The sequence below is a fragment of the Cryptomeria japonica genome, chromosome 7, assembly GCF_030272615.1.
Source record: "Cryptomeria japonica chromosome 7, Sugi_1.0, whole genome shotgun sequence".
Lineage (NCBI taxonomy): Eukaryota > Viridiplantae > Streptophyta > Pinopsida > Cupressales > Cupressaceae > Cryptomeria > Cryptomeria japonica.
In genome coordinates, this window is record NC_081411.1 from 285,436,736 (window position 1) to 285,508,824 (window position 72,089).

Below are 72,089 nucleotides of genomic sequence, written 5' to 3' on the forward strand. Positions count from 1 at the left end.
GAAAGCTAGTTTTGGGGATCAATGCTAGTCATATTTGCCTTGAATGTGTTGTTATCATTGTATTTCTAAGGCCCCTTTGTGCTAGTCTTCTAGTTCTTAGTAGTTTTTCTACTAGACTTAAGTGGAGCTGCAATTTTAGTAGTGCTTTTGCCTTGTTTGGGTAGGTCCTGTTAATCTCTGATACCGATTGTAAATAAGATGAGAGGGGGGGGGGGGGGTGAATCATACAAACTTAATCCTGTATAAAATCAATAGATTCAACCTCGGTAGCCTTATCAGAAATATGTAACCAAAAACTGTAAAACATGCAAACTCATAAACACATAATCATCATAACATATAACACCAGATTTAACGTGGAAACCCAAATAGGGAAAAACTACTATGAGATTTCGGACCCACTAAGAAATATACTCTTCTAAAGTATGCTCGGTTAAAAGCAAATCCTGTTAAAGATTACAATCACATTGCTAGATGTGACCTGGTTAAGGGATTTCCCTCAGATCTGTTAGGATATTCACTTTGTTAGAAGTGACCTTGTCAAAGGATTTCAAACACTCAATCAGAATGTCACCTTGCTAGAGGATTTACAAATAAGGCTGTTAAGTCCACTCGGTTAAGAGATTTTCTGTCACTTTACAAAATAACAGTAATAAAAATATATCTGCAACTTCACATCTAAAATGTTAAAGCAGATTCTTTTTTGCTCAATACAATCAAGTCATAGGACTTATCTTGTCCCTTTGCTGGGCTCCCTACTCTGTTATTCAAACAGATCTTCAAGCTTCTGTGCTCGGTAATCACTATGTAGCATCCCTGTGCATACATTTGCCCGCATACATTGTTTATCAACAGTTCCTTATTTATAAACAATTTTCCAACCGCTTAATCTCCTTGATCACATTTCCCATGATCAATCATAGCCATAAGATCTTCAAACTTGACTAGGTTCAATGTATCTTTCGATCTGAAAAATGTTTTACCTCACCTTGGAACTTGCATTCCTTCCTTGGAACTTGTGCTAGGTTATTGTGGTTCAATCTGAGCTGTAGATCTTCCTGCCGATCTTCCATTGCCGTAGATCCTTAACAAACTTCATGCATGACATACCAATCATTTAATCAACTCCAGCTCATCAGCATCCTTCATTAAATATTGCTTGTATTCATCCAATGCATTCTATTATAGCTCAGTTGCAACTCGGTAAATACTAAACTTCACTCGGTAGACATTCCGCCTTCATTAACCGATAGCGATAACCTTAGGGTTTACCGACTAGGTTCTTTGCTCGATAACATAGTATAGTATAAACCTTACAATCAACAACATATGTAGGATATCAAAACAATCTAAACAACATGATCTCATCATTGTCTAACTCGGTAATAGTTGCCCATTGAATAACTTTATTTCTCCCCTTATTCTTCACATTCTTTCTGTGTCACTTACCGACATCTTTATATTCATCAAATCATACTTCTTAAGATATGACAACATCATACTGAGTCAGAAAATCAATTTCTTGACATCAATGACAAAATAATATTATTAAGATAGTAAACATCCTTAATCAGTTATATCCATAATCATCAACAACCTTCTCAATATCCTTATTGAAATGCTAACAATCTCTCATTGTAATTGGAATACCAACAATCTCTCCCTTTCTGTTGTAATGCCAACAGGTCCAAACATTTCTTATGTATTAAGTTCTTCCTTTTGCAGTTCATTTTTTGGACTGCTATTCTTTCTTGTATTAATTTTAGCTTATTTCAGTACATATAAAGAAAAACAACATATGTTTGAAGACATCAAGTTAAAAAACAACATATATACTAAAAGTAAGAAAATAGATGATTAACTATTATATTGGTATAAATAAAATTAAAAAATATATATAAAAAAAATATAAAGCATTTAAACTAATTATCTTCAAATATTTGTCCCTTATAAAACATAAAGGCTACTCCAACTAACACTTGTTATCTTTAAATTATATATATATATATATATATCTTAAAAACCTTAAGAATTTCTTTGTAAACACGTATTATTCATTTCAAAACAGTAAATTCCTATTTAATTTATAAGCTTTCATTTCATGCAAATACATAGGTGATCACAAAAATACATTCTAATTCGTAAGTGAGCAAGTCATAATGTAAATTCATGTAAAAGGGAAAGAGTAATAGGTGTAACAAACTTGTGGCAAAGGCCACACAACAAAAACATGGGAATATAACACACCCATAGATAAGTCTAATATGGAACTTTACCTTCTCACCGAAGGTTTGAAAGCGTTTAAATGAAATTAGGTCAAAGGACGAGTATCCTAATTTAAGTGACCGTCCAACTGTATTATTAAAAAACACATCAATGTCCTGCTGCGGAGTCAATTTATTGAATTAATGGAAAGACAAATGTACGCATTCACATGTTTATTATTATTATTAATCATAAAATACCAACTAGTCTTGCCTCGTACATTTATATTGAAACTCTGTAACTCTGAGAGAAGTGATGTATTTATTAAATTGTGAAAAGATAGGTACTAACGTGGACTTACTGTTCGATGTTCATTACTATTAATCATAAAAGAGAAGTGATGTATTTATGAAATTGTTGAGACTTAAATTATTTGCACGATTAAGTGAGGCCACGTATGTCATCACGGACATTGTCTTTATTATATAAATGTACAACTCACCAAATCAACAGCTGGAACGAAAGAGAGAGATAATGTACAACTTACCAAACAATGTTGATTAGGTATTATTATTAAGTTAGTGACTTATGCATTCTCGTGCACTGGCTACGCAGGGGACAAAACCGTCCATGCCCCCATGCCATGCTTTCCCTTCTCCATGCCCCCATGCCATGACGCCATCGTCCAATCAAACTGTCCCGCCGGAAGCTCCGCCGCCAAAATTCGTACTGTCCTACCGCCTCCACTTATTTTAATATCTTTTTAATTTATTATATATATATAAAAGTTACAATTAGTAATATCCCGTGAATCGCGGCAAGCTACCTTGGAAAGCGTTCCGGGTAGGGTGTACGTCCGCGCAGCAGGACGGATGTGGGATGGGCAATGTGCGATGGCAACACTTAATACTAATATTAACCACTCTAATTTAAACTCCTGTACCAATATGAACACTTGCTAGAAACGCTGTACCGTTTGTTCACTGACTATGCCGGGGATTATTTGCACCGGCCCGTGCCCCCATGCCCTCTGCCATCACATGCTCCGTTCTGAGCGTAAGTACCCTCCCTGCAGGTCGATGTCTGACATAAAATAAATGTATTTCATAAACATGCCTCCGCCTTAAAAAATAATAATTAGTACCTAGTATATTTCTGTTTTTTTGTTCACAAAAAAGGCACTGCCTAAAACATAAAAAAAAGTTAGTAAGTATAAAAGTAAGTTGTTAATATAAAAGTTAAAAAATAATAAAATTATTACTTAAAAATATGTTATTAATAAAAAAGTAACAAATGTTTATAATTTATAATATTTATAAAATAAATTATTAAATTTATTATGTATTTAATTTTATTATTTTTTTAAGAGATAATATTAAATTAATAATTAAAAAATATAAAATAACATAATTCATATGTGCTTTTTTAAAAATTATATATATAATTTTGTATAAAATTATAAAATAAATATTTAATTTAATTATATAATTTGAGATTTATCTAGATTATATATTATAAATTTATGTAACTTATATTCATTATATAACTTATCTAACTTATAATATTATTTATTAATATTATTTAATTTAAAAGTATATTTACAAATCAATATAAATATTAAGAATAATCATCATTTCAAATAATGTAAAACATATACTTTAAATAAAATAAAGTTATCCAATAATAAATTTAAACTTTTCAAAGATATTATTATTAATGTATATTATTAAATTATTTAAGTACATTATTAAAGTGTATTATTAAAGTACACAATTAAAGTATATTATTAAAATACATTATTTGGTTTAGATTAGAAATAGGATTTAGTTTGGGTTATTGTTTAATCAAGTTTGGTTGAGAGTCAAAGCTCCATATGGTTTAGGGTTATTGCACCTTTTTCTACTCTTAGGATTAGGGTTTAATTTCTATTGAGTTTATAATTGAAAATAGTAAATGTAATTTAGTAATGGTTATTTTTCAATAGTTAAGATGCATGATTTTTAAGTTTTCAAATTATAAAAATTGTTTTTCTTCAATGTAATTGACTCAAATAATTTGATCTTAGGGATAGAGTTTAATTGAGTGTTTAATTATAGATTATGGATAGGGTTTAATATGATTTAGGTTTAATTTTTGCTTACAATTTAGTAGTGTCTTAAGGTTTGATATTTGTTTTAGTGATAGGATTAGTGTTTAATTTTTCTAAAGTTAAATTAGATTAAAGGGTAACTTTCAATTTGGGTTTGTTTTTTAAAAATAAAACTTGTTATGGTTTACACTTAGATTTCAATTTGGTTTAGATTTAGTTTTAATATAAGAAGTTAAATTTATTATTTTAAGTTATTTTCAATTAATTAAATTTTTAGAACCTTGTGATTTTTTAATAATAATTATATTATTATTAAATTAATATTTTTTAATACAAATAGGACAAACAAGCATTTGTAGAATATAAAGATAAAATTTAGAGATAACACTAAATTAATAATTAAAGAAATAAAAATATTATAATTTGAAATAAAATCTTAGTGATTATAAAATACTATCAAAATATAATTTTTTTTTACCATAGATTAGTATTAACAAGATAATATGATGTGTAACAAATAGAAATGTAAAGACAAATAAATAAAAACAGTGAATAATATGAAAAAGGATATATATATACTATCAAAGCTATCGAAATAATTTTTTTTAAACCGTAGATTAGTATTAACAAGATAATATGATGTGTAACAAATAGAAATGTAAAGACAAATAACAGTGAATATATATATATATATATATATATATATAAACATTTTAAACTAATATTATGTTTATTTTTATAATTATAAATTTTATCTTTATATTAATAAAATTAAGTGTTTTATAAATTTTATGATTTATTATATTGATATTATAAATTATAAACATATTATAATTATTTTACCTTCTTTTATTTTACTAATAACATATTTTTATGTAATAATTTTATTACTTTTTAACTTTGTATTTATTAAATAGTTTTATACTGGATATTTTTTATCTTTAAACAAAAAAAACAAAAACATGCCAAGTAATTTGTAGTGTTTGTGGGATACATTTATTTTATTTTTTTATTGGCTCTGACAAAGGTTTTGATGCCTGCTGCACGGACGGCACTTACGCCCAGAACGGATGGCATGTGATGGCAAAGGGCATGGGGGCACGGGCCGGTGCAAATAATCCCCGGCATAGCCAGTGCCTGCAGTTTGTGCCAAGCAAACCACCAAAGGGCAAAAACAAGAAACGGAAAACCACAAGGAGAAATTTCACGACGTGAGGGGAGGAAAATCAGGTGGGATTTATAAATCAAAATACATATCAACTTGACGTTGGGGTAGGTAGACGTTGCCCCAATAAGGATCGGCGACACTACTGGAATTTAGTTTCGGAGCTAAGAGCTGGTTTGTTTCTACAGATCTTGCCTCACAGGTTATATCTCGGGCGGTAAGAGCTGGTTTGTTTCTACAGATCTTGCCTCACAGGTTATCTCTCGGGCGGAATGGACCTTATCACAGGAATAGATACTGTTAATCAGCCCAGAGGAATGGAAGAGGGCCAAACGGACCCTGCTAATCCTATCAGAGGAATGGATGCTGCTAATCATCCTAGAGGAATGAAAGAAGGCCAAATGGACCCTAATATTCCTCCTAGAGAATCGAACACTGGTAATAATCCCCGAGGAATGGAATCGGGGAGCGGAATGGAACCTGCAATTCCTCCCAGAGCAATGCCCACTGCTGGTCATCCTGAAGGAATGGAGTCGGGACAGGCAGCTGCTAACTGGATGCCCCACCAGTCTGGAACAGGGCGGTGTCCTGCTTATCGGGTAACCCCTCAGTCTGGAACTGTTTATAATCCTTCAAGAAAGGAATCTATAATGCCCCCTCAATCTGGAACTGTTGATAACCCGTCAGGAATGGAGTCAGGACAGTTTCCTACTGATAGGATACCCCAGCAGTTTCGTACAGGTAACCCACTGGGAATGGAGTCTGCGCAGTCTCCTGTTGAGAGAATCCCAGTCGCTGATCCACTTCAACCTGCTCATCCTCCTATGCCTTCTTATAATAATATTTATGATCAGTTTTCAGCTACAGATACGAACGCATTTAGGTTTCTATCTGACACGAATCGTCAGTATCCTAGAAATTATAATCTTCCTGGAAGAATGGCCACAGATCTGTTGAGTGCTGCGATATCCGGGAATGTAAATGAACTTCAGAGGTGTAGGGAACGCAGGCTTAACATTCTTTCTCAGAAGACACCGGCAGGAGAGACAGCTCTTCACATGGCTGCTCGTAATGGGCATCAGAAATTCGTTGAAAAGCTGCTCGAATTGCCGGGAGAAGATGCAGAGGCTATGACCCAACTCGAATTCGTGAAAGCGAAAAATAGAGAAGGTAATACAGCTTTGCACGTAGCGGCCGGTAAAGGATTTACTAAGATAGTGCAAAAATTATTGGCTAAGTATAAGGGTCTGGCTCATGAGACCAATTACTTGGGTGAAACGGCCCTATTTAATGCTGTTGGGGGCGGCCATGCCGACATTGTCAAAGAACTGCCGACTGTTATGAAGGGGCGCGGTGGCGAGACCCCGCTGCATCTGGCATTCGCAAAACCAAATAAAGGTGTGTTATCAATACTGCCTTTAAATAGTTGTAACTTGCTCATTCATGCTTTATTTTCTTAATTTTTTCTAGATTCGGTTGTGCTTGAAATTTTTATCATATTCACATTTCGATTCACATTTCGAAATCATCATGATGTTGTGAAAAGGAATTTCAAGGAGATGAATTTTTTTTATCCTTGGAATTCCTTTTCACATTCTGATGATGAATCATGGAGTGTGATTTGAAATGTTGATATTTTCATCTCTTTGGAATTCCTTTTTACATTGTGATGATGAATCAGGAAGTGTGATTCGAAACATTGATTTTTTCATCTCCTTATAATTCCTTTTTACATCGTGATGATGAATAATGGAATGTGATTCCAAACAATTTTTTCATCCGAAAAAAGTAAGAGAATGCATTTAAATATCTTTTATCTTCATATTGTTAGTAATAAAATATTTTTTAATAATATATGTTGATTAGAATTTGTCATATTTATTGTATTTGATATATATTTTTTTCAAATTAAACAAATATCACATCTTAAGTTTTTAATTATTAATTAATTAGTTTATAAAAAATAAATTATTTAAAAACTCTTTAATTCATATATATAATAAATTTATATTAAATTTAGTTAATATTAAAATGAACGAGACTAAATAAGAAGACCTTTTAAGTCTAAAGCATCTCTTATATGAAATGGACAAACTAACTTTTAAAATTAATGAATGAAAGTTCACCAAAACTTATGCAAGACGATTGAAATTGTCTTGCCCGTTGATTTTCGCCTAATTGTTTTGCCTGTTGATTTTCGCCTTCTTTATTATCACAGCTCGACACTATTTTTGCCGTTCCTTTTCTTCCTGTGAACAACACGACACATTCTCTATTCGTCCACAGTCCAGCAAAAAAATTATATGCCCTTACTTGTAAACACAAGGGAGCGAATTTGTCTGACAACATTGCAACCGATTCGATGCCCATGCCCTTCACATCAGTTTCGTACCTTCTCTGTCTCTGTCAATACATTGCAGGCAATGAATTAAACCACAAAATCTGTAAATATGCTAGCAGTGCAGATGCGTGAATCCGTTTGACCGAATGACAGATGTATTCCTATTTTTAAGAAACAAGAAATATAGGTATTTGTAGCAGATAGGTGGGCTTTAAAGCCCGAAAAGTCTGTTTTTTGCCAAGAAACTGTCAGCCTCCCTGCTGCTTTCTTTTCCCAGGCGGTTTACGTGACTGCACCACACCTCGTCCTACCGAAGTTCAAAAGGTTTGGATATTTTACACGTGGATATTCGAACTCCGTTGCCTGCGGTTGGAAGACGGACAAATCAAAATGAATAGATAAAAAATAAATAAATGAGAGAAGATATGTATGCAGTCGAAAAATGTTGAAGAAAAAAATATCAAAAAAAGTAGTTGTTAATTTCAATTTTTTTTGTGGTTTCTATGTTTTTGTTCAAATTAGATGCATGTTTTTTTTGGAATTAAATTAGTGTAGTAAATCAGATTTTTCTTTACAAATATTTAGGTGGTTGATAAATAGCAAAGTAGAAGTCATAACATTACTTTTAGGTTAGGTCAACAAACTTAGACGATGCAAATAGAAGGGCAATTTCATATTATTATAAATGCAATAAAAAAAATGGATTGAGAATAAGAAAATCAACAAAATTGAGAAACACTTTTTGCCCTGACCCAACAAACTAAAGGCTTTTACAATCCAATAGGTTTATACAGAAGGGAATTACCATGCACATATTGACAACTTTAGTATTGATCATGGTATAGGGCTTTTATCCAGAGATAACTTAAGACTTTAGATGTGACAATCTCCCTCTTTATTTCATGACAATTCATAACCACTACGAAAGCTAGCAAATCTCTACCATGGCACAAAATGATTATATTGGAAGTGAATTTATTATCTCAATCTTTATGGTTGGTTTTCATGAGCGAATTTCATTGTGATATGACTGAGTTGATTTTGTTTTGTGGTTTGTATGAATTGTGAATAGCAATGCATATTACCTATATTCTGACTACAATTATATGTGTGTTCATTATATTGGACTTGTATTGCCATCTTGAATATTCTCTCAAAAAAATGCACAACATTTACCATGAATAAAAGGCTGAATCTTTTGTATATGAATGTTAGTTTATTAGAGTTTAACTAATGCCATACATATGGATACCACTAGTAACAAAAAAAAGTATGTATACAACAAAAAATAATGTTATAAACTTGTTCTTGATTTTCATTATAAGCTTTAGGATATTAGTATCTATAAGTATGACTAAAGTTTTCAAACATGAAAACATCTACCCATCATTCCACTATTTCTCAATTTGGTCCACTAAAAAAAAAAAATCCTATCATCTCTCTCCCATTGTCTACATATATATCTCTCTTTCTCACTCTCTCTGTATATCACTTCTTATATTCATCTCTCCCACTATCTCTAGCCATGCTCCTCTCTCTCTCTCTATCCATACATCTCTATCCATGCATCTCTCCCTCTGTCTACGTATATATCTCTCTCCCTCGCTCTCTCTGTATATCACTTCTTATCTTTATCTTAATCTTCTATCTCTCCCTCTCTCATTCTCTCCTCTCTCTCTCTATATATATTTCTCTTCTATCTCTATATATCCCTCTCTCCTCTCTCTTTATGTCTACCCCTCCTCTTTGTATCCCTTTCCCTTTCCATCTCCATATCAATTACCATCTCTCTCTCTCTCTCTCTCTCTAGATTGTAAACATAACATGAGCTTGTGGGTAGTGGAAGTTGATTATCTTCTTGATTTAGAGGTTTTGTTTCATTCATGTTTCAATCCTTTTAAGTTAATACATAGTTGATTTTAAGCTATCACTTCTCCACAAATGCTTTCTCATAGACAGTTTAGTTGTTAAGTGGAAAATTTTATTAAAAAAAGTAAAACTCTAATAGACTTATGAACTTCATTCACTCAAGTCAAAAGATCATGACAGTAATGGATGAAGTGAAAACTTAATATACTTCAACAACTCTATCCATCACTATTTTTTTTATAAACACTTCAAATTGGTTTCAAACATTTTCATAATGTAATGCCCTAAGCTTTCACACAAGACATTAATTGAACCAAAATTGAATGAACAATATTATTGCATTGTAAGTGACATTCAAATGTTGTATTACATAATAATGTGCACATAAGGTATCATGATAAGCACAATGACACACAAAATCACATCACCAATGCATCAAGCATGGGGGCACAAAGTGAAAGACTCCACTAATCATGTGAAAGGCAATTGTTATATATTTTTTTAGAAACATCATTTTCTAAATGGCATACCAATTGACCACATGTATTGCACAAATGTATGCAACTAATAGACCAATATATTTCATAGTTGACCTTCCACACTTTTTTGGCGTACCCATTGCACAATAAGGTGCAATTGCTAGTTTTAAGCATATAGAGGGGAAAGTGAATGCAGTAGCTAATTGGATAGCTAATCAAGGGGTGAATTTAGTCAATAACAAGGGAAAGGAGGAGACATTATGACAAGATGAGTCGTGTAGATTTTTGAGCAATAATGATCCAAGATATCAAAGGATATAATGGCATAGTAAGCTTTGGGGATATATCATAATGAGGAGTTGCGATTTCAAAGATGGCAATGTTAGTAAGTGTGAGACAAAACACAACTAGTCTCAAAGAAATGAATTGCTTAGTTATAGGATAATGAGTATACTTTGTGGAGGTGGCTAATGCTATGCATCCTTATGTATTGAAGATTTCTTTTTTTTGGAGCCTTTCCCCAACATGGTGTCTGGTGTTGACTTTTGATCTCTATGCTTTGCCTTTGATGCAATTTTTATTGATATCACTACTTCCATGAAGCTTGCGAAGGGGAAAGGGAAGGTGATGAGGGATTTTGTTAGCTCTAGAAAGGAGAGTCATAATTTTTTTCGAGGGAATATATAGATGACATGCTAGATTATCCCTTCCCATTCACATAGGAAAAAATAAGCAACTCAAATTTTAGATCTTAGAATTGGCCAAGGAGGTGGATGTCTTTGTTGGTGTTTGGATTTACAATACAATGGTGAGGCTTCTAGACCCTAAGTAATCAACAGGTAGGCATGACGTGTTTGGTGCAACACTAGCATTAATTTGTGTAATGTTGTTGTTAGAATTTATCTTCTTTATAATGGCCTTAGTGGAGCTAAGAATTAGAATTAAGCATTTTTAAATTATCATCTTAGATAATTTCACAAGTGAGAATGTGCGTTATCTTGATCATACTATGAAAAACTTGGTAACTTGAAGCTAAATGTGAACATATTTGTTGAGGTTATATTTATTGTACCTATTTTTTCCTGTGATGTAATTTTCATCTTATACATTTTCACAAATTAAGTGAGAATGTGTGTTATCTTGATCGCACTATGACAAAATTGGTGTAAGAGCTAAGATTGGCATATTTGTTGAGGTCATTTTTATTGTACCTAATTTTTACTATGATGTAATTGTCATCTTGGACATTGTCATAAGTTAACTGAGAATTTTTTATTTATTTTTGATAAAAGTGGATTTACCACTAAGTTGTATTAAGATTTTAATTTTTACATGGTGACTGGTTCAATGAGCATTGGAAGGAAAGAGCCACTAAGAAAACCTTCCAGTATTGCTCCAAAAAACTTAAGGCCTACCTACCCATTACAAGAAGCGTCCTGGGCATAATAATAATAATAATAAAAAAGCCCTTCATATTACATAGCAATCCCATTAGGTACAAAAGAGGTTGCCACACATGGCATACAAAAAGATATTAGATGCATAATCATCCCTTTAGCAAATTGTGAGGAACACCGTTGTGATACAATAAAAGAACATCTACCAGTGACAACTTTTAAATTGCAAAAAATTGAACATCCTCACACCACCCCTGGCCACACAAAACAATTCTCCAACCCATTTATTAGCATAAAACTCAAGAAAAGAAATGAAATCACTGTAAGTGAGCATTCCATAATCAAAACCATGATCAGATAGAGTATAACCCATATGAGGAGGAGAGTAGGGTGTTGAAACCACGATGGAATCAACAAGAGGTTGTGCCAAATGAGTAACCATAAGAAGAGCCATGCAAACAAAAGAAAAACAAGAAACCACTGTAGATATTGTAACACATGCACTTTCCACCAATCAAAATTCAACCACCACCTTCCAAGCCTCATGAAAACCATCCAAATGAAGCAGATTACAAACCCACCCAAGTTCCTCATATTCGAATGTGTAGGATTTTGCCAAGATCAAGGGCACAATGAAAAGCATAAAAGAGACAATAGAATGACAAGAACAAACTGTATTCTCATCAATATGCAAAATGATCAACTGGATTAACCAATACAATGAATATAGGCCTGCTTACATAGGCAAGGCCATATGGATGTATGAGCACACAAATATGACATGTGGCTCAATGAGAAACAAGGGTAGGTAAGAAATACTAGGGGTAGGTAGGAGAAATAATATAATATTCCACAAGAGGTGGATGACCCACCGAATGTGGAGTGTAACAGCAAAATAAGACCACAAAAGGTGGAATTTCTCCTACAAGCTCTATCCCTATATGCACACTTCCCTAAGTGTCTCAAATCTAAACTACGAAGAGATGCATTATCCTAAGTTAACTTAAGTAAGTGTAATAATATCCAAAATGAATATTTATTTACACCAACACCCCCCCTTAAGTGCAACTTAGGGGAATGAAGACTCAAGTCAACAATGCAAGATGGGTCCCGGCTACTAGGCCATGATAGGTACCCATGTACAATATGCAAGCAAAACTATGTAATGCAATCTCTCACAAACAGAGAAAGGGAGAAAACCCAGTGGGAAAAAACTCCCCCCCAAAAGAGAGATGAATGTACAAAAGACTCTCAAAGAAGAAGGACAGAAACTCAAAGAGGAAAAAGTCCCCCCATAAGAGAGGTAGGAGAAGTCAGCTGACCCCCCCTAATGACACATCCCGCACCCCCAAGAGAGCTCGCAACTGCTGGAACTTACTCTCGGTGAAAGGTTTGGTGAATATGTCAGCAAGTTGCTCTGTTGTAGGACAATACTACAAATCAATGACCTGCTCCTGGATGAGCTCTCGGATATAGTGCATATGAATCTCGATGTGCTTGGTTCGCTGGTGCTGGATCGGGTTCTTCGAGATTGCAATAGCACTCTGATTGTCACAATGTAGAACTGTCGGCCGTGGAATGGTGAATCCAAACTCTATGAGAATCTGCTGGAGATTTCCTTAGTCTGCAAACCAAGGAAGTATCCTGGATGAAACCCTGTGGTTGCTCCATATAAATCTCCTCATCAAGATCACCATGAAGAAAAACACTCTTCACATCCATCTGATGTACAACCCAACCATGAGCTGCAGCAATAGCAAGTGTCAAATGAATGGAGTTCATCTTGGCTACGGGTGCAAAGGTCTCACTATAGTCAACACCTGCAACCTGCGAGAAACCTTTCGCAACAAGCCGAGCCTTATACTTATCCACACTACCATCCGCTGCAAACTTGGTCCAATAGATCCACTTACATTGAACCATCTTTCTCCCCTTAGGGAGATGGACTAGATCCCATGTGTTGTTCCTCATCAAGGAACTATACTCTTCCTCCATAGCTTGGTCCCACTTAGGAACCCTTGCTGCTTCCCTAAATGTCTGTGGATCAGAAGTGGTAGCAATGAATGCATGTGGAAGATCCTGATGTTGTGATCGAGTTCTCCGTGTATCTAAAGGATCCCCAACAAGAGAACCCGCGGACTCAAGTGTCTGTCGAGCCCAACAAGGTCTAGGTGGAGGTGGAGAACGAGGCTCCTCAACTGCAAGTGGACCCTGCAGAGGTGTAACCCTGCGAGTCGGAGTTGAAGGAGTCTCATCATTTGAATCACTAACATCACTATCCACAATGGAGGAAGGTGGAGGAGGTAAAGAGGCTAAGATAGGAGAGCTTTCCTCAAAGTGAACACTCCTCTCAATGAACACCTCATGTGTCTCTGGATCCATCAATCTGTATGCCTTAACACCCTCAGGATATCCAACAAATATGCAAGGCCGACTCTGAGGTTCCAATGCCTTGCGTTTTTGCGGAGGTATGCGAGCCCATGCTGGACACCCAAAGACTCTGAAATGTCTCACAATCGGTGTCCTACCAGCCCAAGCCTCAAAAGGAGTAATACCTTGCAAAGCTTTGTGAGGAACCCGATTCTGGATGTGTGTGGCACAACTGATAGCCTTTGCCCAAAAGGTGGGATCAAGAGAACGTGCATGTATCATACAGCTAGCCATTTCTTTGAGAGTTCTATTCTTGCGTTCTGCAACCCCGTTCTGCTGTGGAGTGTATGCTACAGAATGCTGAAGATCAATCCCTTCAAATGTACAAAAATCCTCAAGTCTTTTGTTCACATATTCCCTTCCATTATCTGTGCAAAGAATCTTGACCACTTTCCCTGATTGCTTCTCCACATGAGTCTTGAAGTCCTGAAATCTGTCAAATACTTCACTCTTATGAATAAGAAAGTAGACCCAAGTGAAGCGGGAGTAGTCATCAAGGAAGGTGAGAACATAGCGGGCCTTACTAAATGAAGGTGTTGGAAATGGACCTGCTACATCGCTGTGAACAAGTTGAAGAACTTACAAAGCTCTCCAAGCTTTCCCCTTATCAAACTTCTCTTCGGGATGCTTGCCCATGGAACAACCTGAACATACACCCTCTGAAAAACTGATTCGAGGTAGACCTGTGACCATGTCTTTAGTGCTTAGCTACTGAAGATAGCAGTAGTTGAGGTGACCAAACCACTCATGCCATAGCTTACTTTCTGAATTTGAATGAGTAAGCAAGGCCCTAGAAGGTGAACTTGGCACAAAGTGGGAGAATGAATAAAGCCTTGAGTTGTCATTGACTTGTCCCACTGCTACCAAGGCATCATCATCAAGTTCCTTTACCACAACTGAATCTGGTGTAAACTCAACCTTTTTCCCATTCCCATAGTGAGTGATTTGGTAGATGGAGAGGAGGTTGGTAGACAAGTTAGGAACATAGAGAACATTCTCAAATGTTCCATCATCCATGTCAACTGAACCTTTCCCTTCAACCTCTACTTGTGTGTCATCACCTATGTAAATGTGAGGTACCTTAGATGGCTCCAATGAAGAAAACTGCTCCTTTGTAGAACCCATGTGATATGAGGCACCTGAGTCAAGTATCCACTACTGTGAAGAACCTGTTGTAGCCACAAATGCTTGCCCTTTTCCCTTAGACTGTGAGGAAGAGGAAGGAGATGAATCCTTCTTTGTGTAGGCGGATGGCAAGTTGATGTTGTTTTTCTTAAGAAGATTGGTTAACTCATCAACTTGCTTTGCGTGGCATCGATACTCATCATGACCATACTTCTTGCAATATGCACAAGTTGGTTTATCCTTCTTAGGTGGTGTCCCCTTCTTGGAAGAGGATGAAAAATCGCCTTGTGATGGAGAGGATGATTGTCCTTTTTCCTGGTGTGGCTTAGACTTAGAGTGCTTCTTCTTCTTGTTCGAATCTTTGCCTTGACTTCCTTGATTCCCTTGATTAGCCACCAAAGCTTTGGACTTTGAAGACTTGAGAAATCCCATGTTCAACAACTTAGATTGTTCCAATATCAACATTTCTTTGAAAGCATCAAATGAAGGCATAACATAGGAACTCCCCACTGTTAAACGATGAGTTTGGAAGCTAGACACAAATGTTGCATATTTTGGTGCAAGCTTGTCCAACAAGTTGAAGATCAACTGAGCATCCTTTTTGTCAATTCCACAATCTTTAAGCTTTGCTCTTAGCTCATTTGCTTTGGTGACATAATCTTGGATTGTATCAAAACTCTTGGGATCCAAGTTGGTGAGCTCATTGTCAATCTGATAGCTTCTGATTTCATCAACTTGTTCATACAATTTCTGAAACATATCCCAAGCCTCTTTGATTGTTTTACACTTCTCAATGTGAAAAATGAGATCATCTGATACATACTTGCGTAAGGTTCTAAGAGCCATGCAATTCTTTGTGAGCCATTCTAATTGAGCAATTGGATCAGCCTTAGGATCAGGTGGTGCTGTTATTGTTCCATCTATGTAGTGTGTGAGACCCTTTTCCATTAATTTACTCCATACTTTAATTTTCCATGATGCATAATTATGTGGAGTTAAAGGTGGAAATTTATTAGGACCCATTGCAACAAAAATGGAAAGAGCACAAAGAGAGGCACAATCATACAAGACACCCCCCCAAATTCACTCAATCAAAGAACCCCCCCCAAATGTGATGAATTGACACTTTATAAGTAGTGCGTATACAATGGGCCACTTGCAAAAAATGGCAAAGTGGACTTCTGATTACAATTTTACAACTGCCTCAATAAGGCCAAAAGAGTCTCAAACTGATAATGCAAGAGATCTAACTAAGATCCAAACAATTTACAAGTACCTAATAAGCCAAATAAGACCAATATCTGAAAGTACAATTTCCACTCAAAATCTCTGAAATCTGATCATAGATTATGAAAGTAGACGAAAAAATAAGCACTTTCAAAAAAAACAACACCTGAAAAGGAGGTCGTATGAGCTCAAACGAGGCCTTTGAAGTTGCAGAATTGAGGATTGGACAGGTATAGTTGAGAGAATCCGAAAATTCCGAAAAAATTGTGCACCAAAATCAGAAAATAACCACACCACTGCGAAGATCATGAAATTTTAGCCCATTTCAAAAAAACTTGCACCCAAAAAGGAGCAAAAATGAGCAAGATATGGTCTTTCAAAGTTGGACTGCAAAACTGAAAAGTTCAATGGAGGGGTCAAAAAAATTTCAAAAAATGCTGATGTGGCGCTGACGTTAGCAATTCACTATGTTAAATTTGACGGTCGTCGCGAAAACTTCGCCGTCCTGCTGACTGGTCGTCCGTACTGTACGGACTGCTGACTGTGTAGGTGACTGTGCAGTATGGCTGACAGGGCGTACGGATCTGACGTGGCACTGCGTGGCGGATGATGTGGCGTACGTATCTGACGTGGCACTACGTGGCAGGTGGCGTGGCATACAGACCTGACGTGGCACTGTGTGGTGGGGTCTTGGTAGCTGACTGGGCTCCATGTGGCGGGGTTGGAGGTTGGGTGGTCGCTAAAAAACTTTGGCCGGCGGCGTGCAGGTAAAGCGGTCGGCAGGAGCTCTTCGGCGGCATGGGTCTCGGTGGTATGCGGTGGTGGCGAGTACCTGTACGTGGCGGCGTCAGTGGCAGGTCTGGACTTGCAACACTTGCGACACGCAGGTACGGACTGCACGGGGGGGTCTGCGGACCCCCCAAAAACAGCACAAAAAACCTTCTTTTTTTAAATTTTTTTTTGATTTTTTTTGATTTTTCAAATTTTTTTTTTTTTTTTTTCCAAAAAATAAATAAATTTTTTTTGAAATCTGTACGATAATAGCCAAAATGGGGAAAAAAAATTTTCTCGCCAAAATAGGTCGACTTTATAGTTGAAATTTATGGAAACGGCCTCCCGGATTCAACGGTGATGTCCAAATCGCTGTATGATGCCCCCAAAAAATGAAGATCCCCAAATCCGAAATAGAAGCCTTCCACGATATCTTCAAAAACCAATCAATGAAGCCCCAATAGCTTTGATACCATGTAGGATTTTGCCAAGATCAAGGGTACAATGAAAAGCATAAAAGAGACAATAGAATGACAAGAACAAATTGTATTCTCATCAATATGCAAAATGATCAATTGGATTAACCAATACAATGAATATAGGTCTGCTTATATAGGCAAGGCCATATGGATGTATGAGCACACAAATATGACATGTGGCTCAATGAGAAACAAGGGTAGGTAAGAAATACTAGGGGTAGGTAGAAGAAATAATATAATATTCCACAAGAGGTGGATGACCCACCGAATGTGGAGTGTAACAACAAAATAAGACCACAAAAGGTGGAATTTCTCTTACAAGCTCTATCCCTATGTGCACACTTCCCTAAGTGTCTCAAATCCAAACTACGAAGAGATGCATTATCCTAAGTTAACTTAAGTAAGTGTAATAATATCCAAAATGAATATTTATTTACACCAACAATGCATGAAAATGACAAACCTCAGAAGGAAAGAATCAACAGAAGGATGAAATGCCAAGAACAATAATATGACCAACTCATATATATCGCAAACCAAATGGAAGATGACATCATAGAAAATATTGCTTGAAGAGATGCTCGATATCTCACACAAGCGGAGATAAACAACTCACACAATCATAATTACCAAACCAATGATCCCAAGATATGATCAACAACTGAGATGAAGAACTCACACATTCATAATTAACAAACCAAAGCTCCCAAGACAATAATGAGTTAAGCCGATTAACAATAATGAGATTTTTTTTTATTATCTTTATCACACTATAACTTAAAACTGGTGAAGAAGCTAAAGGTGAACATATTTGTTGAGTTTATTTTTATTGTACCTAATTTCTACTAAGATGTAATTGTGATCTTGGACACTTTGACTAGTTAAGTGAGAATATTTGTTATCTTGATCATACTATAAAAAGATTGGTGAAGAAGCTAAAGGTGAACATTTATGTTCAGGTCAATTTTAATCTACCTAATTTTTACTATTATGAGATATTAGAGGAGGTGCATATGGTTGATTCTCTCTTATTTCGTGATGATGGTTGGAAAAAATATAATTACACTAAGGAGTAATGGGTGAGCTATGCAATTTTCACCTCAACTTTTCCATGATACTTTTCTTATTATAAACATTAGTTTTTAAATCTAACTAGTCTTTTTTCTAATTAGTTAGTGTAAGGTGGATAAATGGGATTCACAAGTCTAATCATGTAAACTAGGAATCAAACTATTTTACCCCAGCAATACATTCAAGAATAATAAAAAAGCCCAACTTCGGACCTATTGAGTGAGAGTTGGGAACTGATGATTGATTATTCTTTCGCTTATGATTTTGATTTGGTAAAAAAATGTGAGAACTAGGGTTATTGATGTAAATTAGGAACAATTAGTATAAATCGTAAGCTATAGATCAGATATTCAAACTTTGAGTATAGATTTGGAAATAAGAAACAAAAAGAAATTTGTGCCTACAATTTGAGTCCAAACTATCAAACACTATAGCTAGGCATCATTGTCCTCAAGGAGTTTGATGTAGATATCAGAAATAGATGAAAGATCAAGATTTCGCTTTGAGTATCTCTTTGAGATTTTATCAAAAAAGTGTTGGACATTCTAGCTAAGCTATAACATCTAGGGTTTTCTGCTTCTTCAAGATCTAGTTCTCTTTATCTCAGTTTGCACTTTTTGAATCTATATTACTTCTTTGCTGAACCTAAAAACTACACACAAGAGAGGAAAAATGGTGTTGGTTTCAAAGTGGTTTGATTTAGTCAAACTAATTGTTTGGAATTAACCATATAATGGTTAATTGATATAAACGATATGAAATCTAAAGTAATATACTAAACTGAAATGATATTACCTCAAACGATGTTGTAATAATAAGACATGGCAAGACAAGATCAATCATGAAAAACCACTTTATTGAAGATTGTTGTAACTTGTTGCTCGATAATGCTCAAATTTGAAGAAAATTGCTCATAATAATTTCTTTAGGAAGTGCTTGCATGCTTGAGTGATGAGGTTTATTTAAAATAAATTAGGATTTATGTCCTTATATAGGGTTACTAAGGTGTTTCATAAATTAGGTCAACCTACAATAGCCTTATTAAAATATCAGGATTGATAATTAACTAGCAAGAACCAATACACCAACATATTCAAAATTGGGCCAAATCTGGGGGAACTATTGCACTAGGACTATGGTGTGTAGTGCCTTGGTCTACCCAAAAAGGGGTAAGATAAAGGCATATCTAGTGTACATAGGCTCAAAATAGAGAATCAATCACCATATCAACATTTGACACTAGTTTTGGGATACAAGTATTAGAAATATTCTTGGAAAAGAGCTAAGAGGAGATACACTAAGTCAAGGGCCCAAAAATGAGTGTAAAATTGGGAGAGGTTACAATTTATGACATTACGTTTAACCCCTACTTTAGCAAGAGTATGAACTTATGCTCATACTTATGATAAAGCAGAAGAAAGAGAGTTGAGAAACTAGTATCAAGATTAACAAGAGGTAAGATTTCACTAAGTTTGATAGAGAAGGCCTCGAAGATTAGAAACTTAACTCACATAATCACATACAAGGAAGGACACAAAACAAAGAATGACAAAGTAGAACCAAGAAATGAGTAAAAAGGAAAACAAGGGCAAACAAAAAGACACACAAAAGGGGTTAGTACTAAAAACAAAGACTTCAAGTCAACTAGTTTAAGAGACCTCAATAATCAAAATGTCTCAACCACTAATATAATTCTCTAAATATTATTGCAATAGAACAAGTGTCCTATAAAAAGAATAATAGCACACACCAATTAATGAGATGAAAAACAATGATCTAACAACTAGAAATGCATGTTATGCTATGACACAAATTTTGTATTAGCTAAGTTATTCCATTAAAAACAACTTTCTTGAATAAAGTTATGATGATACAAGCTCCCGTGTTGAGAAAGACTGGGCCACTCGTAATACCAAACTAGCTACCCCCAATTAAAATCGTTTTGTGGTGGGCAGCCCTACCATTGCCCAGCCCAACGGGGTTAGTAAGGTTGCTCGAGTTGGGAGTTGTTTCCCTATTTAGTGGTGGACCTATCTCACCATCGACACCTCACCACTAAGCTATGGGCTATCCCAAGGAAGCCGTGGGTATATTTGATCCCCATGGGCGATAGCCGTACCATTCAGGCGGACTTGGTTCTTAGTGACTTTAATAAAATAGATGTAGATGGTGAGCTTAGTTGCTTGAGCATCGTTGCTCTATCTACGTAACATCTTCCTGATGAAAATGCCAAGAAGTAGGGGTCGAAATGCCTAGAATTTGGCAAAAAGGCGCTTGGCAGAACGAGCCAATTGATGCGCCTCGCCACTTTTCCACCCCCCTTAATACAATGGCCCCAATTTAGGGGTATGGTGTATTAGCATACTTTTGTATGATCATAGTTCTTCACAAATCTTCCATAGTATCGAGTTAATCTTATTAAACCCTTAAACTTATTAATGGTTTTTGGAATAACTTATTCTTTGATAGCCTTAATTTTTGTTAGGATCAATATTAAATACTTCATATGGCACTTTTTTACTAAGTAATCCACATTTTTGAGACCCAAACTCCACTTATGATTCTTATAATATAGAGCTAGTGATATTTGAGAGATTGTACTTGTAAGGAAGTTTAGGAAACAAAACAACTTGCTATACTAATCTTGAGAGAAGGGTAATATAATTTAAAAAAAAATATTTACAATAGTTGCAACGAATTGAAATGATACACACACACACACACATGACACACACACACACACACATACATACATATATATATGATACATATACATACATACATATATACATATCTATATATGTGTATGTATGTATGTATATGTATGTATGTATGTGTGTGTGTGTGTGTGTGTGTCATGTGTGTGTGTATATATATATATATATATATATATATTTGTGTGTGTGTGTGTGTGTGTGTGTGTGTGTGTGTGTGTACACACACACACACATATCATGAGGGCTTCACTAAATAGGTAAGATCATATCGCGTGCATTCATATTGGGGGGTTTAATATCCAAAAAATGAGGGTTAAATATATTGCCCATCGATGAAAATAGGGGGGTTTTCAATTTGTGTTATGAAAAAATGCAATATTTTGTGCAAATAGGAGGGCGTTTAATTCAGACTGTGTATTGATAGAGGGTGGAAAAAAAGGAGTTTAGGGCCTTATTTTTTGAAAATAAGAGGTTTATTAGTATGTCATGAACACAGGTGATATAACCCAGGTTCACTAAATGAAACCCTCGTGATACACACACACACACACTCACTATCATGTCCCCATTCAAGGCTAAAAGACAATAAGAGGGACGAAAGTAATCTTGGCAAGCATCAATTAAGGGAGAAGGTAGCAACTGGAATAAGGAAGAGTTATCTAATCACATGATTACTCATCATCAATAATATATATCATACACCTTAGCAAACATAGATCAGCATTGTTAAGCAATATCAAATTAAGAAGAAGATAATTAGTTATCAATGATTAAGGTGGTAGAAATCATTCAAATTGATGTTGACTATCATCTAATTGTTACCTGTTATGAAGAGACATGATAATAAAGATTAAATGTCAAACATCGATTGATATATTAAGTCGACGATCATCATTTGTCATGAGAGGATGTAATTAGCACAAAGGAAGGAAGACAATTATGAATAGGCATGAGACATGCTTTTTTGGACATAACTTATCACCCATTCGAAAGATATAAGGAGTCTCTTGATCTCACTTTGGAAGGCACCCAAAAATATCTTGTTCCTTATACTATAATTTGCAAAACTTTAGTAGTAACCCTTGGGCACTAATCGATTGCATTAGGAGCGATACTTAGAATAGTAACAACAACGTATTTGTAAATGTTTTCAATTTTCTATTCAATGAGCAAGTTATATAATGTTATTGTATCTTTTATATAATAGTCAATTCACTATATAATAAGTTTGATTATTATATGGTATGTAGCAGATGGAGAAAGAGTATTTATTAATTTTGATGTTCTTCCCATATTTTCACCAATCGATATATATATATGCCAATGAAGGAGATCAAGTAATATCTTGATCGGTCATGTCTAATAAGACATGACCGATCAAGGTATTGCTTGATCGTGCCTCTTCAACCTATAATCGCTAATCGATACCAATTGGTGTTTATGTAATTAATAAGTTAACCGACACCAATCGGTGTTTATGTAATTAACAAGTTAACTAATACCAATCGGTGTGGATGCAATTAACAATAAACCCGATACCAATCGCTGTGTATGCATTTTAACAATAAACCCGATACCAATAGGTATTCTGTGCATTACGATTTGTAACCGATGTTAATCGGTATTTAGACATTGGTTAAGAACCCGATTGTTAATTGGGATTTATATGCAAGGTTATATACAAATGAATAGAGGAATACGATCACAAGAAGATCGTATATATGTGAATATCAACATGAGTTATCATGCATGCGATTATTGGTATAAGACAACCAAAAATAACATATTGAAGAGTAATTATAATAATCATCAGACAAAGGAATGATAACTGAAGTCTTATCATAGTCTATCGATGAGATAGATGATTGAATGAGAGACTTCATTTATCTCTCATTCAATCATTTATCTTACCGAGGCTATCATGTATCAACAATATCACTGTAAGGGAATATTAATCCTTGCACCTGCATACTTCACCAGTAAATCAAACACAACAATATTCAAGGAGGAGCACTGCACATCTTTTCATCTCAGGGAGAGCAAGTATACCCGACATCTGCTAATCATACAGAGAAAGCAGACTTCCATTTGCATAAATAATCTATTCATCATACACAAACATTGAGTTTCCCTTGTTGTTCACACATATTTATCTTTGAAACAACGTGGAATCTATATATTATAGTTATTAGATACTTGTGCATATAATTATATATCAACAATTTCATTAATATCAATACATTTTGATAATTCATATTATCTACAAAGGGCATCAGAGTCTTCACAATCATATTATCATCCCTATTTCATAAATCACTAGTCTAGGACATTACAATGGTATCATAGCATAATCCTGCCAACCTATGGAAAATAGTCCATGCAAACCTTTCGACGCAAAAGAGGTACATCAACCATGGCAGAACAACTAGCAACTAAACTTAGAACATTCATTGAGCAAACTAATGATAAGTTTGAAAAGACCAATCAAGTAATCCAACAAGCTATTCAAAGTATGAACAACAATAATCATAGGAGACCTATCCCAAACTCAGGAAGAGACACTCATTCAAACCATTCAGAGAATGAACATTCAACCCAAAGCTCAAACCTTAGGCTAACCATGCCTCCATTCTTACCAAGAGAAGAACCTAGTATGGAATAAGAGGAGCCATCAACAAACAACGTAGAGGAACTTGCACTGATGTATGTTGGATTAGATCTTGAAGTACAAAGACTTATTCCCTTTAAGGAATACTATGAGGTTAAGACCCAATTTAATCCGAATAGAAGAAAAAGATGCAACGACAAAGACTTCAAGGCAAGGATAAGAAAAATATCCTTACCCTACTTTGATGGGTTGAGGAAATCTACCGCCCAATCATGGGTCTAGAAATTGGACATACATCTATCACTAAGTCCTATGATGGAGGAAAATGCCATCAAGTTTGCTACTCTTCATTTAGTCGGGACAACTCATGATTGGTGGCATCACGACCTCATCACCCAAGGGCATCAAAACATTACAACTTATGTTGAATTCACTCAAAACTCATCAAAAGGTTTAATCAAAGGCACCCAAAGTGGTACTTCAAAGAATCGACACTACTCACTCAACAAGGGTTCGTAGAGGACTATATGCCAATGAACTACAAAAATTAGCAGTCATGGTACCGGATCTCTCTCAAGAAAGGCTTACGTATCTATTTGTGGAAGGACTCAAAGAGTCAATTAAGAAGATAGTAAACCCATTGGAACCCCAAAGTTTGGGTGAAGCTATACAAAGGGCCATCAAAGTTGAACCCAACTACTCCAAAGAGAAACCAAAACATATATCCAAAGCATATCCAAAGAACCCTTGTAGAGATGGAGATTATAAGGAGGAAGGAAGCCCATGCCACTTTTGCAAGGAAATATGGAGACCTCGACATAAGTGCCAAACCAAAGATGGCCTAGAACAAAGAGAAGACCTAAGGAGGAAGAATCTATGTTTCAAATGCAAAGATACTTGGAGACATAACCATCAATGCAAAAGGGGTCAAATACATCAAATAGAAGAAAAAGAAGAAGATATTAAAACATTCAAGGAAAAACAAAATTAGCTTGAACATAAATGAATACTATTCTACACAGGTTAACATTATTGTAATTAAAGTAGCATCAATATAAGTAGGTAGATATTATAATTAATGAAATTGCCTAAAGAGATTTAATAATGCATATAGATATAGAACAATCAGGATGAATGACTTGTGAAAGGGTCCAACCTAGAACATAAAGATCCTTAAGGACATTACCTTAAGGAGATAAGCAATTTGGTTCCAATCAATTAAAAGAGGGAAGTGAGAATGGTGGTAAAGATAGTGAGGGTTGACAAGTAGATGCTTGGTGTAGGAATGACTCAATAAAGACCTCATTTCTTCCAAAGAATAAGTAGGGGAGTAAGTATGTAGAGAACAAATAAGGGCTGCCAAGTGGAGTAAGAAGGTTGTAGAGAACAACCTCTCTTAGGCTTGTAGAAACGACTCCAAGAGGTTCTCCCTCCCTCCCTCCCAAGAAGAGGATGAGAACGACACAAAGGTTAAGCTAAGCTGCTAAGCAAAGCAAGTAAGTCTCTTATGCTTGGTGTAGAAATGGCTCAAGGGAAGTCCCCATTCCTTCCAAGCGTAAAGACATGTAGAGGAATTATGACACACAGAAGGCAGTTCCTCTCAAGATTGGGTAAACTGGCTCAAGGAAGCCAGTCTCACTCAAGTGGATAGAATGGCTCAAGGATTCCAGTCCTTCTCAAGTTGGCCAATGGCTCAAAGAAGCCAATCCCTCCCAAGTTGGATAGAGATGGCTCAAGGAAGCCAATCTCTATGAATTGGACAATGGCTCAAAGAAGCCAATCCCTCCCAAGTTGGATAGAGATGGCTCAAGGAAGCCAGTCTCTATGAATTGGACAATGGCTCAAAGAAGCCAATCCCTCCCAAGTTGGATAGAGATGGCTCAAGGAAGCCAGTCTCTCTCAAGTGGGCAAAAGGGCTCAATGAAGCCAATCCCTCCATGTTGCAATAGATACAATAGAAACTAAGTACTAATTTTCTAACATTTATCATTACTTTGATTTATATGATTTGTATTGGTACTACTAATCGATGTGCAGGTTCATCCAAGAAAAGAAGACAAGGATGAATTGCTTGAGGACAAGCAAATTCAAGAGGGGGAGACTATCATGTCCCCATTCAAGACTGAAGACAATAAGAGGGACGAAAGTAATCTTGGTAATTATGAATTAAGGGAGAAGCTAGCAAATGGAATAATGAAGAGGTAGCTAATCAAAGTATTAGTCATCATCGATAATATCGATCACACACTTAGCAAATAGAGATCGACATTGTTAAGAAATATCGACATAAGAAGAAGATAATTAGTTATCAATGATTAAGCTGGCAAAAATCCTTCAAACCGATGTTGACTATCATCTAATTGTTACCTGCTATGAAGAGGCATGATAATAAAGATTAAATGTCAAACAACGATTGATATACATTAAGTCGACGATCATCATTTGTCATGAGAGGGTGTAATTAGCATAAAGGAAGGAAGACAATTATGAATAGGCATGAGACATGCCTTTTTGGATATAACTTATCATGCATAGATTAATATCTTTAGAATGCACTAATTGATTGCTTAAGCAGTGATACTTAGAATAGTAACAACAACATATCATTGTAAGGGAATATTAATCCTTACACATGTCTACTTCACTAGTAAATCAGACACAACAACATTCAAGGAGGAGCATTGCGTGTCTTTTCATCTCAACGAGAGCAATTATACTCGACATTTGGTAATCATATAGAAAAAACAGACTTCCATTTGCATAAATAATCTATTCATCATACACAAATACTGAGTTTCCCTGGGTGTTTACACATATTTATCTTTGAAACAATGTGAAATCTATATATTATAGTTATTAGATACTTGTGCATATCAATAATTATATATCAACAATTTCATTAATATCAATACATTTTGATAATTCATATTATCTACAAAGGACAATAGAGTCTTCACAATCATATTATCGTCCATATTTCATAAATCACCAATTCAAGACATTACACACAGACATAGATATATGTACATGTACACGTGTGTGTGTGCATATATATATATATATATCCCCTCTTCAAAACTTTGACTTTTCCTTAAGTCAACCTTGTCCAACATCATGATGATAATGCTTTAACCTTGCAATAATCCTTCACATCTTGAGAAACAAAAATTTGAGCGTGTTGCCCCCAAAATTTGTGAAAACTAATTAAAAAATAGATTTTTTTTTTCTTTTTTTTTTAAAAACTGTGTAGAAGGGATCATAGTTTCTAAAAATGTAATTTGTTCCAAAATTCAATTAACGAGTTAAAATCTATGCCCAAATTATTCAACATATTGGTTTTTGACAAACAACAGACACACTAACAAAAGAAATTAGAGATGAAGACCTTAACATAATCAAAATTTGAAGATAATTATATGGTTGGATAGCTAACAAAGAGCTTAATGATTTAATGGTCTTTTTTTGTGTGCATTGAAACATGTGCAAACATGATGGAGAGCACAAACAAAAATGTTATAAAATTTTCAATGTTTGCCAAAAAAATTGACTCAAACTTGAGAAGGACATCCAAGCCTTTGGGTTGAATGTCGAAGGAAAATCCAAGCCTAAGGCTTGGTGTTGCTCAAAGCAATTACTTTAGCACACAACAAATATGGCGTGTGCCAAATTCAAAAAATGCAAATTGTTCATTTGGCGTGTGCCAAATGTATTCATCAACAATTTTCCAATCTCTCTCTCTCTCTCTCTCTCTCTCTCTCTCTCTCTCTCTCTATTCGACAATGCAATATATATATATATATATAAAATATAAAATTTAAGTGTACTTACACTTTAAGTTATATTTTATGTATATATTGGTAGGATGTTTGAGAGTGGTGTCAAATCTCTAGGAGTTATAATGTAGATTCTAGTTTTTAAAATATTTATATAAATTTCAGACAGTCAAATTTCAATAATCAACATTATCTCTTTAGTCTATTCCTCTCTTTCCTTGCGTTCCCCCCTTCTCTCTTCCTCCCTCCCTCCCTCTCTCCCTTAAACCATCCTCCTTCCATCTCTCTCTCTCTCTCTCTCTCTCTCTCTCTCTCTCTCTCTCTACTTCAACCCCCCTTCCTCTCTCTCTCCCTCTCAATTGGTCTCTCTCTCTCTTCCTCTAGTCTCTCCTCTTTCCATCCCTTCCTCTCTCTTAGGCACTTCTGTCTCATCTCTCTGTCTCTTTCCATCCCTTCCTCCCACTCAAGATTTCTCTCTCTCTCTCTCTATTCTTTCCTCCCTCTCTCTCACTTGGTTGCTCTCTCTCAACCCCTTCATAGAGAGAGAATTGAGAGAGAGTGCCCTAGATAGAGAGAGAGGGAGGGAAAGAGAGAGACTGAGAGAGAAAGAGGGATGAAGGAATGTAGGGGTTAAGGAAGAGAGAGGGAGAGACCTGAGAGACAAAGAGAGACCAAGTGAGAGAGAAGGATGGAGGAAGGTAGGTCTCTCTCTCTCAAGTCTCCCCCTTTCTTTTCCTACTCTCTCTCTCTCTCTCTCTCTCTCTCTCTCCCACTCTTTTCATAAATCCCCTTCCGGTCTCTCTTTTAGGTATCTCCCTCTCTTTTCCTTAACCCCTACCTTCCTCCCTCCATCTCTCTCACTTGGGCTTTCCCTTTGCCTCAACCCTTCCTCCCTCTCTCACTTAAGCTCTCTGTCTAGTCTACCCATCTCTTTCCATACCTTCCTCCCTCTCTCCTTGATATATCCCTCTCTTTCCATCAACCCCCCTTCCCCCTCTCTCTCTACCCCTCCCTCCCTCCCTCCCTCTCTCTCACTTGGAATAATGTTGTCTATGTTGGATGAAAGCTTGAGATTTTGGAATTACTCAACAATAACAATAGGTAGAGAGAATATCTTTCTCTGTATGATCAAGGAATAATATGTTTTCAGTATGGTCATTTTTTTTGCCTTGGCTTGCATGTAAAATGAATGTATTTCAAGATTTCTTCCAATTGCTTTTCCTCTAGATTGGAAAAAGTATTTTCTTGATTCCTTGGTTGAATGATCATTATTTTTGCTGGTGAACGAATCTATTTTCGATTTCTTACAAACTTGGAAAAGATTGCCCCGTGGAAGAGGGGGAGGAATTTTTTTTATAGCTTATATCTCGAGGTCTTTGAAGATGGAACTTAGCCACTTTTTAAAAGAATGTTACTTTTGAAGATCTCCACAACTTTTGCTTTTAATATTTTTAATAATTAAAATTCTTCTTATAAAAATTTCTTAGTTTGAATTTTTAGTTGACCGATGGTTGCAATCTCTTATATGATTAAACTTTGGATATATTTTTTGTTTAATATCATTGTTTTTGGGCAGTAAAGGTCTCAAAGGAGAAGTGATAGTTTCAGATCGACCATACATCCATTTTTAGGGATTCAACCATGACTAAAACACAACCTCTATAGTCCTAAGATAATTAGGCTCCATTACCACAATACTCATGTTATTTTTGCAATAGAAAGTGAGGGATATATATATATATATATATATATATATATATATATATATTTGTTCTACATTATGTAGATTTGACCTCTTTTTAAATTCTAATATTCCTACCCATTTTTAATAGTCACTACAAGATGACCAAGCAAATGGTATATATATATATATATTTGTTCTACATTATGTAGATTTGACCTCTTTTTAAATTCTAATATTCCTACCCATTTTTAATAGTCACTACAAGATGACCAAGCAAATGGTATATATATATATATATATATATATATATATATATATTTGTTCTACATTATGTAGATTTGACCTCTTTTTAAATTCTAATATTCTTACCCATTTTTAATAGTCACTACAAGATGACCAAGCAAATGGTTATGTGACCTTTGATCATTCCATCATATTATGGCATTCATTCATTGTACTCTTTCACATCCTAAGATCAAGAAAGAAAAGTTGCACCATTCACACACATTTCAAATTAGAGAACCAAACAGAGCATAGGATCTACTTTATAAAAACCTATATAACTTGTATCATCTTGTCGTCATGTGCAAAATTAACATATTTGCATAAGAGTAAATGAACAATTTTGTATTGTTTTTTCCGTGATCTACTAAGAAATACCTCAAATATAAATTCTTTTATAAAGGTATCATTTTGTATATATTTTTAGTATTTAAAAAAAAGACATTATTTTTCCAAGGGTTTAGCTTAATTGCTCTAAAAATATTGAGTTCGTATGAGAAAAATCTTTGTAAATGATTAGCAATAAAAAGTGATACTATTTAATTAATATTTTATTGCAAAGTAGTTTTCAAATAATTCTAAAGCCCACAACTAAATAGTTTGTAACATACTCTTATCTTCAATTCTTTTTAAATTATGTTCTCGTCAAATTCAAATATACATTTAGAGGTTCTTTTGTGTTTTATAATTTTATTAGAATCATTAAAATATACTCAATGTAAAATTTATTTTTCATTTTGATCATCTCTTATCTTATGTAATTTAGAGATACATTCCTTTTAATTGTTGCATGTGTATTATTAATTTCAAAATTGTTATTAAAAATTGGATTAAGCACTTAATATCTATTATTCAACTACATATCAATGTTATTACTGTTTAAAAATATTCATTTAATGATATTTTATAGCATTTTCATTTTCGTTCTCAAATTGTCATATTCATTTTTATTGAGATCAATTGGGGGGCTGAAACGGCTGTGTTTAAAGCTGTGCTGGGAGGCCATGCCGAGATTGTCGGAAAGCTGTTGGGTCACAGTATGAAGAGGCTCGACGGCATGACCCCGCTGCATTTTGCATTCGCAAATCCAAATATACGTACGTTATTGATTCTACCTTTAGACAGATGCAGTACTCAAGTTTTTAATAATCAATTATGTTTCATTTTGTAAAGTTTAAATAGAATTTGACATATTTACTATTTTTCATTACTAATAAATTTTTATTTTTTTCATTTTGATTAAATAAGAAATGTGATTTACAATGCTGATATATATATATATATAGTGAAATCTTATTTAGTTGTTTAAATAATATTTAATTCATAAATTTACATAAAATTTAGTTAATAATGAAATTAGTTGGATTATTGCAGAAAGCTGCTGGCATTTCACACCCACATGTGCACTCACAAGGCTACAATAGCCCAAACACATCCAAGCTTCTCAATCCCTTATCCAACCACACACACACATTCCTTCATACATATTCAACCATCTTGAACCTCAAACCATGCTCCACAACTCTCAAACACCTTCAAACTTCTTACTAATCACTCAACTAGGACTGCTCACAAATAGAACTTCCACTCTTCACCAAACTAAATACAAGGCTTCTAACATCGACCTCTTGATTCAACTTCTCTAAAGCATAAAAACTCATCAAAGATCAGTGCTCGACAACTACTTGCAATAGCACCCCAAACCAAGTACTTCATGGAATCCTTGAAGACTCTTCTTCCTTGACCAGATCACCTTTCTACACCCCCCATCAACCCTAAGGTATTCAACAACATTTATTGCAGGTTTACTGTCTTTAGGACAGTCAAACTCCATGTAGGGACAGTCATGTCATGTTTAGGACAATTATTAACTTAAGCTTCCTTCTAAATTATCAATGCGTCCAAAGGCTTCTATTGACTCGTAGGGTCTCCTTAAACAATCACCTAACTCCAACTACAAAACCAACTCACTCTCATCCATGCAACACAAGTTCTTGTATACTGTCAAACTGTGACAATCACAAAGCAAATTCTGGGACAGTCATAAACCCTCATAAATGGATTGGCTTCCTTGATCACCTAACACTTGGATCATGCCAAGGGGTCCCTCACACATTCCTCTCTTCATTTACAACACCATTCAAACACCTTTGTTGTATTTACACCACTCAAAACTAATGAAATCACTGTATTTTCAGACTGTGGTACTATCATTCAGAACTTTGACATCATTCTGCATGTGCAAAAGTGAACATGGATCCTTGCAAGTAAAACAAAAAAATATATAGACACGTGCCCTCCATTCCACCAAGATTTGGCTTTTGATCACCGTGGAATGGGGAAGCAATACATTTTATATTGTTATTGATTACCCTAGTAGGGTTTTGACAGTGTTTTACAAAAAATAAGATAACTTTCTCAAAACACAATCAAATTGAACGAGACAAAGACCAAATTAGAAAGGATTCATTCCTCTTTTACCATCAATTAGTTTGCAATGCAATAGAATTTGAAACTATGAATAAAAATGCCCAAGAGCAGACTGTCACGTGCTAATTCACAGGAAAGTGTAGGGGACCTTCAAGTTTTATTGATTTTCTTACTCAATACATTGCAACTAACCTTACATAGAACGTGGACAGACCTTTATGATTTCCCCCAAGCCTTCAAAATGGTTACAACCACCCTTTCAAATTATTTTGACAAACCAGCACATATTTACCTCCAAAATGCAAATTTTGCTTAACAACTTTTTTTTGTCAATTTTGACATTTTTTGCTCAAAATGAACATAGACCTAATATACGACTTCCATGACTCCATAGTGATTCAAATAGGTCCAATTACATCAAAAAATACCCTTATACATCATAAAATACCATATTAGACCCATTTACACACATTTGTGATATCTTGACAATGTTTGTCAATATAACCCCATTATGACTCAAAACTCCACCTAATGACCTCAATGGTCCTTATTACATCAAAAATGGTTTTCTAGACCTTATACATGACTTACTTCTTACTAAAACCTAAAAGACACAAACTTGGTCCCCTTGAGGCATGAAGACCTATTAGGTGCTCCTGCACCAATCTATTAGTGACAATCGGTTTGAGACAACTCAAATAGGTGCTAAACCCTATAGGAGGCTAGGTCTCAACCATTAAGTTTTAAACCCTAAACCCTAGCCTTGCTATTTGGCTTGCATTATAATTTTTAGTTGACTTGTTGATCTAGTCACCATCTCTTAAGTGACAAATTGAAGGCCCTTTCCATTTATGATTGATTGACCCCGCTCTTAACTCTTCGCCTTTAACTAGCAGTGTTTTGTGTTGAAGTCTTTAGTGCCCCTGCGTTCCCACGAGGGCTAAGCCCTTAACACTTTGGCCCCTACTGGCATGCGGGGATACCTTTTCATATCTCAACATTTGGCCATTTGTGTCTTCAAATTGACCTTGGTGCTTAGCATTTCAACACCCCATGTCCCTGCGAGGGATACCATACAAAGGCATTAGCATTCGTGAGCATGTGAGAAGTAATTATGTCTTGTCTACCCTGTGTCCCCATGATAATAAGTATCTCTGTCGTCGATGGTCGCGAGCCCATGCGAAGGTTGACGTTTGAATACCTAGCCTTGTTTGCTTCTTCCATGCCCCCGCAGATTGTTTGGTGGGTCCTGGTTTTGCCTAGTTAGTTCATGGAAAAGAAACGGGACTTGGACTCGGCGAGGCCAAGTCGACTCGGGACTCAGATTCGGGAGTCAAAATTCGCCTCAGACTTGGCTGGATTCGGCAAAGTGAAAAAATAATGAAATTATAGATTTTTAAGGATTTAAAACTTGTTTCACACACCCTTTATTAAATACACTTTAAAGACACAATAACATCATCAAATAGAAGCTAATTTGATTACATACACAAATATACATCAAACACATAAGCATAAACGCAAATTGTAGCTGAAGGAAATAACATAGATATATAAATATTGTCAAATGTATACAATGTTAAAAAACTCATGGAATAAAAAAATCCATGTCATCATATGATCAAATGTTCCATACAAATATCGAAAGTAAAAAAAACTACAAGACTATGGCTCAGAAGAAACTGCATCCCCCTACCCTAGCACCGACCCCCTACGAAGGCGTCTAAGGTAGGTCCTGGATGATTCGATATCCATATCCTCTCCTCGTGACACCATGCCACCCTCACCAACATCAGGTATATGAATATCTTTGTCACTGTCTGCCTCTAAATTTGTTGTCTCTACTCGTGAGAGCTCTGTTCCTCCTCTGCCATGGCTACAACCTCAGCCTCTATATATGCTTTATCAACCCAATCATTATCGTTGTCACTAAAGACATGTTTTGTCTTTGTGGTTCGCTCAGCTTCAAGATCAACCTCCTCTATAACGATAGGGGAGATGTCAGTTTGTGCATTCCTTTTCATTCTAAGGTGGAGGTTGTAGTGAACAAAGACAAGATTGTTCATCTTCTCTATAGATAACCTATTGCGTCTCTTGGAGTGTATGTGCTCAAACATATTGCAATTACACTCACAACCAGATGCACTGCATGGTTGGCTCAAAATGAGAATGGCCAACTTTTGAATATTTGGTGTTTTTGGGCCAAAAAAGCTCCACCAATTATCTGAATTTGAAATGAGAAAAATAAAAAAAATCAGTCTCATTTTCGAATCTCATTTAACAATATAAAACAAAATTAAAATTATGCCTTAGAATGTATTTTTGCCTGGCATCATAGTTGTCCTACTTTGTTTGTAGATAGTACAACTAGAAGGTGCCATCTTCTCCATTACTGAGTACAACCCACTAAGAACCTCCTCATCTGCCTTGAAAGTAGGGCTGAAATGGAATGCCAGATTCAGATAATATGCTGCTACATGGATGGGCCTGTGTAGCTGGTTATGCCATCTCCTATCAATGATATCCCAAATGGGACGATACCTGCTCTCATCTCCTACATAGACAGATTTGATGGCCTCCTTGGCCCTATCCATGCCCTCATATATGTAGCCCATTGCAGGATTTTCCCATCCACAACTCGCAAGAGAACCACCAAGGGCTTAACAAACTGCAAAATTGCAAATATTACGTAACAATGGGCAAATAAGAGAAAATGATGAATAAATTATAAAACATAAACTTGAATTGTAGAATTTATAAAAAATTTACCTTCACAATCTCGTCACAAGGGGTCCAAAAGCCTCCCTCATAAAAAATCCATTCTTCCATATCTATCCCTGCAGTGGTAGCAGCATAGGATGAGGAAGCCCACTGCTCACCAACAATCATATGTCTCAAGGCCACCTTACAGCAAAACATGGACTGTAATGTAATGAATTTAGTGCCAAATCTAGTGATTCTAGGACAAGCTAACTCTCTCTACTTTGTGTATTGCCTCCTAAGAGCTAACACCCATGAATGGTTATATACAAATTTGCAAATATTTCTTTGACTTTCTACACATCTCTTAATCCATGGGAGTTTTTCAATATCCTCCAACATGAGGTCAATGCAATGGGAGACACATGGAGTCCAAAGTATAGATGGGTGCCTCTCCATCAAAATTTTACCTTAACAGCAAAACATTGACTGTAATGTAATGAAGTTAGTGCCAAATCTAGTGATTCTAGGATAAGCTAACTCTCTCTACTTTGTGTATTGCATCCTAAGAGCTAATACCCATGAATGGTTATATACAAATTTGCAAATATTTTTTTGACTTTCTACACGTCTCTTAATCCATGGGAGTTTTTCAATATCCTCCAACATGAGGTCAATGCAATGGGGACACATGGAGTCCAAAGTATAGATGGGTGCCTCTCCATCAAAATTTTACCTGCAACAACATCATTTGTTGCATTGTCGGTGACTACCTACACCACATTCTCCTCACCCACCTCATGTATCACCTCCTCTATTTTATCACATAGGAATGTGGCATTTTTGCAGTCTGCAGAGGCTCAAAGTAGGAATCCAACCTAGATTTACAAATTTTAGGACCAATGCTAGCACTCCCACTACCACTGGTAGTGCTAGGAGTAGGACCATGAGCAATGTTAGTAGCACTAACAGAAGCAGAAGCACTAGCACTGGGACGATATAGAGGCATGGAAGAAGGCCCTCCAACACAACCTAAACCAATGGCTGCCAAATCATCTTTTTGCTTCTTTGTGATTTCCTTCTTTTGTTCAAGTGCTTCAATTGCCACATAGCACTCATGTGTAGCCTCAATAGTTTCTTTTGCGCATGGCTCGACATCATGGCCACATATGTCAGCAATATTGTATTTCAATCTATATATGCCTCCATGGAATATTGCTTTGCAATATTTACACTTTGTCGGTCCTTTTTTTTGCCCAGGAAAATCTTCATGAAATTTCCAAGCGGTGTCCTTTCTAACTTGGGGTCTAGAAGCAAACATTGTATGATTGTAATGTGAAAATTGAGGCAAATAAGAAAGTAAAGGTTTCCACAATAGGACATTATTACAAATACAAAAAGAATATTTGAGAATTTGTGCATTGTCATAGAATCACAAGCTCATTTTTTGCTCATTCGAGCATCCACGTTACAAACTTATTACAAATACCATCTCCTTTTGAGCAAACTTATTACAAATACTAGCTCCTTTCGAGCACCAAACTAGAAACAACAAGTGGAAGACCAAGGGTCACAACTTAGAAATCCACTTTAAACAACCAATGGAAGACCAAGAGTCACAACTTAGAATTCTACACAAAGGTGTCCCTCATGGGAGTTGAACTTGGGTCTCCACATTGAGAACTCAATGCTTTAACCAACTAAGCTCAACCCCTTGGACATTAATAATAAATATCAAAAAAATTGTACTTTTTTTTTTCAAAAAAACTAAGGTAGGATTTGTAAATTTTTTTTAAAAGAAATGTAGGGTTTGATCAAAATTTCAAACCCTACTTTTTTTTAAAAAGAAATTTAAAAACCCTTCCTACATTAGGTTTTGAAAGAAAATGTAATGTCATTGTAAAACTTTCAAATGAAATGAATAGAAAATGATTTTTTTGCTTACAAGAAACAAAAAAAACTCAAAAAACCGGTCTTACCTCTTACAACAAGCTTGAAATGAGCGGCAAACTCTTCATTTCCAACTCTTGATGCATCAAACGAAAGTATAATGAAGCCCCAATGTGATGTATGGATGAAATCTTGAGCTTCCTCCTTGTTGGTTTTTTTCAATGAACCCTTGTTTCTCTTCACAACTCACCTTTTCTCCTCCTATTTTGTGAAATGAATGAAATGAAGTTCACTTTTAGGGGTAAAGCAAAATATAAACCAAAAAAATCAGTTAAAAACATTATAAAACATGTGTTCTTTTTTGTCTTTAAGTTGCATTACATCGACCGAGTTTGGGAGTCGAGACTTGCCAAACTTGGTGATTTTAGGTGAATTTATCCAAGTGCAATTTTAGGTGAGTTTTTGGCCCAAACTCATCCGAGCCTGAGTCCAAGCCCAGTAGACTAGGCGACCCTCATTTGACTCGAAAATCGCCCAAACTTGGCGATTTTGGGCAATTCCCATTTCTCTAGTTCACGGGTATCATCGATCAAAGGTGATTGACAGTCACGTTTTACAATGACATTATGTTTTTGATTAAGATAAACGAGTTTTACAAGGGCTTGAATCCCAATCCAACAAAAATAGAACCAGTAGCAAATCAAAGTCTTAACAACTACTAAGCAGTAATAGAAACAAGGGAAGCTCCCCACCAGATCAAATAAAAAGAATCTAGCCTACAACACAAAAAAAGACAGAAACCACTAACTAAGAGCTTTCATGAACTCAACATTCTTCTGAATCATCCTATTGTTTAAAATGACATTATGTTGACCCTCACAAACATCTCCATTGTCTGATCGTGCACAACAACTTTGCATCAATGGTCAATCATTCTCAAGCACTCAAGGAAAAATTCAATTCCAACCTACCCCAACAACCTCTTTGATTCGATCAAACAATCCAGACGACTCCATTATTACTTTTTGTGCTATGCAAAAGCAATCCCAAGGTGAGCCATGCCCCTTTATGGATACAAGTGGCCCATTATCTAACAAAGGATTCCATATCAAACATTGTCTACCTGCATGGGCTTCATCATCATTGAATTCGAAGGGAATTTATTGGGACCCTTTTTTCCTTCTAGAGGATCATATGTACACGCCTTGAACAACTTAAACCACACACACTAAGCTTACACTTCTAGGCTTAAAAGTGTTAAAGACTCAGAGTTGACTAACATTTTCTAGGTTTAATATGTTGTTTAATGTGTGTTGTCACACTAAGAATACACTTCTAGGCTTTAAAGTGTTAAACACTTAGAGTTGACTAGGACATTGTCTACACTTAATACGTTTCTTAGTGTGTGTGGTTTAAGCCTGGCCCGCTACATGACATGATCAGATCCCTGACGTGATTTGTCTAATCGTCTTTCTGGCTAACCCTAACTCGGCTAGGGTTTGAACTTAGTTGCTCATCTCAGCTATGCCTAATCTTTAAAAGGAAAATTTGTAACATATTTTAAGGGTTCTCCTCTCTTTTCTTTAACAAACACTTATGCTCTATAATTGTAAATTTTTTAATTGCCTCTACATTAATAAAGTTTATCTTATTACCTCTTCTCTTATTCAGACACGCTACGTGATTTATCTTACCTGTTTGTTTGATTGCATTCTTCCTCTAATTTTCAGATTGTATGTTGTGTTCAAATAAGCTTATGGATGTTGTTTGTGAATGTCTCGTGTTGTTCTTTATAGCATGCCACTAAGTTTTAACCTTCATATGTGTCCTTGTAGATCTTTATTAGGATAGAGATCTATGTATACCTTGGTGATCTTTCATTAGTGTTTTGTGCAATCATAGGCAGGGAGAAACAAATTCTCGTCTTGGTACATCACCTCTTTTCATTTTCTATATTTGCTTCTCCCTTACGCTTTGCAAGTCATTAGATTAGGCCTTAATGGAACTTTCTGAACTATTGGTTGGTTCAACACTTGCATCTAGATTAGCAAGGAAGTCGCCCTTCTTAAAAAATTAAACCATATTGAGAAAGGTCCCACACTTCAAGGTTTCTTTTATGTTTCACAAGGTTCTTGAGTTGATAGCTCAACAAGAGTACAAATTTTTCTAACAACTGTTTCTAGCATACCCAATGGGACAATTCTTTCAAGATATTTCAAAGAAAATCCATTGGTCAAGTAGTTCTAGCCCAATAATTTCAACTTCCATGCTAAGAAACAATTTTGCACTTAGCATCTTAGCCTTGAAGAGGCCTTCCTTCAAGCACTCGACAACCTTTTTAACAAATCCAGTTCTCGTTCAAGACTAGTTGTTGATTTCATGCCCACAATTCAAATAAGAGTATCTTCTAACTTGGTACTTTTCAATATTTAGAGCTTTCAATTTCAAATTCTAGAAGAAGGAGAAGTAGACTTTCATTATCACTAGTTAGGGGTGTTGAATTTGTAATCACCTCATCCCATAGATCTAATTCTAATCCTCCATTTAGTAGGCCATCACAATCTAGGACTCCCACCACTCATTTGAATAGACCATTATTTCACATGACCGTCCCTATAAATTAGGATTTTGTTAACATCAATAGGGAAGCCCCCTCATTTTAGCCCAAATAAATGACATACTAGTGGCTAGATTGAATATTATACCCTATTTTACTGGTGAAGCAATTTCTACCCCCATAGAGAACATTCAAGATACTACAAATATTTGTTATGTCCACAATGACACTAAAGATGATGTTGTTGTTAAACTTTTGGCAATATCTTTAAAGGGAAATGCCTTAAATTGCTACGAAGGATCATAGCCCAACTCCATTCACAATTAGGATAAGCTAGGAGAAAAGTTATGTGAACAGTTTGAAGACAAAAGTGATCATCTATCACTTGTTGAATAGTTAACTATCATTAAAAGGGTACCTCAAGAATTCATGGGAGATTTTAACTTCAAATTTCAAAACACATGGGATAGAATCCCTTCTCTAGTAAATCCATCTCCCAATCATGATTTCTTGTATTATTTAAAAGAGCCGTCAATAGTGATGTAGCTGTCATGATACGATCATGGGTGGAGTTACTATACCAAATGCATATGATATAGCCATAAGGTCAAAAAAATATTTAATACAAGCTAGGAAAATAGCTCCAAGACCTCTAATGCCTCAATTTCCAGAAGCTCCCACCCAACAACCCAGTCTAGCTCCTATACCAGTTGCATACACAAGAAAACCATCCGCATCTTCTTCATCCTCAAATGAGCTTCATGAGGTCAAGGCTAAGTTATAGAACCTTGGGAATGAATTGGTGACATTTAAGTGGAAGCAAGCTCAGAATAGCGGACCCTATCAAGCACAAAATCAAAATTAGCAACATAATATACCGCCATTTCAAGGACAAAATCAATGGAGTCATGTGAATCCCTTGAATAGTGCGAATATTGCAAATGCAAATAACTCAAAGGTACTTTTCCCAATGCAAAAAAATATTCCTCAGGAACAAAATTGGTGTCGTCCTTGCAATCAACTTCACAATCATATTGTATGTCAAAATGGAGAGCCTGTTCAAGCTCTAGTTGTTCAAAATGAACAAACAACTTCAAGCCAACAATATGATCCGAATCAATCAAGTGTTTGCAATCAATCTCACATGCAAGGGGATTTTACTTTTGTCAATTGGTAAGAGGCAAAATTTTTGGTATAAATTAGACAAGTAGTGATGTCATAGCACAAAACACAAGATCAAAAAAGAGAGCTATGGAGAATGCTACACCTTCCATGAATGCTCAAGATTTAACTTTACAAGAGGCCACACATATTATTTTCCCAGGCGCAATAGATAAATTTGTTATCCAAAATCCAAACCAAAATATATTTCATAGCAACAAGAAATAACATAGTCTCAAATCACTCCAATAATAAAATCAGACCTTATTGTTTCTCAAGGTTCATCAAAATCAGTTGGTGTTCCTTTAAACATAGTAGAACAAATGAAGAAGTCCAACCTAAATGTTACCATGTGGGAGGCTCTTTGTATTCCATCTCAGAGAGGTTTTCTTCAAGAAGCACTAAAGGGCATCAATCAGCCAAACATTGTAGCAACAATTAACAAAAAATCAGCTTCAAGTTTGGTTCAACCCAAGGTGGAAGAAGATTCAAGCAAAATCAGTAAGCTACCTCATTGCTATCTTTTCTTAATTATAGGAGACACTTAGTTCACAATTACCTGATAGATTTAGGAGCTAGTAGCTACTCTTCTTGGCATACAATATGAATATGTGGCTAAGGTGGTTATCCAATTCAATGGCACTTCCATTAAGATACTATGGGTAGTAGAAAAATTCCAATTAACCTTGCATGCATTCCCTAGTTGCACTATCTTGCAAGACATATTAGTCATTGATCTCCCTGCCTTCTTTGCAATCTACTTGTCAAGAGATTTCACAACCAAGATAGGTGTGTACTTATCCTTAGATTGGTCACACAAGTTATTTGGAACAACTTTTATGGTACCAAGGTCACCACCTAATTTTGATTGTCCATCTTCTCCCAAACCACCTTCTCATAAATCTTCTTCTGGAAACCTTCTTCTCATGAACTTTCTCCTCAGCCACGTCTCTCTCCTCCCAGCCATTATGCGCATAAACCTTCTCTTCTTCTTTGTCATTCTTCTTCCCCTCGTCACTCTTCTTCTCCTCATCACTCCTCTCCTTAACCTCGTGTTGATGATGCCTCTCATTCCTGTCATAGATCCAGGTCTCCTTCCTCTGCCTCCAAAGATTGACAATGCAAGGAACATGAGCTAACTCTTGACAATAGTTTTACCATGTTAGCTCGAGGTGACGACTCTTCTTCACCATGAATTTTAGACTCCTTTCTTGGAATGTCAGAGGGATCACTCCGTCAGCATAAATATAAAGTCAAAGACATGGTTATGCAGTAGAAACCTGATGCTCTATTGAATCTTCAAGAAGTCAAGCTTAGTAGTACTCATCTTGACGAATTCTTACATTGTATTTGGAAAGAAGCTTCCTTTTTGCACACTTCCCACTAGAAAGGAAAAGGAGGCATTGTTATTGGGATTTCATCACGGGTTACAAATTGTGATTGATAAGGGTGAAAACCCCTCCCACAACCATGTTTGGTGTCTTAACATTATCAATGGACAATTGGTTGGATTCTAATTTATATATGCCCCCAACTTTTCCAAAGATCAAATCCAACTTTGGGATTGGATGGTCAATAATTTTACAAATCCAAATTGGATATTAGGAGGGGACTTTAATATGGTAGAATACTCTCAAGATCGCAACGGGACCAGAAGAACTAATCTCAGTAGAGACAAATTTGGTTATTTTGTCGCAGCACCTTGGGTGTGGTTGACCCCATACATGATAAATTTTTGAGCCACTCTAACATTGGTATACTTGGTCAAATTGAAGAATGAGAGGAGACCAAAAATTAAACAAACTGGTTGACCCCATACATGATAAATTTTTGAGCCACTCTAAACATTGGTATACTTGGTCAAATTGTAGAATGAGAGGAGACAAAAGATTAAACAAACTGGACAGATATTATTTTTCACCCAGCCTTTATTTGGTCCCTGATCCTTTGGGGTTGTATGTTCAGGTGGATCTCTCATCTACCCTTTTAGACCATTATCCCATTGTGTGCAACTTTTTCCTATCTCAAATTTATAATGTTGACAAATCTCTCCCATTCAAGCTCAATGTTTCCCATCTTAAAAATCCCATCTGCTTGGCTGCTCTAGAGGAAATTTGGTACTCTCTTCCTAAGCCTATTGAAGGAGAATATTGAATTGATTGGTGGTGTGTTTCCATTACTCAATGCACTAATTTCCCTCGTTCATTTGGCAAACAAATGGCCTGACAATATAAACACAAAGAAAAATCCCTAAGGGAGACTTGTTCATGCCAGAAAACTTTTGAATGCTAACCCTACAAATATTAATCTACGTACTTCTATTGCTGCTATTGAAGATCAATTGTGGAAAATTGATGATTGTAGAGGATAGGGAGCTAAAGTTATATCCAGGTTACATTGGATAAAAGAGGGTACCAAGGGTACCAAATTTTTTTTAATTCTGTCAATTATAAGCGTGCTATAAAAGATGATTCTGATACACTTGTTTATGAGCCCGTTGAGATATGTAACCTATTCAAACAATTTTATGAAAATATTTTCAAAGATGATCAATGGAAGGATATACAAGATTCCCTAGAATAGACTTTGACTATAGTCATTACCTGGATAGATCTCTTTCTCTAGAAGAGTTGTAAAATATTCTTTACTCTATGACCCCTTATAAAAGTCCAGGTAGTGATGGGCTCCCTATGGAATTTTACTGAGCTATGTGGACGCACATTAAGGAAGACTTTTACTGCTTGTATCTTGAGGCATTTGAGAAAGGATCCTTATGACCACACATAAGTGGGAGCATTATCAAACATCTTCCAAAAGGAAAAACAGGAGGATACTATCTCTGGTTGGCAGCCCATTACTCTGCTTAACACATCATATAAAATCATAGCAAAAGCCCTAGCTATAAGGGTTAAACCTATGGTGCAAGGAATTTTGTGTGCTAAACAAACATGATTTATTGCTGGCAGTTATATTCTTTACAATATGATTCTACCATGGGAAACTTGTTAATGGGCCCAACAAACTAATTAAAATGCTATTCATGCCAAACTAGATTTTGATAAGGTGTATGATAGGATTCAATAGAATTTCATCATCAAGATGCTTCAATGGTTGGGGTTTGGCCCTAAAATTTGAGCCCAAGTTCACATGTTGTTCCAAGATGCTAATGCTCGACTTATTATCAATAATAGGATGATTGATTCCTTACCTTCACAAAGATCCATTTGACAAGGATGTCCCCTAGCTCCTTATCTCTATGTTATTACAACTGATGCTTTGGGTTACATGCTTCAAATTGCCAAAAAAATGAAGATCGTCTTAGGAATTTACATCCCTCATAATGCTATTGTTATAAACTCTCACTATGTTGAATCACGGTTTGTTATTCTTACAAAATTTCTCAGAAAGATATCTCCAGCACGATGGATATTTTGGAGCTATATTGTGTTGTCTCTATATCGAAGCTCTCTCACGATAAAATAAAAATTCTTGATGATTCAAGCAAGGCCTATTCTTCACCGGATCCCTCGATAATGGAGACAAATAAAACACGGAGAAATTATGAGGTATCTTGAAATACCTTTTGGACTAGGGGTTCCTCTTTCTGAGATGTGGAATTGGTATGTCAATAGACTCAAAGCTAAACTTTTTAATTGTTGTAATAAATTTTTGTCTTTAACTAGCAAAATCCAAGTTGCTAACAGAATCTTCCCTGCCATTCATGTTTACTATTCATTATGTTGGATTCCTTCCAATAAAGGATATGATAACCTTATTAAAATTACTCATAAGTTTTTTTTGACTAAGTGGGATGGTAGTATTGGTTTTATTGCCACTTCTTGGACTCATTGCATTTAGCCCAAATGTAAAGGTGGTCTACGGTTAATTGATCCGAAAACTCAAGGGGCTTGTTTAGCTACAAAATGGATTATTGGAGCTATCAAAGGTGATAAACCTTGGAAAATCCTTATATGAAACAGAATCAACCTTGCTTCAATTAAAGTGAAATGGCAGGTAGTGGGCTAGTTAGATAGAATTCTTCATTCATCATTTTTCTCCATCAAAGCTTCTTCTCCATTGCAATCGATTTGGAAGGCAGGGCAACATACCAACCATCTTTTAGATGGAGAGATGCATATCTTCAACGTGGGTTTAGCTTTTCCACCTCATCTATTTGGTGGAATAAGCACATTCAATATCATGGGCATCCTTTAGCCTCAAGTTTTTAAAACTGTCTTATTTTTTGTTTAAAAAAGGAATTTGTAAGATAGGGGATTTAGTGGATTTCACTACAATGAACTAGTTACCTTGGCAGGTTGTTAAATCTCAATTTACTCTTAGTAACAAATATAAATCCTTTGTGATTTTTTGTGCAGTCTTTGGTTGAACCATTGGAATTATCTATGAAACTTTGTATTCGTATTCAATGTTATTTTTTCAAAGATTGTCTTTGGCTATCCTCTTATCCTTTTCTAGTATTTCCTTTGAAGAAGATTTATTTACAGTCGCTCCCTTCTTTGTCCACGAAATCTGGCCCTTCTTTGTCGACGAAATCTGGTTTTGTCCACGAAATCTGGTTTGAATGAGAAATGGAACTACAGATTTAGTGAAAATTTCTGGGCTAAGCTGTCTACACAAATTTAGAAGTCAAAAATCAATTTAGAGGCTCAATTAATACCTTGAAAGATTTCACACTACAAGCTGCCCATTGTAGACAGATTAAAATGTATAATGGTTCAACCCCTTCATTGTCCTTAGGATCTCTTTTTGACACTGATTGATAGTCTGCTTATAATTTTTCTATTGACTGGTTAAGAACTTTTTTTAATTTTTTTGGACAGTCATTGACCAACTGAATCCGTTTCCCAAATGGCCAATACCACACCATTGTGAAATTATTTACTTCTCAAAATATGTGTGGGTTACCACGTGTCGCCTTCCTCTTTTACTTTGCAACGGGCCCATCTAAACCTTCGGCCAATGGCGCAAACATAAAAATTGCGCAATACTTTAAACACTTCCGTGTTAGCGCTAGCTTGAATGAAAGTTATTTGTGCGGGTTGTTCTCATTTGCTTGTATTTCTTTTGGTTTCAAATTTTCTGTTTTGTTTCTTGCGTGTAATTTAGATTATGTGGGTGGTTTTACTCACGAATTTATTTTCTGTTCGTTACAGATGTGATTGATGAGCTTGTTGCGCACATACCTGGACTTGTTCAAGAACCAGATAACTTCGATAGGGTACCATTACACGTTGCTGCACATTGGCCAATGCCAAAATCACCACCTCCTATTTATTTAATGAGAGAACGTAGAAGGTACAGAGATCTGCGTCAAATCTACAAAATGCTTATAGAAAAAGACAGATCGGTGTGTTACATGGTGGACCAAAACACATATAATCCATTCCATGCAGCAGTTATTTACGGTAATGCAGCATTAATGCGTGAGATGCTCCATCATTGTAGTGATTGTTCAGACATGGTAACCGGTAATGGTAGCAATCCTCTCCATTTGGCCGTGTATTGTGCAGCACAAATATTTCGTAACCTGGGACATAATTTCCGAGATGTCATGGAGCAGTTAATGGAGGAAAAGTTCATTAACGCCACGAATGTCAAGGGACAAACTCCATTAGATATAGCATATGACTTGGAACCCTCAGATCCTCAACTTTTTAAGGCTGTGAGTGATTTATTAGCAAATAATAATTATATTGATTTATTCATTAAAAGATATTCTCATCGTTAATTTCATTTAGAGGCTTATTAGTTATTAGCTATTTGCATATTTTTCAAAAATGGAAATACGTCCATGGCTGTTTGAACAAGCACTGCACTATTTTGAAAACGTGGTTGATTATTAGCTCCTGCCATTTTCTATTTTTAAAAATTTAAAACATTTATGACTGTCCGAAACTAAATTCAATAATCACTTATATGGTTACAGATTCAGAATCTCCTGAAAAGCCATGGTGGCATTACAAACCAAGGGAATCGCATTCTTAAACCAGGTGAACTGCCTGAAGGCAGAGTATCAGAATGGAGTAGCAACATCATATCAGTAAATGCAGTGTTACTGGCGACGGTTGCTTTCCAAGTTGCTTTCACCTTGCCAGGAAAGCACGATTCAGCGGACATAAACTCCCCAATCTTTCAAGTGCTGGTGCTATTTGATGCTTTGGCATTTTGTTTTTCCATTGCATCTGCACTTCTCCTTGTTTATTCTCTTTACTATAGCAAAAATGAAGACCCTCTTCTGACTGATCTGAGCATGAACACATTGCGGGTAGCCTTGGTGTCAACAGGGATGACATTCGGTGCAGCCATACACATGGTAGTGGCGTCCAAGTGTTTATGGTTGGCCGTGATTGTGTGGGTGATGGTATGCTATCTTCCTATATGGATAGTACTGCTATTTTTCCGAGGAAAAGCCCACTTGGTTGGGACTCGCAAAAGGCACCAGTTCATAAAGGAGGCGCTAGCATTTGTATCGACCTTGTATGAACCCGTGCGTCCATTGGTGAATGAGTTCATACGCGCCATAAACTTCATACGCGTCTCCCTGGCTAAGAAGGTGCATCAACCATGACATAGAGGTACAATTTAAAATTTATTGGGATTCACCTTCTTAAAAACATCTAGGGTACTATCAAATGCATTTTGTATTATGTACATGAACAGTATCGATATATTATTCTTATGAATAATATTATGCTATAACATTTTTATAATAATATTTGATGTTTTAATTTTGGTTGGAATAGATAAATCCTTTTACAAATATTTGTTTTTTAAAAAACATTTGATTCATGATTTAATTTAAAATAAATAAAATTCATATAATTAAAATTTTGTAAATGAAATTACAAGTATTTTTCTTTTCATTTTTGATGGGCTGTCCCTCCTTACAACTAGTTGAGTTTTGCCTTACTCTTATGTTCCTCCCTTCTTTTTGTTTTATCTCCAAACCTTCTTGGTCCAAAGTGATTTTTAGCTTTGTAATTTTGTTCTTTAAATATTCAATAAAGTATGAGATCTTTTTATGCTTCTTTGTCAAAAAATTTAAAGTAATTAATTTGTTTTTTATTAAATATTTTATTAATATTTTTTAAATGTAATATTAAGAATATTTTAGATATTGTTACAAAAGAAATTTATTAAAAATTTATTCTGAATAAAGAGGATTTTGGAAAGACCCTATCATTTAAAAGAAATATATATAAGACAATTGCTCTTTTAAAAATAATAATTTTTTTTTTTAACATTGAAAATTTGATTGTTCATTATCTATAATAATAAAAATTTCATATACGTTCTATTATCTTTTTGTAAGGCACATCTGTACTATTTATTAAGTTAATTCTATATTAAATTTTTAATTAATATTTTAAACATAGCTTATATTTTAAAGTAAACTTTACACAATTGCTTTATTTTATCTTAAAGTATGAGATATGTTTTAATTTAGATGTTAGCAAGTTACATGTTATTTTTAAAAATGGGAAATTAATTAAAAAAAGTGTTAATATAAAATTAATTAAATTTTGAAATATCAACAAATAATATACAATACAAGATATAATATAAGAAATTCTCTTAGAAAAATCAATACGCAAGAGAATTATTTAGATTAAAATTATATTGTAATGAATACAATATTATAATAAGAATATGATTATACTATTGATGAGATTTTCAAACTAATCAAGTAATAGAAATTTTCAATTTCTTAGTAAAACTTGAAAACATAAACATATGCACAAACCAAAAATGCCAACCTTTGTTTAGTTATAAAATAAAATTCAATCCATACAACAAAGCATGTCATGCATAAATGTAACTAATCTCATTCCTTCCACTCCAAGAATTGGCACATTTGAAGCTTCCAATACCTACATATCAAATTATTCCCTACATTACTATACAATGTGTGATTCAAAAATTATGAAAAGGATTACAAGATGTATAATACAAGTATAACATACAAATGCCCTACTTATAAACATTGATGAAGGTCTAGAACATAATGTTGTGGAAAAATTATATAATTATTAAGAATATTTAATGAATTACCTAAATTATTAATATAAAAGTATTAATTTGGATATTAATAATTTATTAGTATTGATATTATTTGTAGAAAGTATATAAATTTTTAAAGGTCAGAGTAATAGAAGAGAATTTGAAATAGTGAATATTCAAATATTTACTTTGTACTAGATGTATATATAAAGTCATTTAGAAGGAGCAAGGATTTGTTGTAATCATTCATTTGAAGGACCAAGAAAAAGCTTGACAAATAAATTAATTTTTGGATTACTAACATCAACATACCACAACATACAATGTAAGAAGATCACATATATCCCTCGCATTTCAATATGCATAATAGTGTCACATAAAAATACGATGCCACAAAGGAAAAGATAAAATAGAGCCCTCACAAATGCACATGCATGGTGGTTTCAATGGAGGAAATTTTGAAGAAATGAGTAAGAACACATTCAAGAATCTCCGATCATCCAATGAAAGGATAATCAAAAAGGAAATCTGAGAAGTATCAAGGTCTAATTTTCTAGGTATTTTCTATGTCTCAGTTTACTATATTTTGAGAGGTCTTTGACGTCGAATTTGGGGTGTAAAATTTCATCACTCCCTTAGAACCCTTTTCATAGGAACGATTCAAAGTGAATGGTTCTATATCTCTTTGATCTCTTTTTGATGATATAGAGAATCTCATTTTTTTAATACTAGACTAGAAGTTATGAGAGTAAATATTAGCATTAGATTGAGTAAAATCAAATTTATTGTTAGGGTTCAAGGATCAAAGTTTTAATTTACCTTGTTCACAAACTAGAAGAAAATGGAAAGGATAAAGGCCAAAATTGGATGTTCCAAAACTCAAAAAATTCAAAGTTTGACGTCTAGAAACTTGAAACTCTGAAGTTTGAAGTTTGACAAACCTAGAAACTCCAATATCTAAAGTTTAACAAATATGGGCCCTTCAAATTCTAAAGTTTGACAAACCTAGAACCTCCTAAGATTGAATTCTAAGAGGTGTTCCAACTTACCTATTTTACCAATGGGTCAAAGTTGATATTATAAAATCCCAATGCCCTATGTCTAAAAATTGTACACAATGCAAGTTGTAGCATCATAAATTGTACTACTATGATAATAGAGTCCAATTTCATACTCTCTTGGCACTCATTTTAGTAATTTATATCCTATATGAATTTCATTATTTTAAATTAATATTTAATTCAATATCATGAGTCTTATTCCATGTTAATACATCAACACTTCAAACCTAAAGTTGCAGGACAATATTGGTCGAAGGTTAATTTTCTAACACTTTTTGGATAAAATTTTGGGAGCATAATATGTCGGTCTTACCATTTTTTAAACTATCCATGATGCAAAAAATAAAAATTCTAAGTCAATGAAAAGTTGATTTTACCTTGAGATACCTATATAAGGCATCATTAATAATCTTCTATAATCACATTTTTACATCTCATTATTATGCTATCACTCCAATCCAAGAGGAGATCTAAGTCTATGGAGAAACAAGATACATCAAGGCATATTCAATCATGTTTCAACCATAATTTCATGATGGATTTTATGATTATTTATCATGTTATTACCTCAACACATGGAAGACTTATTCTAAGAATATTGCATCATCTATTGAAGGTATAATCATTTTAATCAAGCATCTCAATTCAGGTTTATATTCCAATTCATCATTACTATAGGTTTGAATCACAACCCAATGTTTGACTAAGGCAAACCCCTATATATCATTGAAACACCATTTTTATCCCTTTTTGTGCATATTTAGGTTCAACTATAGGATTCCAATAGAAAGCAAAGACAAGAAAGTACTTAGGACCTAGAAATAAAGGACCCCTTCAAAGCTCATCCAAAAATACCTAGACAAGGGAGTTCTGAGCCCCATTGTCCTATACAAGGACACTTGGGATGTCATTGTCCTCCTATTTTAGGATGAGAATTGGTAGGGAGTAGTGGAATGCTCCAAAGACACAAATCTAGATCGATGTACACAAAAAAATATCAAGTGAACAAGCGGTTCTAGATGCAATTGTCCTCACACTTCTAACTCATTTTTTAGGCACAAGTATATTGTTGAGTTCTCATTTCATTTCTATACATGTTATGAAGTTTTTGTTTTTGTATTAGATATTTATAGTAGTTCAATTATTCATTAATGTTTTGATTTTAGTCACTTTACATTTCAAATTGTGATGGATGAAAATGGGATTAGGTAGTTTAGAACCTGATCCTACTTTCATCCATACATTGGAATAAGAAAGAGTCTAAATACGTTGAAGTACAAATCTAACTTGTTTCTATGACTTCATTCTAAAGTATTGACTGTAATTGGAGAAAATGATTCAAATGACTCATTGTGTTCATTGCAATCTATATTGGCTATTCATCTTGTTCTATATGAGCACAAGTGACTCTTGAAAATAGAAATTTATTATTAGACTAATCAACTATACAATCCTTAAGTGCAAATGGGGCAAACTTTAATGAACACATTTTTCTATAAAATTTGAAATCCATGTATCTACCTTGGTGGAAATAATTTCCTAGCTAAAGATAATTCATGTCCTTTTGTATTAACATAAATAACTCTTACATAAATTGTTAATTTACTAAGTATACATATGATCCCTAACATTGCGGTGAATCTTTTGAAAAGACAATAAAACTTTAGAAACAAAAAATAAATAAAGTTTCGCATTTCTACCTTGGAGTAAACTATTTCTAGATGAAGATACAAATTATATGATGGAGCTTCTTAATGTAGCTTTTGAATATTGATCATGGTCTTAATATGTGATTTATATTCATTGAGATCAAGAGCTACGTATTTTTTCATTTTGTATTATAATAGAATTAATATATTCCTTTCAAAATATGATCAATATTTTTATCGCATAAAAGTGAAATAGAACTAAATGTTTAAAATAGAGGAAGTTTTAAGTGTTTGAGTTGTTATTGCTAATATATTGTAATTAAGATGTTATATACCTACCACTTGTCCTAGGAATTTCCATGTTCACACTCTTATACATTAACTGTTCCACTTATTTATTACTCGTATGCTTATACATAGTTCCATGCACACATTATCTACTATGATATTATAATCTCTTATTTTTTCTTAGGACTAGTGTAGACATATAAATGCAATAACAATCCTTTAAGATATTATCTATAGCGTCCTAAAATTGTGACACTTGCAATTTTGACTGCATTTCGGTCTTCACGATGGCGACGCAACACGCAACCTGAATGGAGACCCCAAAACTTGCTCGCGACACTGAAAACTGCATTTTTCAAGCACCCTGGCCTGAATTTCCTTGCACCCTGCTGTCCTGGGAGGTGGGACCAGAGCGCCCAGCGCCCTGGTCCTTCAGGACCAGGGCGCCCAACGCCCTGGTCCCTGGGTCCTATTTTGGGCCCGGTCTCCTAAGGGGCTCGGGTCTTTTTGTTTGCAATTTGGAAATTACATTTCCTGGTCGGCCTAAGGTCGGGAAAATCAGTCTATCAGCCCTAAATGACAAGTATATAAACTACATTTTTCTCTCTCATTTGGCATGAAGAGGATATGTGTACAAAGCGTGGAAATTATACTCAAGCATTCAAGCATTCAAGCATTCTTTCAAGCAATTGATCATTTCAAGTCTCCATTCAAGGCTAAGTGTTGCATTCAAGTCAAGGATTCAACCATTGAAGAGGAGATCACATACTACATGCTACAACATACAACATACAACATCTATACCTTCGCACATAAGGATACAAACATCCTTAGAACAAGGTATTAGTACTTGTTTTATAGTCATTTACATTTACAGCTCTTGCTCATTTCTTGGTTAATTCCAAAACCGGGGTTTGACCTAAAGGCAAACCCCTAACCCCCCAATCGTCTTCGCTTTTCTGTGTGTAGGTTGCAGGTACGCGGTTGAAATTGAAGATCTGGAATCCTTGTGCAGAGACGAACAGATCCCCCTTCGTTTCGCGGATTTTTCGGAGGACCGTGGCGCCGAGCGCCATCGTCCCGACAACTTTTGCTCAAATTTGCAGGACAGCGCCGTATCGACATTCTACTGCTAATTCCAGGTCCGCAGCTTCATCCTATAACCCGAACTCAGTTTATAAGCAAATCTTTATGACTTTCTATGCATGCTTAGCTTAATTTCCTTAACAACATTCTTTACAAAAGAGGGTAGCCTTGCTTTCCTAACCCTTGAAATTCATTTAGCATCCAACCTTACATTGTGTGGGATTGGATCTTATGAGTTTCAACCCCTCTTTTGAATGTAAAGTCTCTCCCCTAAGTGAAAACCATCGAATCCTAGCAAACCTCCCTTCTCTCTCCTCGGAGTTGGAAGAGGGGAGAACAACTAGGGTTCGATCGCGATTTTTCCGCTTTACATTTTGGTGAACCCGACGTGAACATCCTTTCTGATTTTTCATGCTTAGATCTGAAAAAATTGATTACATTTCCATGTTTGATCTTTTGCAAAATTTTAGAGGTGATTGCATAAAAACCCTAAATTTCTTTTTAGTAATTAAACTTGTGAAATATTTAATTGTTAATGCTTGTTTCAGATCTGCCCTTCTATTACAAATTATCAATTCATATTTGTGCTTTAATTCTGAAAATTAAGTGGTTAAGTGTCAAAACCCTAATTTTTGAAACCCTCTTAATTCAACCTTTGTCCGACAATTTGACCAATCAAAACATCTCCAAATCAGCTGTAACTTTGGATTCTGCAATAAAATCACAATATCCTTCATCCCTGAAAATTTGGAAAAAAGTTGCGAGGACCGTGTTGCACTCCGAGCGCCATCGTCCCCGACATTTTTTCCAAAATTTCAGGAGCGAGATCTTGCTGTATTTTCCTACTAAGATCCAGAATTTTGGCTGATTTTGTCAATTATAACACTTTCAAAATTACAGTCAAAGTTGGTCTTGCGATTGCTTGGATTAAGGCTTCTAATCACTCAAAAATCATTGAAATTGAAATTTTGTGTCAAAATTGTGTTCTTACTGTCCTAAATCTGAAAATTGTGTTTGCATTCATTCGAAATTTCAGTGCTTTATTCAAATTCTTGCATTTTGTGACTTTTGAAATTAAGTGTTTAATTACAACAACTTTGATTTCCGCTTTCAAAATTGAATTTTGCGTGAAATTGAGTCAATTTTCAAATTTCAAAATTTGCATTGCTCTTGACATTCCCTCTAAAATCATAAAATTCAAAATTTCAGTTTCCCTCTCTTTTTCAAAATTCAAATTTTGCATTTTTCGACAATCTTGGTAGGGTTCAATTTTGAGATTACAACTTTAATTTGGCCTATCTACAGATCGTAAAATCACTCAATTTTTTCGGATTAGCTCTAAAATCATCATACCTTTCATCCCTGCAAATTTCGAAAAAAGTTGCAAGGACCGTGTTGCACTCCGGGCGCCACGGTCCCGGACATTTGTTCCGAAATTTCGGGAGACTGTTGTGATTGCATTTAACAGCTTAAATCCAGAAGATTGGCTGATTTTACTGAAAATTGCTACCTCTAAATTCAAAATCTTCTCTCTCTTTCTAGTGCATGAGTTTTACAACAATAAGCCCTACTTACACTATTCCCGTTAGACGAAGCCATAGAATTAAGTCTTTTCGAGGTTTAACTACTGAGGAGATGGAACCTAATTTGAATAGCCTTTTTAACGAGGACATGGGTAATTCCTCTAATCCTCCTAATGATGAAGAAGCTCTCCATGAGGTTTCTGTAGAACAACTTTCAAAATTGGATAACCAATTTGATGATTTTCACCAATGGATGTCTCATGAGTATCCCGATAGTCAAGCTCTTCCTTTAATTGAGGGTCTAAAATGTATGCTTCAAAGTGATAAGAATGGAATTGATATTTTGCGTGGTATTGCACACATTGTGGATTCAAATGTGATGCCTATGAAGAGTTGTGCCGAAACCTTAGGTTATACACAACCTCCTACCCAAGACAATCATTCTATTCCTTTGACGACTCCTATTGCTAGTATACCTACCTTTACATCAAACATAATGGCTACTTCTATACAAGATATTCCCCCTGTGATCACCAGTCATGGGGGCAATCCCTCTTCTTCAATTAACCCTATTCCTTCATTCAATCCGATTTCTTCATTCGTCCCTTCAATGAGTGTTCCTATTATATCTCCACAAATGAACATGACGCAAGGGGGTAATTCATTTAACCATTCCATCCCTCCTTGTAGTGTTCCTCTTGTCCAATCATCTCCTATGACTAATTATCATAGGGTCCCACCACCTTACTCTCTACCTTCTTTCAATAACATAACACCTCCATCTCAATCTAACACATCCAATATGAACTCTTCGACTGAAGCGACCATTAACAATCTTGCACAAACTGTCTCTTCTTTATAGCAACAAATTGCCTCTATGAATCAATCTAAGTTTAGTGTGCCCGCATTTGATGTTGCGAGCCCACTTTCTCTTGACATTGTTCGAGCTATCCCTCCTAAACATGTTGAAATCCCGCATTTGGAGCTTTATAATGGTAAAGGAGATCCTCTAACACATGTTAAGACTTTTCAAACAATTTGTACTGATTTTGCTTATGACCAAAGGTTGCTTGCAAAACTGTTTACTAGAACATTAAGAGACAAAGCCCTACAATGGTATTGCTCGTTGCCTTCTTATTCTATTACTTCTTTCGAACAACTTGCAAATGCTTTCATTCAACAATTTCAAAACAATATAAGTCCTAAAGTTACTTTGATTGATTTAATGCATTGTAAACAAGGTGTTAAAGAAAAAGTGACTGATTTCATTGGTAGATATAAACATTTGTATGCTCAAATTTCTTTTCCAGTGCCTGACAATGATATTCAAAGAATCTTTATTTCTAATTTACAAAAAGATATTCGAGACAAACTTCTGTTTTCTGAGTTTACTTCTTTCCAACAGTTGTGTGCAACTCTTCACAATTATCAACTGACTGTGAGTCAAATGGAACAATCACATCCTATGGCTCCGAGTGATAAGGGTGATAGCAGTCAACAACCATTTGGGAAGTTTAAACCGAACAGAGATTCCATCAAATTCAATGAAAACATCATCAACAACAATGTGAATGCAGCATCAGGTGTGCCTCCTATTTCTAAATTTTTCAAGAGAGAAAGAAAGTATACTCCTTTGAATGAATCATTGCATAGTATTATGAATAAGTTAATGGAACAAAATGTGCTTACTCTTCCTCCTATAAGACAAATTGATCCTGCAAAGATTACTTCACCTTATTTTGATAACAAAGCCTTTTGTCAATTTCATCGTCAGCCTGGGCATGATACTGAAAAATGTTTTTCTTTAAAGGGTAAAATTCAGGATTTGATTGATAATAATACTATTTCTGTTTCTGGAGTGAATGATAAAGGCAACACATTTGTAGCTCCTCCTAATCAAAATCTTTAGATTTTCACTGATCCATTGCCTTCTCATACCTCTAATGCGATTGAGGCTAACGATTTCTCTCTTTCATCTGATGGTCTTGTGTCTATGACCCCGAATGTGATTAACTTTGTAGAGCAGCAAGAAATTCCTGAAGAACCTTCCATCACATTTGATTCTAGCGAAACCATTAGGGCACCTGATGGTCCTTTATACATAGTTGCAAAAGTTAAGAATACACCTTGCCGTGGAGTGCTTATTGATCCTTCGTGCATGGTTAATGTTATTACTGAAGAATTTCTTTTTACTTTGCAATTGAATCAAGTGATATATGACAAAATAGATGTGATTGTGAAATTATTTGATGCATTTTCTTCTCCTGCAATTGGTTCTATTACATTGCCTATTGAAGTCCATAACAAATCCCTTGATGTGAACTTTGCTATTATTCCATCTTCCGAACAATTTCGTGTGAAGCTTGGCTATCCTTGGCTATCTTCCATGAAAGCTATTGCTTCCCCTATTCATAAGTGTTTGAAATTTCCCCATAATGGTGAAGTCGTTACTATCAATCATAGTCTCTTTAAACCAGCTGAAAGAACTTCTAGTGTTCCTATAGATTACTTTTGGCCTAAACAATTCCAATCTCTTCCTCCGCGAAGTGATCATCTTTTCAAATCTTATCAAAAGTGGAAAACAGATATGATCTTATCTCTAAGTGAACCTAGAACACCTAAACTTGACATTCCTATCATTCTTGAGAAGAAAGTTCTTCCTTTGAAAGATAAAACTAATGTCTTTCCTCAAGAAGATTCCCAACCCATCCCTATGGATGTGACTATGTCTATACCTAATAAACTTCCTAAGAGTAGACCTATACCTCCTCGTCATGATGGACTTGGTCTTCTCCCTAAACCAAAAATTCTTCCCTTATATGGAGCAGTCCCTCCTCCTTCTTTTTATAGAGAGAAGAGACCTTCTTCTTCTCCTATTATCCAGCCTAAGAGACCACAACCTAAACACCCAAGTGCTAAGGATGAGAACATTCCTCCTCCTCAATCTTCTCCACTTCCTACTAAGACTAGACGAAATCGTTCTGCACATGAACGCCGACGAAAGCATCGTCTTAGAGCTCAGGCAGCTGCTTCTCAAACTTTGCAATCTCCAAAAACACCTTCAACAAGCATTATTCCATTTTCTCCTCAACCGGACATTGAGCCTAAATCTCCTAAACATAAGATACATGATGGTCTTGATCCTATGCGAGTTAAAGATCCTATTTTTATAAATCTTGATGATGATATAGATGAAAATGTTATTCATGATGAAAATGTTACTCCTCTTGCTTCTGATAGTGAATATGAACTTGTTGATGTTGATAACCATTTATCTAATGAATTTTCTAAAGCACTTATCCTAGCTCCTAGACAAGAACAATGTGGCTCGGAACATGAACATAGCCCTTGTTTGGATCTTGTGATAGCTCCATCTGCTGTGTTGGATGTTCCTCCTCTAGCGTGTTCCCTGCCTTCCCGAAACATTGATCAGCAAGATCGGGGGGTAGATGACGTGCTAGACTAGTTACATTAGCATAGCAGATTCTCTCCCCCTCTCTTTTGTTACTTCTTCTATATGTTATTCTCATTCTTCTATTTGTTGTCCTTAGTGTTGTCTACTTGAGGACGATGCAAAGCATTGAGATCTCTCGGTCTCTCTCATGTTGACTCAAAAGACACATGTGTTCCCTTCTTCTAGGTGACCTTCCTTCATTGGGGAATGAAGAACAATTATGCATACATACATATGATATATATACATGAATTATCATACAGCATACTGACCCCGAGGAAAGCGAAGTCACCTTGTGCTTTGTGTTTTGTGTCTATTATCCTTGGGCTTATCTCACACTTGGGGGCTAAATCCTTGCGATAACGTGCTCCTTTCTCATTTCTTATGTGTATCACTACGTTAAAACAATCACCCCTGGTGAGGCGTGTGCGATCGCTTTAACGTAGGGGGGCATACATCCCGTTCATATCTTTTCAAGATACTTGAAAATTTCTTGGTAAATTTAACCTTGCCTTGAAAATTTTTGATATCTTTCTTGCATGACTCATAGTGAGGGAACCTTACTACTGACAATCATGGTTCTCCCTTGTGATCTTCCCTTTTACTTTGTCAATCGAAGTTGTAAGATCCTTAGTCCACTGGGGGCTTGGTGTATCTTGCCTCCTTGACGTGGTGAAAGTCTTTCAATGTTGTTTCCTTGTACTTTACCGGAAGTATGAGCATACATACTCCCGCTAAAGTGGGGGCTAAATGTAGCGTCCTAAAATTGCGACACTTGCAATTTCGACTGCATTTCGGTCTTCACGATGGCGACGCAACACGCAACCTGAATGGAGACCCCAAAACTTGCTCGCGACATTGAAAACTGCATTTTTCAAGCACCCTGGCCTGAACCTCCTTGCACCCTGTTGTCCCGGGAGGTGGGACCAGAGCGCCCAGTGCCCTGGTCCTTCAGGACCAGGGCGCCCAGTGCCCTGGTCCCCAGGACCATGGCGCCCAGCGCCCTGGTCCCTGGGTCCTATTTTGGGCCCGGTCTCCTAAGGGGCTCGGGTCTTTTTGTTTGCAATTTGGAAATTACATTTCCTAGTCGGCCTAAGGTCGGGAAAATCAGTCTATCAACCCTAAATGACAAGTATATAAACTACATTTTTCTCTCTCATTTGGCATGAAGAGGATATGTGTACAAAGCGTGGAAATTATACTCAAGCATTCAAGCATTCAAGCATTCTTTCAAGCAATTGATCATTTCAAGTCTCCATTCAAGGCTAAGTGTTGCATTCAAGTCAAGGATTCAACCATTGAAGAGGAGATCACATACTACATGCTACAACATACAACATACAACATCTATACCTTCGCACATAAGGATACAAACATCCTTAGAACAAGGTATTAGTACTTGTTTTATAGTCATTTACATTTACAGCTCTTGCTCATTTCTTGGTTAATTCCAAAACCGGGGTTTGACCTAAAGGCAAACCCCTAACCCCCCAATCGTCTTCGCTTTTCTGTGTGTAGGTTGCAGGTACGCAGCTGAAATTGAAGATCTGGAATCCTTGTGCAGAGACGAACAGATCCCCCTTCGTTTCGCGGATTTTTCGGAGGATCGTGGCGCCGGGCGCCATCGTCCTGACAACTTTTGCTCAAATTTGCAGGACAGCGCCGTATCGACATTCTACTACTAATTCCAGGTCCGCAGCTTCATCCTATAACCTGAACTCAGTTTATAAGCAAATCTTTATGACTTTCTATGCATGCTTAGCTTAATTTCCTTAACAACATTCTTTACAAAAGAGGGTAGCCTTGCTTTCCTAACCCTTGAAATTCATTTAGCATCCAACCTTACATTGTGTGGGATTGGATCTTATGAGTTTCAACCCCTCTTTTGAATGTAAAGTCTCTCCCCTAAGTGAAAACCATCGAATCCTAGCAAACCTCCCTTCTCTCTCCTCGGAGTTGGAAGAGGGGAGAACAACTAGGGTTCGATCACGATTTTTCCGCTTTACATTATCATTCTCAATTTGTAGTTTAGAACTGCAGGGACACACATATCATGTTGGAAATTGATCGATTGGAAATTACTTTTTTGTGAAAGAGATGTGTTTGTGTTACATGGTGAGCAGAAACACAGGCATTCTACTTCGGTGATTTTGTAGTCTTAAAAACATGACGGTACTATCCAATCCATTTTATACTACTTACATGAACAGTATCGATATAATATGTTATCGTATTTTTTATAATAATATTTAATGTTATAATTTTGTTTTGAATAGACAAATCATTTTACAAATATTTAATTTTTAAGTACAATCTATATGATTAATAAAATTTAAATGAAAATTAAAGTAATTTAATTTTTTATTTTAATTATTTTCAATAAAATATTCTATTAATAATTTTTAAATGTATTATTTAGAATATTTATAAAATTGTGTTTATAAGTCATTTGTACAAACTAAACATTGTAGTTAATAGTTTAAATAAAATTTATTAAACAAAATTGTTTTTAGATATTATATATAGTTTTAGTGAATATTTTTCAATTTATTTTCTAAAAAAATTTACTAAAATTATCTTTAGATTACTCTTTTTAATTTATTATGGAAAAAGATGGTTTTCTAAAGAACCCTATCCTTTAAAAGAAATGTGTATAAGATAACAAGAGAGTACCAAAAAAATTAAAACTTAACAAGTTCACAAACAATTATCATTACAATCAATCTTAAAATGAATCATTGAAGGATTCCACAAAATCTATGGGCCCTCCCTAACATACCTTTCCTTTTAATATTTATCAAGAATAGTGTCTTCAAGTAAAAATTTCAACTATCATTACAATCAATCTTATAAAGAACCATTGAAGGATCCTACCAAATCCTTGGGCCCTCCCTAAGATACATTTCCATTTGACATGTATCAAGAATTGTGTCTTCAAGTAAAAAATTCTTGTCCATATACGTTTGGTACACTAACAAATATGAATTATAATTTTAACAATATGTTGGCCTCTTTCAAATATAATAATGTGTATTCTTTTACATTGAAAATTCAACTGTATACATTATTTAGAATAACTCAAATTTAATATATGTTCTATTTTTTTTGGATAAGACACATTTGTTCTATTTATTATCTTATTTTATTTTTTATATTAAATTTTTAATTAATACTTTAAACATATCTTATACTTTAAAAGTAAACTTTATACATAATTATTTTGATGATGTATGTTTTAATTCAGATGTGACCAAGTTACATGAAAGGGAGAAATTAATCTAAAACAAAAAAGTGTTAATATAAAAGATATGATTTTAAAAATTTAAGAAATAATATACAATAAAAATTATAATATCATAAATATATTTATAAAAAAAAAAAAATTATAGATGTATTTATATTTATATTTTTATTGATAATTAATAGTTGATGGGTTGCACCTTTTAAATTAAAATAAAATATATATTTTACATTAAATCATGGCAATAAGTCATCAAAACTCATGAAGGTACTCCAACAACACAAAAATAATTTAGCAAACTAATATATCAATTGTTATCTCCAGGAATAACAAGCAAAACATAAATCTTCTTTGTATAGGGTTACGGGTCCCTTCAAAACCTGTTTTTGCCTTAATTAAAAACAAGCAAAGCATAAATATGCACCACCAAGAATTCACACCTAATTTTCCATGGGAGTGAAGCTACATATTGATAATTGGCTTAGTTTTCTTCCTTCTTCTTTCCACAAATGTCCAGTTATCTTCCGTGTCTCTCTTCTCCTAATCCACATCAACTAAAACTATGGGCTTGTTTTCTCCACTAAGAAAATTTCCAAACCTCTTGAATTTATCATCCACCTTCTCAAATGCAGCCAAAACATAATGCTCATAGTCACTCCTTGAGGGGGAGGGACAATAGAAGAACATGTTGATTGTTGCAATCTACTTGGGGTGGATGGTTAGTTTCCATTCTTAGTTGCATTTCTAGGGGTGCTAACACTAGACTTTTCTTTCATACTCAAGGTCACCTTCTCCATTGTTTAATAATAAGGGGAGACATCCTTCCACCAAGTAGCCTTGTTGTCATTTCTTTATTTGACGCACTAAGAAGCCAAATGGAAGGTGTTGACGTATTTGTGATATAAAAAATGGATGGCCTCATGGCCTAAAATTTGTGTCCAACACCCATTCTTAGTAGTGAGATAGATCTTGGAAAATTTGTTATTTGGTTATGTCAACCTCTACCAATATATGTGTAAAGGTAGTGTACAGGTAATTATAATATAACCTTTATGAAACTCCACAAATTTCCCCAATGAGTTGCCATATGTTTCAAAACTAGACACAAACCAAAATTGTAAGAGAAGATTTGAGATTCTTATCCAAATAGAAGTCACAACAAAGGACTAAGTAGCTAGACCAAACAAAGCATCCCAAGGTTTCAATATAAGAAAGTGTTGGTTATATACCCATTGATAATCACAAAGGATAGTGTGGCAATCTCTAGTGCTAGCAAAAATTATAGGAAAAAAACCCTCACACACATGAAAAAATTTACAAATCACCTTTAAAAATGGGATGCCATGTGTATGTGATCCACTAATGAAGATTCGCCATGCTCGTCCAAAAATTATTAAACCTTATATTCAATCCATGCTTAGGAAAACAAAAGTGACATTCTCATCTACCTACTAAAAAATGTCTTCCCCAAAGACATATTTAGGGAGTTCTTGGCCTGCACGATTGATTGGTGTGCAAAAAGGAGGTCAATATTTGACTTAGGGGAACTACCATTTCTTTTCTGATCCTTCCAAGAAATTTGTCAAAATTGCCCAAAGGGATGACGACTGCATTTGTCCCCAGTCACCGTGCCATGAGGAGCATAATGCCTAGCATAAGGGAAGCAAAAAGGTTGTTACCCAACATCTTCTACACCAACACATCACATTGGAGAGGCCTAGAAATATTTCTCTCTACACATGGACTTGTGCTTAAATTGCAGATTCGAGTTGATGATGATATTGGCAAAAGGCTTTGGGATCATGATAAGATGGCAAATATTATGAGGTATCAATTGCTTAGATGGGAGGAAGTTTCAACATATTTTTATTTATCAATTGTGTCATTATGCTATGCAAAGACTCAGAAAGAAGAGTAAATTTGTTTCTAAAGTTTTTGGATAAAGGGGCCACACCTGATGTCATGGTTGCCACTTGAGTATTGATGTTGTCATTGATCTTTAAGAATCCTATGTTCAATTTAAACTTCACAAAAGATTTTGAGCACTTTCATTTTTATCAATTGGAGCCACTAAAGGAGATGAGTCAAATTGACTTACTTTAAACTGATAATTATGAAGCACTGCACACAACTGTGTAAAAGAAGTAAACTTGGAAAAGAGAAGCTTATCCCTAATTTCTTTTTATAAATTAGCAATAAATTTTTTTGAATGTCACATGATAATTCATAGGATAAGACATTTGCGAATACAAATGTTTATATCTACTGATAAAATTTATCACTTTTTCTTTAACACCTTGCTTAGAATGAATCAAATCAGTTAAAGTAATCTTAGGATCAATATTATTGTGAAGTTTTTGAATGAAAGCATTATCTAATTGTTGAAATGATGTAATAGAATAAGGATCCAAAGAACAATACCATTGCAAAGCTTTATCCCTAAAGGTTCAATTAAATAATTTAGCCATAAGTACATGATCATGAGCAGAGTCACTACGCAGAGTTTGAAGCCTTTTCACATGAGTCAAGGAATCATTTTTTCCATTGTAAATCTCCAATTGAGGTACTTCCATATGTTTAGGAGGGATGACATGGACAATGCCATTGGATAATGGGCTTGCTACATCAATTTGTAAAGTGGAAAATTCGAGGCTTAGCAAATTCACCACTTGGAAAGGAGAATTCACTAAACCTGATTTTCACTTGGAGGACATTACATTCAAAAGAGGGGATGAATCTACTAGATCCAATCCTAAAATGATGCAATTACTGAATACTAAGTATATTTATTGTGTTTGGAATGTGTTTGACCCTCTTTTGTAAGTTGACTAGTTGAATAGAGACAAAGTGCTGAAAATGAAGACAAATATGAGAAAACAATGAGCTATAGATTTGGGATTTAGTTGTGCACCTGGATTTGAGAAGTTTGAGATGATTTGGAGTTGCTATGCAAAATCTAACAAAATTTGTAGGGACCATGTGTCCAAACTAGGTCGACCTCCTATTGGTCCTTTGAAATTTCCACACGTCAAAAAGGCTTTTTCCATTTTTGCAAATAAAGCTCAATTCTAGAAGTACAGCTATGCATGTACTTCCTACACATAAAAGGAAAGGGAAATGTGTTGGGAGTAGGGGTTTGCCTTTAGGTAAAACCCGAGTTTTGGAATTAACAAAGTGGTTGAAATAATGTAATTGAAATGACTGAAAGTAGAAATTGTCCTCTTTGAGGGGATTTTGAATTGACTTAAAATGAAATGCTTATACCTCCTTCTGAACTTTTCCTTGCCTCCATGTGGAATTATGATTTCATGGATTAGGATGATGCTCTCCTCTTCAATGCTTGAAATCTTGACTCTATTTTTGCTCCAAAGCTTGAAGGAAGACTGAAAATGCTCAATTTCTCTTGAATGCTTGAATTCTTCATCTCTTGTGTGTGAATGATAGATTGATGGATTGTCAAATGAGAAGGGAAATCCCTCTTATATACTTGCTCGTAGGATTAACTGACTAATTTTCTGACATGAGCCGATATAGAGGGGATTTTCTCGCTTCAAATTTGCGATAGGATATGGAGAGGCACCCAAGATATGTCCCCATAAAGGGGGACCAAGGCACCACACCCTGGTCCTACCCTAATTTGGGGCAGGATCAAGGTACAAGCATGGTGTATCACTGAATTGATTATTTTTTTGACATGTGTGAGCATAATCAAATCTTTGATCAGGCCAAAGGACACAAACACTAAGGCAAAGACCAGTATGCAGTCAAAAATTACAAGGAGTGCAATTTTAGTAAATTACATTTAGCCTCCACTTTAGTGGAAGTACGAGCTTATGTAAATACTCACAGTAAAGTACAAGGAATTGAGATTGAAATTCTTTCACCACGTCAAAGAGGCAAGATACACCAAGCCCCCAGTGGAATTAAGGATCTTATGACTTCAATGATAAGGTCAAAGGGAAGATCATGTGAGAGAAAGAGAGAACCATGACTACAACTAGTAAGGTTCTCTTACTATGAGTCATGAAAAGAAAAAGCACCAAAAATTACAAAGAAAAGACAAAGTTCGCTAAGTAATTTTAAGTGACAAAAGAGAGAATCATGAGCGGAGTGTATGCCCCCATGTTAAAGTGTTTGCACATGCCTTTACAAGAGAATCTGCTTTAAGGTAGGATACACCAAAAAATACAAACACGTTATCGCTATAATTTAGCCCTCAAGGAAGGATAAATCAAAGGATAATGAAAACAAAGCACAAAACACGAGGTGATTTCACCTAACTTTGGAGTCGATATTCTTTTTTATGATAACTCATGTATATCATCCCCCAAAGAAAGGAAACCACCATGGAAGAAGGGAACACATGTGTCTATTGAGTCAACATGGAAGAGACCAAAATAGATCTCAATGCTTTGCATCGTCCTCAAGTAGACAACACTAGGGACAAAAAATATAATAATAGGGAAACAAATAGAAGAATCTCACAAATAAGGAAGAGAGGAGAGAGAGAATCTACGGTGCTAATGAAGCTAATAAAGCACGTCATCCTCCCCCTGATCTTGTTGATCATTATTTTGGGAAGGTGGACAACATGCAAGAGGATCCACATCGAGCACAATAGATGGAGCTATCACAAGTTCCAAACAAGGACCATTCTCTAATGACAAGTCACTATGTTCATTACTAGGATCTAAGATTAATTATTTTAAAAATTTTGCAGATAAATCATCAAGTCAACATCAATATATTCATATTCATCATAAAAAATATTAGGATCAACATTTTCATCATTAACAACATTTTCACCTATTTCTTTATCAAGATTTATAAGAATAGGAGCTCTAATAGGAATATAACTTGAACCATCATTTGTCTTAAGCATTTTGCATCTTGGAGAATCAGGTTGATAATCTTGTTTAGGAGAAAATAGAATCATGTCAGCAATTGGTGTTTTAGGAGAAGAAATAGTTTGGGAAGCAACTTCACGAGCTCTAGCATGATGTCTCCATCAGCATCCTCTCACACAACGGTTTCTTCTAGTTTTGGTTGAAGGTTGAGGAGGTTTAGGTTCATCAAGTATAGGCTTTGTCTCTTCTTTTAGGGAAGGATAAATGGGCTGAGGTCTTTTAGGTTGGACAATAGGAGAGGCATATTGTTTCTCTCTATAAGATGAAGGAGGAGGAACCACACCATATAAAGGAGGAATGAGAGGTGTAAGAAGGATACCAAGTCCATCATGAGGAGGAGGGATAGGTCTACCCTTAGGAGGAATAGATTGATTCTTAGGAGGAAGAGTTTTTCTACCTTTGGGAGGAAGGGTACTCATCCATAGGAGAAGGAATATATTTTTCTTTAGGATGAAGAATATCTATTTTCTTAGGAGAGGATACTCTTCTCTTTAGGAGAAGGAATAGGTGCCTCTTTGGGAAGAAGATTATTTCTTTCCTTAGGAGGAAGAATAATCTTATCCTCAAGAAGGGGTATAGGATCATCAAAAGAATGCTAAGTGTTGGATTTATAGGCTTACTCAAGGATAAAATCATTTCATTTTTCTAGTTTTTATATGATCTAAAGAGAGCATCGCTTCTTGGTTGAAGAGGCTGGAATCGTTCAGACCAAAAGTAATCAACTTGTAGGTTGATACATGCTATGATTGACAATTATGATTTTACCATTATGAGGAAATTTCAAACACTTATGAACTATGGAAGCGATTGCTTTCATGAAAGAGAGCCAAGGATTTCCTATCTTCACACGAAATTCATTAGATGTAGGAATGATAGCGAATTGAACTTCTAAGAATTTAGTATTGACATCAATAGCAAGTGTGATAGAACCAATAGAAGGACAAGAAAATCCATCAAAAAATTTAATACCACATCAGTTATATCATCATAAATCACTTGATGCAATTTCAAAGTATAAAGAAATTCTCTAGTTATCACATTAACCATGCAATCAGGATCAATAATCACTCCTCTAGCAGGTATACCTTTGATTTTTACACTTATGTATAAGGGTCCATTAGGTGCTTTAATGGTCTCACTAGGATCATCTGTGATGAACAAGTGCTTATGAGGTTCTTGTTTGTCTACAAGGTTCACCACATTATTAGATTAAAGGCCAACATCATTGGGAGAGAAAGAAAGATGACCAGTCTCAATCATATTAGTGGAATGGGATGGTAAAGGATCAGTGAAAATCTAAAGTTTTTTATTAGGAGAATCTATGGATTTGTTTCCTTTATCACTCACTCCTGCCACAGATACAGTATTGTTATCAATCAATTTTTGAATCTTCTCAATGAAAAACATTTTCCAGTATCATGACCAGGCTGACGATGGTATTGACAAAAGGATTTAGCATCAAAGTAAGGTGAAGTTGTCTTAGATGGATCAATTGGTTTGATTTGGGGAAGTTTTAACACATTCTTTTGTATTAACCGAGACATAATGCTATGCAAAGATTCATTCAAAAGAGAAATTTTTTCTCTCTTTTAAAGTATTTAGACAAAGGAGGCACACCTATAGTGCCTACTAGTTGATTGTGGTTGTTGTTGTTTTCATTGAATTTGATGAATCTTTTGTTTGGTTTCAACTTCGCAAACAGTTGTTGAGCACTATCACCCTTTCCACTTGGAACCATGGAAGGACTTGATTGTTCCAATTGACTCATAGTCAGTTGATAATCATGAAGTACTATGCAAAACTACAAAAAGGAAGTAAACTCAGTTAAGAGAATTTTATCCCTAATATCTTTTTATAAATTAGCAATAAAAATATTTTGAATATATTGATCAAGCACAAGAAAAGAAATCTGAGAATACAAATGCTTATATCTACCAATAAAATCAGTCACTTTTTCTTTAACACCTTGTTTACAATGCATCAAATCAGTCAAAGTAATTTTAGAACCAATGTTATTGTGAAATTGTTAAATAAAATCATTAGCTAGTTGTTGAAAAGAAATAATAGAATAAGGAGGCAAAGAACAATATAATTGCAAAGCTCTATCCCTTAATGTTCTAGTAAATAATTTCACTAAAAATCTTTGATCATGAACAAAGTCACTACATAAATTTTGGAATGTTTTAACATGAGTTAAGGGATCACCTTTTCCATTATAAATTTCCAATTGAGGGACTTCTACATGTTTAGGAGGGACAACTCTTACAATGTCATTGGATAATGGGCTTGCTATATCAAATGTGGGCACATTATACTTGGACTGATTCATAGAAGCTATTTGTTGTTGTAAGGAAGATACTTTTTGGCTAGACTATTGATTGTAGCTTCAATAAAAGGGTTGAAATTAGACATGTTAGATTGAGAGGGAGGAGTAACATTGTTGAATGAAGGAAGAGATTGAGAATAAGGAGGTGGTACACTATGATAAGTAGGCAATGGAGAAGGTTGTGTAACACATGGAAGATTCATAGGAGGAATGAAGGAATTGTGATTGGAGGAATTGCCCCCTTGACTGGCATTTATAGGTTGTGAGTGTGAATAAGCAACAAGGGGAATGCTCATGGTAGGAGGAATGAAAGAAGAGGTATTTCCCCCATGACTAACATTTGTAGGTATGATATTTTGTGTAGAGGTAGCCATGATGCTTGATGTGAAGGTAGGCACACTAGCCTTAGGAGTTGTTAAAGGAATGGAATGATTAACTTGACTAGGAGGTTGTGTATAACCTATGTTTTTTAGCACAACTCCTCATAGGAATGATATGAGAATCAACAATATGAGCAATACCACACAAGATATCAACACCATGTTGATCACTTTGAATCATTCTTTTTAATCCATCAATCAATGGGAGAGCTTTACTTTTCGGGTATTCTTGACTCATCCATTGTTGAATATTGTCAAATTGATTGTCCATCTTTGCCAATTAGTAAATGGATACCCTAGTTAGTGACTCCTCCTCATTATGAGAATTATCAAGAGGATAAACAAGAATATTTGTAGGATTGGAAGAACCACCAATATCCTCATGGAAAAATCTAGCCAAATTAGGCTCTATTTCCTCAATATTTAAACTTTAAGTGGCCTTAATTCAACAACTTATCCTTATGGGGATACTATAGGTAGGACTAATACTAGTAAAACTCATGCACTAAGGGAGGGAAATTGGAAATTTGAATTTTGAAATAAAAAATGATTGTAATCTCCTAGGAATTTGAAATTTAAAATTAGAGCTTTGTTAAAATATCCTCTTAATTCAAATTTGAAATTATCCCTTAGAAGATAAAAATTTAAATTTAAAATTAGGGTTGAAAATGACCTCTTAATTTTTTAAAAATTGATAATTGAAAAGAGGGAAGATTAAATTTAAAATTAGGGTTGTCCAAATCTAACCTCTTAATTTTAAAATTTGAAATGTTGAAATATTGAAGAAATCAATTTAATTTTAAAAATTAGGGTATATGTAATTAACCACTTAATCTTAAAATTTAAATAAAAAATGGAAATGTTGGAATTCAAATTTGTTTTTGACCTTATGGCGACCTAAAATCAATTAAATTTCACAAATCCCTAGAATTAAGCAATAAAATACAGTCAAAACAGGCTCCCAAAATTTGGGGAGAAAAAGTTGGGACCAAGTCGATAGCGACTTGGTTCGACCAATTTTTTTCCAAATTTTTAGTGAAGTAATATATTGTGATTTTAATGTGAATTCCACAAGGATATGGGAATTGGAGATGTCTAGATATGCGAAAACAACCATTGAAGTTCAAAATAGGACACTTAGGATGTTTGCGAAGATGATTAATTGAAAGAATAACAAAAAGGGCACACTTAAGGGTCAACTTTTATGATATTTAGAAATACAATAAGAGGCAGACTTAATTGTGTCAATTAAGTGCTTAAAGAAAAATTTGAAATTGCACAAGATTAATTTAATTTTAAAAATTAGGGTTTGTTGCATAAACCGCTTAATTTTAAAAATCTAAATTTAAAAAATTTGAATGTTGTAAGGTGGGAAAGTGAATTTTGAAATTGAAGAAGGGACTCAAATCTGAAAATGAATTCAAGATCTACACAATCCACAAGTTCAATTTGAAAGTTAAAAATTAGGGTTTTTTAATTTAACCACTTAATTTAAAAAAAATAAATTAAAATTGAACATGTAAGTGAAAACTTGAATTGTAAAATTGAAGATCTATCAGAATTGAAACAATCAATCCAATATAGAAAAATCACAAGCTTAATTTTGAATCTAAAAAATTAGGGTTTTTGTGAATTTAACCTCTAAACTTTTAAAAATTGCAAGGAAATTAAGCTTGTAATTGAAAATTTGAATTTTAAATTACATACACTTAAATTTGAAAACAAAAATTAGAATTAAATGTGTAAGGAGTCGGGTTCACCAAAATGTAAAGTGGAAAATTCGGGGCTTAGCAAATTCACCACTTGGAAAGGAGAATTCACTAAGCCAATTTTCACTTGGAGGACTTTACATTCAAAAGAGGGAATGAATCTACTAGAACCAATCCTAAAATGATGCAAGGATTGAATACTAAGTAGATTGATTGTGTTTGGAATGTGTTTGACCCTCTTTTGTAAGTTGACTAGATGAATTAAGACTAAGTGCCAGAAATGAAGACAAATATGAGAAAACAACAAGCTACAGATTCGGGATTCAGTCAAGCACTTGGATCTAAGAAATTTGAGATGATTTGGAGTTTCTCTAAAAATTTTGCCAAAAGTTGCAGGAATCGTGTATCCGGACCAGGTCACTCTCTGATCGGTCCTTCGAACTTTCTACGCATCAAAAAAGGGTTTTTCCGCTTCTACAAATAAAGCTTAATTCCATAAGTATAGTGGCACACTTGCTTCCCATGCACAAAAGGAAAGGGAAATGTGTTAGGAATAGGGGTTTGCCTTTAGGTCAAACCTCGGTTTCAGAATTAACCAAGTGGTTGAAATAATGTAATTGAAATGATTGAAAGTAGAAATCCTCCTCTTCTAGGGGATGTTGAACTGACTGAAAATGAAATGCTTATACCTCCTTGTGAAGTTTTTCTTGCCTCCACATGGAATTATGATTTATTGGATTAGGATGATGATCTCCTCTTCAATACTTGAAATATTGACTATATTGCTACTCTAAAGCTTGAGGGAAGATTGAAAATGTTCAATTTCTATTGAATGCTTGAATGCTTGATCTCTTGTGTGTGAATGATAGATTGATGGATTGCCAAATGAGAGAGGAAATCCCTCTTATATACTTTCTTGTAGGATTAATTGATAAATTTTCTGACATAAGCCGACATAGAGGGGATTTTCCCACTTCAAATTTGAGATAGGTTAGGGGGAGGGGCCCAAGATAGGTCCCCATTAAGGGAGACTAGGGTGCCACGCCTTGGTCATGCCCTAATTTAGGGTAGGATCAAGGTGCAGGAAGGGTGCATCACTTAATTGAATGGTGTTTTTGACATGTGTAAGCATAATCAGGTCTCTGATCAAGCCAAGGGGGAAAATATCCAAATGCAGTCGAAAATTCCAAGGGGTGCAATTTTAGGACGTTTTAGAAATATGGGCACATTAAACTTAGATTGAATAATTGAAGCCAACTGTTTTTATAAGGATGAAACAGTTTGGGCTAAGTTATTGATGGTTGCTTTGCTGGATGAATTAAAATTGGACATACTAGATTGTGATGGAGTAACGTTGTTGTATGTAGGTGGAGGTTGAGAGTAAGGAGGTGGAACACTATGATATGTAGGTATGAGAGATGATTGCGATACAAATGGAAGAATCATGGAAGGAGGTATATAAGAATTTTGATTAACAAGGTTGCCCCCTTGACTAACATGTGTGGGATTAACATTTTGTGTGGAAGTAGTCATGATAGTTCAAATGTAAATTTAGGCACACTAGGAAAGGATGTAGGCATAGGAATGGAATGATTGCCTTGACTAGTGGTTTGAGTGTAACCAAGGACTTCAACACAAGTTTTGAGAGGCTTGATATTAGTGTCAACAATATGAGCAAATCCACACAATAAATTAGCACCAATTTTATCACTTTGCTCCATTTTTTTTAATTCTTCAATCAATGGGATTTCCTCACTTTCCAGGTATTGTTGACTCATCCATTGTTGAAGATTTTCAAATTCATTGTGAATCTTCTCCAATTGGTAAATGCTAATCCTAGTTAGTGATTCATCCTCATTATGAGAATTGTGAAAAGAATATGGATAAATAACATCATTTGTTGGGTTTGAGGAACCACAAACATTCTCATGAAATAAGTTATCCAGATTAGGTTTCATATCCTTAGTAATTAAATATTAGGAATCCTTAATTC

The 72,089-nt window shown here is 35.1% G+C and overlaps 1 protein-coding gene across 3 annotated transcripts; it reads left to right on the forward strand.

Moving 5' to 3' along the window:
- The first annotated feature begins 5,368 nt into the window (after positions 1-5,368).
- LOC131067284 (ankyrin repeat-containing protein At5g02620) lies at positions 5,369-47,202 on the forward strand. 3 transcript variants are annotated; one of them, XM_058002237.2, is made up of 5 exons: positions 5,369-6,857; positions 30,702-30,809; positions 45,625-45,876; positions 45,982-46,133; positions 46,398-47,202. In XM_058002237.2, exons 1-5 carry the CDS (start codon positions 5,732-5,734, stop codon positions 47,037-47,039), a joined length of 2,280 nt encoding a protein of 759 aa, XP_057858220.1. In that variant the 5' UTR covers positions 5,369-5,731; the 3' UTR covers positions 47,040-47,202. The 3 variants fall into 3 exon arrangements, with proteins under 3 accessions (XP_057858220.1, XP_057858221.1, XP_057858219.1); XM_058002236.2 differs by having other exon boundaries at positions 5,371-6,857; positions 45,625-46,133; XM_058002238.2 differs by lacking the exon at positions 30,702-30,809 and having other exon boundaries at positions 45,625-46,133.
- Positions 47,203-72,089: the final 24,887 nt, after the last annotated feature.

Excerpts from the sequence above, each read along its gene's own strand:
- LOC131067284 (XM_058002236.2), top strand. The coding sequence starts at position 5,732 with ATGGACCTTATCACAGGAATAGATACTGTTAATCAGCCCAGAGGAATG. Across the intron at positions 30,810-45,624 it reads ATTCGCAAATCCAAATATAC|ATGTGATTGATGAGCTTGTT; the intron begins GTACGTTATTGA and ends TGTTCGTTACAG. Across the intron at positions 46,134-46,397 it reads ATCCTCAACTTTTTAAGGCT|ATTCAGAATCTCCTGAAAAG; the intron begins GTGAGTGATTTA and ends ATATGGTTACAG.